This window comes from Equus caballus, chromosome 6, assembly GCF_041296265.1.
Source record: "Equus caballus isolate H_3958 breed thoroughbred chromosome 6, TB-T2T, whole genome shotgun sequence".
Classification (NCBI taxonomy): domain Eukaryota; kingdom Metazoa; phylum Chordata; class Mammalia; order Perissodactyla; family Equidae; genus Equus; species Equus caballus.
Genome location: NC_091689.1, coordinates 50,313,028 through 50,385,116, shown reverse-complemented (window position 1 = coordinate 50,385,116; position 72,089 = coordinate 50,313,028). Strand labels below are relative to the sequence as shown.

The window sequence follows — 72,089 nt, the reverse complement described above, 5'->3', positions numbered from 1 at the left end:
CTTGATGAGGAAAGCAGAAATGAGATTGTCTAATATAATATTGGAATGCATAATAGAATTAGCAGAAACTGTTGAGTTGAGGATTTTTTCATGCCATAAAAACAGTGAGATTACCATAATAATGAGTGAGACAGCCGTTTCTAAGGGATCACTGAAGAACTAACTTTAAGAAGAAGTAAATAGAAAGGGAAAACAGAGAAGGCATACCAAATATCCTTCAGAGTTATGTTCTTAAACAGTATGGAAGCGATGACTTGTTTGCTATTCACAGAAATGTTTCTATTGGTGGTGAAGAAGATATGCTTTCTTATCAAGCCAGAATATCATTGAAAATAAAATGTGAAATAGCTTGCACAAAAAGGGAAACAATAGACTACTTTCACCTATGAATTTTGATTAAATGTTAAAAAATAAATGATTATCGAAAGATCACTTTACAAACGTTAATTATAGGAAAGAAATGTGCTATAGATAATAATTAAAGGGGAAAGATTGTATGATTATATATATAATGTTGAAAAGGTTTTGGATAACAATCAATATGAATTCGTAATTAAAAACAATTTAATTTTTAAAACCTATAAAACATAAATATTGCCTTTAAGATATGTATATATATTCAAAAGCTATCATCATGTTTATAGGTAAATGCTAGTAGCATTTTCATTATAGTTAGAAAAAGGCAAGAATTTTTACTATTATTACTATAAGTAATATTGATTGTTCTGCTGGTGCTAACCAACAGGAATAATCAAGAAAAGGAAAAAAGTAAATGATATGAAATTAGGAAATCTGATATGTGGACTTGATTATAAATAAGATATAAAAATTAATTGTCTTACTAACTACAAAAGCAAGAAAAATGTGATGAAAAAATTCTCTAAGACCAAAAATCAGAAAAATACACATAAAATTTTAAAATAAAAGTCCTAGAAATAAATTTATTAATTTAAAGTTGTGCTGACAAACATAAAATAAGATAGGCATATCTTTTATTCAAAGATAAAAACAACATTTTAAAGATGTAAATTATCTTTATATGGTTATACATTTAATGGAATTCTATTGAAAGACCAATGTACTATATTTTAAAAGTGACTGGTTCTTGAAAAATAAAGTTAAAATTTTAAAAATAATATTGCATATCAGATTTATGCATTTAAAAATATGAATAATACTGCAGGGGAAGGTGTGCGCAAACAGGTGTTCAAATTAGATTTTGGTAGACAGTTTGGACTGATATTTTCAATCATTACAAAAATTATAAGTGCAAATGCCCTTTAACTCAGCAATTAGCCTTTCAGGAATATCTTCTAACAAGGTACTGAAAATATTATTCATATCAGTACATATAATAGCAAAAACTAAGACAAAATTTAAATACGCATGGAAAAAAATTAAAAGTCTGTCAATTATTAGATTTCTTTCACTTCCCAATGAAACACAATGCAAGTAGGTATTTATGCAAATTTGACAACAACTTTACAAGACATGATATGAAAGAATCACTAGGATATTTTCTTAAGTGAAAAAAATCACAGAATGTTTTCTATAGTTTCTTACATATGTGTTCATAAAAGAGGTTGAGGGAATTGTCCATGCTAATGTATCTGCATGGAAAATTTTACAAACTGATAACCATGATTTTTATGCAAGGCGAGAGACACGGGAACTTTTGGAAAGGAATAGGAGGGAATACTACATTTTTATACTATTATTTTTTAATCCTTTATAAAGTATTTGTGTTACCTATTCTGAGAAAAACAATTAAGGAAAAGGCACTGATATCACCCCCTACCATAAAGAAAACCTTTCACATTTATATTAAACATGAAGATGCCAGAACCCTTTACTCTTCTTTTCTCACCTTTCTCACTATTTTTTCTTTGACAGCATCTCCATTTTTCCTCGCCCGTTCCATTGCTGTAGCTATGGCGATCCGTTTCATTGTAATGGTAATGATATGCAGTGCCGTAATCATAAATTGTAAGTCATAACCGAGAAGTAGATAGCAGCATTGTTGGTCTAATGATTGTAATGCATTACTTTGATTAGTATTCAGAAGTACAGGAACATAAAATAGCAATATTGAATGTGTCCTTATATTTTTGCTATTAGTCTAGAAATTTGTCAACTACTTTTGTTTAGACTATAAGTTACTAACAACACAAACCCTTTTAATAATTATGATTACTTTAATAGCATTATTCAATCAAGAAGCTCCAATTTCTTTGAAAGGTAAGTGAAAATTTTCTAATTTTGAAGCACCAGTTGCATACACTTATATATGTTGGGTATAGGCGTGTATCCAATAGTGCTGACAAGACTATTTGAAAATGATTAATTCTTGTCCATACTTAACTATTTTTTATTATTTATTTTTTAACAGTAAGAGATTACTTGTATAAAGTAGAGGAACTTATTTTCGGCATCTCTTTCTCTCTATATGAATGTGTAGAGGCATGTCATTGGATATGACCATAATGGTTTAATTATCTGGAAGTTTAGAGTTAGAATAGAAAAAGTATTTAACCTGTCTAGAAAAAATCTGCTATTACGTTCAAACTCTGCAGAATCAACAAGATATTCTCCCTTTCTAGAAAGTTACTGTGGCCCATGTCCTAAAAACTGGATATGTTACAGAAATACCTGCTACCAATTTTCTAATGAGAGCAAAAGCTGGACCCAGAGTCAAGCTTCTTGTATGTCTCAAAATTCCAGTCTCCTGAAGATTTACAGCAGAGAGGACCAGGTTTAGTATCTGTTTTAATTTCTTTACCTATATTTAGTCTTGGCAACTCACTGACACATGAACTTGAAATATAAGAGAGGGACTAAGACTCAGAAAGACCAACCCCAAATCTTTCTGCATTAAAAATAAGAAAGCACAGAGACTGCAGGTATTATGTATGTGTTGTTTAAGTCAAAATTATGCTAGAGAACAGAATGCATTTTCTCCAAGTGTAGGAAAAAATGTTTAAATGATTATGACCTTGCATTTACTAAAATTCTTAACAGTGATTTTATGTGTGGTTTCAAACAGGATTTCTTTAGATTGCTGAAGTCATATCATTGGCTGGGACTAGTACAAAATCCAGCAAATGGATCTTGGCAGTGGGAAGACGGCTCCATTCTCTCACCCAACCAGTAAGTCTGTACCAATAGGTCTCTGTTTGTGAATTTGTCCCTAAGCTACACCTATGATCATCCAACTATCATATTTTTCTTCACACAACACCAAGGTGTTCTCGTAATCTAATAGATTCAGCAAAAAATTCTTAGGGCCTAAATTTAGGAGATCATGGAGCAGAGCACCTAATACCAATAATAATGAGTAACATTAGTTGTTTGCTATATGCTAAGTACTGTACAAGACAGGTCTAATACTATGCTCATTTTATAGATAAGGAGACCAAATCAGAGAAGTTAAGTATCACATATATTCTTTTTTGAAGTTACTACCAGATTTACTGAGATATAATTGATTCAATAAACTGCGCATATTTAAAGGATACAATCTGATAAATTTTGACAAATATAAACATCCACAAAACCATTAATAATACCTAGATAATTAGCATGTTTATCACCTGCAAAACTTTCCCTTCACATCTTTGTAATCCCTCCTTCATTCGCTTTCCTACCTACCTCTTTCTGTCTCCAGGCAACTAATCTGCTTTCTGTCACTAGAGATTAGTTTGCAATTTGTAGAATTTAATATAAATGAATTCCTACAGTGTGTAGTGTTTTTGTGTCTGGCTTTTTTACTCAGCATAATTATTTTGAAATTCAGCCGACTCATAGCATGTATCAAGAGTTAATTTCTTTTTGTTTTTGAGAGGCATTCCATTAATGGGTGTGCACAATCTGTTTATCCTTTCATCTTCATCTGTTAATGGATATTTGGATAATTCCAACTAGTTGACTATTACAAATAAAGATGCTTGCTGTGAACATTTGTGTACAAGTCTTTGTACGAACATGGGCTTTTTTTCCCTTCCTACATAAATACCTAGGAGTGGAATGGTTGGGTCATATGATAGATATATGTTTAACATTTTAAGAAACTGTCAAACTATTATTCAAAGTAGTTGTGCAATTTCACATTCCCACTAGCAGTGTGTGAGAGTTCTAGTTCTTCTACATTCTGGGCAACACTTGTTTTGGTCAGTCTCTTAAATGCTGGCCATTCTAACACGTGTGCAGCCAGTCCTGGTGATCTAGTGGTGAAGATTTAACACTCTCACCGCTGCAGCCTGGGTTCATTTGCTGGTAGAGAACAACATCACCCGTCTGTTGATTGTCATACTATGGTGGTTGCGTGTTGCTGTGGTGCTGAAAAGCTATGCTACTGGTATTTCAGATAGTATCAGGGTCACCTTTGGTAGACAGGTTTCAGCAGAGCTTCCAGACTAGACAGACTAGGAGGAAGGACCTGGCCACCCATTTCCAAAAATAATGGCCATGAAAACCCTATCAATGGTAGCGGGGCACTGGCTGATATAGTACTGGAAAATGAAAGGATGATGCCACAAAAAAGACTGGGCAGGGCTCTGCTCTGCTCTACACAAAGCACTCATAGAGCTAATGAATATAGCCTTAATCCTTTGGATGAATGCTAGGGTAGCTCTTGACAAATGTCATTTCTGTCACTTGGAAGATCTGGTCTATTACTACACTGGTTAGTAATTTCTCTGTTCTGGCACAAAGATCAGCAACAAAACTTAAGTGGTTTGTCTCTTTTCTTTCAGTCTCATGATATCACAGGTGAAGCAGAAGCTCATTTTTAATTCTTTATTTCAAAAATATTTTACTTATTTGAATCTCTGTCTTTAGTAAGTCATAAAAACAGCATCAATTTTTTTATTTTTTATTGCAATAACATTGGATTATAACATTATATAGTTTTCAGATGTACATCATAATATATTTTGAATTCTGTGTAGATTACATCATGCTCACCACCCAAAAACTAACTATAGTCCATCACCACATATGTGGGCCTAATCATCCCTTTTGCTTTCCCCTGTCCCAACATCAGCGTAAATGTTAGGTTAATTAAGGCTTCCTCTCTGTCAAACACAGTTTTAAGCACTTCATATGTATCTTCTCATTAAAAACTCTATTAATCCTACTCTTAAAAACCCTATTAACAAATATTACTTTTAGCCTAATTTTGCTGATAAGGAATAGAGTCTTAGAATGTATAATACTCTACTAAGCTATAAAATTAGCAATAATTGCAGCAGGATTCAACCATATGACTTTCTGACTCTCCAACCAGAATCATCATAATTATCATAATTACAGAATTAAATGACTAAAAACAAAACTCTCTTCATTGACTTTCAAATTTACTTTGCTATTTTAACGGTTAGTTAGCAGTGAGAAATGCACAATCTTTTACTGTCATATATTCCTTTCAAGTTTCTCCTTGTATTTGTTGCAACAGGGACTACATATCTTTCTACATAATTGTGTATTTGGAATTTGGAGGTCCCAGTACACCTTAGAATTGATGTGGAGTGGCTTCATTTCTGTATGGCTTGAGATTTTATTTTTGACAAAAAAGAGTTTATTCTCTAGGAATATTGGTAAAATTTTTATCACCTCATCTTAATATTTCTCATTCTACAAATACAAAAGTTCCTTTTGGAAGCAAAACTACTAACATACTAAATTTCTGTTTATCTACACATTTAATAAATATTTGTTGAGTGCTACTCAATTTCCAAGAAGTATGCAGAGTTAAGTATGGAGATGAACAGGACATTCAAGAGCTTCACACCTCACACCTCAGTCAGAGGTATAGTTATAAACAAATAAGTATAATCCAGTGTAATTAGTACTCTGGCAGAAATGTGATGAGAGTTGTGTGGGAAAACAGACATAAAAATTGAAAAGACACATTTGAAAAATGAGATTAGAAAGAATGAGGCTCTAAAGTGCATAGATTGAGACCAACTAAGAGTGACTCCTAAAAATCCCTTAATTTTTCTCCTCTAGTGGCTAGTTGTTTCTACAAGGACAGAGTTCATTCTCTTATCCTTTTTAATACATATACTTATCAGACTTTGGTCCATTTTTTGTTTATCAGTTTCACATTGATGTAGCCTCATCATTCTTTCCTCAGACTTCTATTTCCACCTGTTTCTAGCATGAAACAAATCTAAATTTATTATATTAATTACGTAACTACAAAATACTCAAGATCCCCGGGCAAAATAGATATACAGATATAACTATCTCACATGGAATGCCTAAGCATACACATACAAATATATACACACATGCTTAAGTATGTGTAAATACATTAGAGAATTGAACAATTTATTTTATTTCCTTACCAAGTAAAATTCCATAAATCTTAGGAAGATTGTTATTTTTGCACAAAACACATCTGTTGACTTCTAAATTGAATTCTGAATTCATTTCTAATCTAAATATTTGTTTTAAAAATCATTTTAAAGCTAAATTCATTTCACTTAGTTACTTATATCAAGAGATTCCAGATTTTCTAAGTTGACTAATTTACAATGTATAAAAAATAGTGGCACATAATTTATAATAGAATGTAATTTTTACTTTTATTATCTGAGTTGGCTATATTTTGCATATCAGTGAATAAGAAAGACCAGACATGGTCCTAAAATCTCCTGAAATGATATTATTTTAGTACCTATATCTAAAATATTATTTTATTTTTGTATTTCTGCATTAATGAGGTCATGAATGTAATTTGTCCTTCTTTCTAATCTAGACTAACAATGGTTGAAATGCAGAATGGAACCTGTGCAGTTTATGGCTCAAGTTTTAAAGGTTATACGGAAAACTGTTTAACTCCAAACACATACATCTGCATGCAGAGGATTTTATAAAATACAAAGGAGACAAAGACAAAAAGCCATTCTCTGAGTGTTCTCCATGAAGAAAACTTCCAGAAGAAAATTCCACCAATGTTTATTGAGTTATTTTTCCACCTATGACACACAACAGACAATAACCTTACAGGGACTGATGGCCAACAATTAAAGAATTTAGCTTCGATAACAATATTTTGTTTAATTTTTTAAATTTTTGAGTAATGGACAGATTCATTTTTAAATTTATTAAACTTGATATCTAGGTTCAAACTAAATTTTAAACTGTGATTTTACTAAATACGCACACATATTAAACAAATAAGGCTTTTAGAACTTTTTCAACTCAAAACATTTGAAAGTTAAACTTAAAGCTAAGTGAAGGGTATATGAGGGTTCATTAAATTGGCTGTATTTGAAATTTTTCAAAATAAAAGTTGAAAAATCAAGAAATACACCCTCAAAGTTTCAGAAGGTCATTACTAATTTAGTATAGCACATGATATATTTGGCAGAAATCAAATTACTTCTTGCAATAAGAATATGGCACTCACTGCTATGAAACACAGAGAAATGAGAATCAAGTTTGGGGAAGACTTACCAGGCTTCTGGGAAAAAAATAACAACTGAGTTGAAACCTGTGGAACGACTAGAAATTGTCTGGGCAAATTATTGGAGTAACAGAGTTCTCGGCAAATGAAATAACACTTGCAAATGTTCAAAAGTTGGAAGAGTCTGTGACTCTAAAGAAAGCCAGTTTGATGGGAGCAGAATGAGACAAGAGAGGAGCATAGTAAGTGGTAGAGAAACAAGCAGAGGTTAAATTATTCAGGGCTTTATATACTTTATTAATAATTTTGGATTTTATTCTAAGTGTAGTTGCCATTTGTGTGCTTTTTGAAGATGTGGGTTGAACAGCATTTTAGGGGGAAATTTGTATACAATGCCATGGAGAAAGTTATTTTCTACATAGTCAATCAAGGGTCAAGGAATGTGTTGATCCAATTAATTTTTAAATTATTGTGCAGAGTTGTAATATGCACCACTCAATTAACAAAATTTAACATTTAGTCACATTTGCTTTAAAATTTTATTACTGAATATTTAAGACATAGAAAACATTCCAAAAAAGCACATAGATTTGCTTTGAAAAAGTAAAGCAACATAAACGGGGCTATGCTTCTTTTTCTGGAAATGAGGAAGAGAAGATAGGCTGATATTAGGTCCCACTGAAAATAACCAAATAAGTTTCATAACATTATTGTACAATATATTATAGCTTGGGGAAACATTGCTGAACCAATAAGAAGGTAACAATTTTGCAGAATCTCAGAATTCAGTGAAAATTGGAATGCCAGGAGAAAAGCAATCACAGAAATTGGCTTTCATTCTGAGAGTTTATAGTAAACTTGGGAAAACTTACTTTCTGTTTTGATGGTTGTCACGGAGAACTGGGAACACAAGACAAAGCTGAGGGGCCACCTACCCTAAAGGGTTAAATTACAAGTGCTCTTCCTGAAACTGGGACCCTCAAAGGCTACAATCTCACATAAGAAATAACAAATAAAGCCTACAATTCAGGAAATAGTAATGGGGACCCAAGCAAATCTGTGTATGTCACCCTAAAATATGCCTCTTTGACATAATTATTTTGAGCTGAAGAAAAGAAGCAGCTTGAAATCACTGTCTCAAAGAGTTATCTGCACCCCGGTGTTCATTGCATTATTATTCACAAAGCTAAGACATGGAAACATGTGTCCACAGACAGATGAACAGATAAAGAAAATTTCATACATACAAATAATAGCCAAAAAAGGGAAGGGCATCCTGCCATTTGTGACAACATAGATGAACCTGGAGGATATCGTGATAAGTGAAATAAACCAGACACAGAAAGACAAATACCGTATAATCTCACTTATAAATGGAATGTAAAAAAGCCAAATTCACAGAAACAGAGAGAGAATAGTGGTTACCAGGGGCTGGGTGTTGGGAGAAACGGGGAGATGTTGGTCAAAGGGTACAAACACTCAATTATAAAATGAGCAAGTTCTAGAGATCTAATGTGCAGCATGGTGACGATGGTTAACAATACTGAACGGCAGTCTTGAAAGTTGCTAAGAGAGCACATCTGAAATGTTCTCACCACTATAACAAAAAAATGGTAATTATGTGAAGTGATAGATGTGTTAAACAATCTTATTGTGGTAATCATTTTGCAATATATACATTGTCCACCTTGAACTTGCACAATGTTATATGTCAATTATATCAATAAACCTGAGGGGGAAAAAGCCTATCAGTGGTTTCCTTTTATCACACACACACACACAAAAAGCAGTGAACACAGGAAATGGTCTCTCTACCTTTCTGTTTTTCTGCCTAAGGGCAAGATATAAATTCTCCTTTACTGCAGACAGACTCCTATCAGCCCAGGAATCTGCAAACAAACCTTACTCCATTACTTTCCTCCCACATATTTACCTTCCCACAATTTGCCACCTTTGGAAGCTTAAAATTGCTTGTCTTTGTCCTATCACTTCTCTACAGATTGTTCTTTGTCTTGTTCTTTGTTGAAGATACTATATGAGCTGCATCTCTAAGCCTCTCCTTTGAGTTACTCTTTGTTTTAGGTTTTTCCCAAGTGACATGGACTGCATGTGTTAATAAACTTTTTCTCTTGTTAATTGGTCTTTTTGCTAAGGAGACCCACCTGAAAGCCTAAGATGAGTAGAGGTAAAGTTTTGCCTTTCCTGCACTAGTCTTGACCTCTGAAAAGATGGAGGAGAAAATAAAACCCTCCTTTGAGCATTCATAACCACCAATGAGCCCTCATTTAAGCTTACAGCCTAAAGCCTGCCTAACAACAAAATCCAAAAGTGTTGCATTCAAAAATGTCGCATTCAAAAATGTATCTAAAGTAGTTCAACAGCAATAATGATCAGCCTACTAACAATACTAGTACTTTTTGAAGGAAAGCAACTTCAACTCACTTTTTAAAAAATTTTGACAAATAACTTTCCAAATTTCTTGGATACAAAGACAAATATCATGAGAGAGAGAGAGAGAATGAGAGAAACGGGAGAGAGAAAGAGAAAGGAAGAGCCAGGGGGGGAAGGATATAGCAAATATGATAGTTTAACTTAAGTAATCTAGGTAAAAGGTGTACAATAATCTTTTGTACTACTTTTTCAGGCTTTTTGTAAGTGTGAAATAAAAAGCCAAAATAAACAAACAAAAAGCCCCCTGAAGTCATCCTTGAAGCTTCTCTTTCTCTTATACTCTGCATCCAACACATCAGTAAATCTGATTAGTGTATATATAAATATACATATACATACACATACAAGTCTATATATGTACACATATGTATATGTATATATATTTATATACACATATATACATATATGTATATACACACACATACATATCATATACACACACACATACATACATCAGAGCTGTCACTTATCACCTCCATTACATCAGGTCTGCTGCTATTGATGAATTGCAGGTTTGATTTTTCTTAAGTATTTTTATTTTACCTTAATTTTTGAAAAATAGTCTTACTGAATGCAAAATATTATTTTGGCAGCTATTTTGGTTTGTCATTTTCAAAGTGAAATGCCATTAAATTCTTCCTTCCATTATTTCTATTAAGAGGTTCACTGCCTGGCTTATTGTTTTTGCTCTCTTTTTCTGGCTACTTATTAACATTTTCTCTTCATCTTTGTGTTCAGCATTTTGACTATGATATGCCTTGGTTTATGTTTATCCTGTCCTGAGTTTTCCAGGTTTTGTTTTGGTTTTTTGTCCCATTCATTCTCCACTCTCATTCCATGACTCCAGTTGCACATGCATTTGTCCTGTTGATTATGTAACACATTTTATTCATCCATTTATCTGCTTTTATTTTTCTACTTTGTTTTGTTTCTATACTTCAGTTCATGTTTTTTATACTGACCAGTCTTTGAGTTCATCAATACTACATTTTTTGTTTCAATCTGCTATTTAACCTAGCCACGGAATTCTTAATTTCAGGTATGACAGCTTTTCAGTTTTATAATATCCATTTGTTGGAGGTTTTTTTACATTCATTTTTTCTGGTGAAATTCTTAACTATAACATCTATTTTACCTATTTTTCTATAATTCTTGAATACATTTATCAGTTAATTTAAAGTTTTGGTCTGTTAATCCCATGTATGGATCATTTGTCTATCTGAATCTCTTGTGTGTGTGTTGTTCTTGATTATTGATAATATTTTCTTGCTTTTTTAAAAGTCGTGTAATTTTTGTCTGTTAGATGTCAGGTATTGTGTATAAAAGAACCACAGAGGTCTAGATGAAAGTTATCTCCCACCAGAAAGCCTTCTCTCTTTTAATTTTCTTTTAAGTGGATAGTGTGGGGATGAAATCGCTTTAATGAGGGAATTAGAGGGTAAATTAGTAGTTTTGGTAACACTGAGTTCCTCCAGCCCTGTAATCGATAAGAAATTCAGTTCTTCCCTTGAGTTATTTTCATTTTGATTATTTGACATCTTACCAGACACAGCATCAAAGTTTGGCAAATATCTTGAGGGTGATAACAGCCACGCATTTAAGATCCCACCATTCTCCAGTTTTGTCATTTTTTTCTGTTGTGAACAGTAAAATCACAACTAGTTTTTCTGTCCTGAGGTCATGGCCATCTGCCAAGGGACAAACTTGGTGTCTTAGCTGATGAGGATTATTTTAGGCTGAAGGGGGGATGACCTTATCTCTAGAAACTCTTAATGGGGACGGCAAGGATTTAAGTCTTGTTTATTGTGCTTGTCTGGTAACCTCACGAAGCTGACTCCCCCCACCACCAACATCCTCTGGGAAGCACAGGACATCCTGACTTAATCTGGTCCCATTCTTATCTAAAGTTATAGGACCACCCAATAACCAGACCCCACCTGCACTGATACCATTTTAATGACTTTTTTTACATATTCTTCCCTTTGTCTTGTAAAGAGATAACTCACATACCTATGCTTTAAATTTAGCCCTACCCTCAACCCATGTTTGCAGCAGCAGCAGCAGCAGCAGCAGCTCTGACTGCCCATGGGTCCTGTCCCCATGCCTGTAGCAGCAGCTCTTTACTGCCCGTAGGTCCTGTTCCCATGCTATTCCACACTATTCTCTAAATAAAAGAGCACTATGCCAGACCTTGAGAGTCCAAGAAATCTTTCTTTCTACTCTTCAGCTCACTGACCCCTCATCATTAGCTTTTATCTATTCTTAGAATCAGTCACTGTCACTGGGTGTGACTGCATTGTAGATCTCTACTATCAGTTCACCATTCCATCCTTGGCTTTCATATACTGTTATTTGTTTGTTCGTTCATTTAAGGCCCCTTCTTCTGGCTAGTCTGTTAAAGACTAAAAACCAGAAAACTTTGGGAGGTTTTTTTGTTTTTTTTTTTTCAGAATCTTTTCACTTTGTTTCACAGTCCTCTCTTTGTTTTGTCTCAGAATTTAGCAAGTGGCTTGTGGAAAAAGTGACGATTTGAGAACCTTCAAATCTCCAGTATTGTCACTCTAGTCCACGTCACTCCTAAAAGCTTTGTCAGTTTTTCTTTCCTCGGACATAGATTTTTCTGCCTTGGCCAAGCTCTGATCCACAAAAAACAGTAACAACAGTGACAAATTGCTAACTTGGGATCCCTACTCTGGAATTTAAGCTAATTTAGTAATCATTCCATAGGTCTTTGATTCCTTAAAAGATGCATTTTAAAAACTTTTAAAAAGATCCTTCTTTTCCTGTTTTGACTTTTCTTTGTCTACTATGTTTTATTTGGAAGTAGAAATGTTATTTATTGAGTCCCTGCTTTACATTACCAATATTTTCCTTTATCTCATTGAGGGATTTCTTGAAATGTCTATTTTAAATGTTTGTTAAATCTGTGCTGTTAATCTTATCATATGAAATAGAAATTTTATTGTGCTATATTTCTTTTAGAGGAGTTGTACACTTTAGGTATCTAAAAACTTTTGTCTGTGGCCCCATATGATCTGGTGGTTTCAGCAACCTTGTTTGTGACTGTGTATGGATTTGGATTCTCTGTTCTATTTTATGTCAGTTTGGGTGAGTTTAAGGATTGAGAATACCCTGAAGAAGTCAAAGTCTTTCTCATAGTTTTCAAAGCTCTGTGTTTCTGGTTTCTTTTTTTCTCCTCACAGATCATATCAGACCATTTTCCCCTTCCAACTCTAAAATCTAGCCACCTGATCTTCATTCCAACACAAGGCCTTTCCTTATATTGCTTGCGTGTTTTTCTCTCTAAAGTACTCTTACCTCTTGTATCCCTTCCTTCTTTTGTTAATAAAACTATTCGGATCTCTCTGTAAATATTGCTGTATCAGGAAGGTTTTCACTAACTTTTCAGTCCAGATCAGGTTCTTGGTTATAACCTGATAACTATCTTTTCTCCCTTCCTAAGGACTGATTTTATTTATTAGCGTATTTATTAATGTGATTACTTTATTAATGTCTATCCTCCCCTCTAGTTTGCGAGCTCCGTGCAAGCACACAGAGTTCTTGAATTTGTATGACCATGTATCTCCAGCGCTTACAGCTCAGTGCCTGACCAATGGCAGGAAAAAAATCCTTGTTTTTGAATGAAGTCAATTCTGTCCATTTATTCCACTCCAGTGGAGACTATCTATTTTCCCATTCTCTGTGCCTCATGTAGCTAACAAAGTTTTAATATCTCTCAGCTCTCTATAAACGTTTTTAAACCACATTTTCTATCTTGTCAAAAATGTAATTTTTCTTTAAGATTCATTTTATCAGGGAATTTTATCTTCTTTCTCTGATAATTCATTCCTCTCACAGATGACCATAATGAGACAAAAAAAGACTGATAATTTATATAAACCTAAGCATAAGTATGAAATTATGGTGGCAAAATTTATTTTGAAAGTACTGGAAGGGCCGGTCTGGTGGCACAGCGGTTAAGTGTACATCTTCCGCTTCTCGGCGGTCCAGGGTTCACTGGTTTGGATCCTGGGTGCAGACATGGCACTGCTTGGCACACCATGCTGTGGTAGACATCCCACATATAAAGTAGAGGAATATGGCATGGATGTTAGCTCAGGGCCAGACTTTCTCAGTGAAAAGAGGAGGAGTGGCAGCAGTTAGCTCAGGGCTAATCTTCCTCAAAAAAAAAAAAAAAAAAGAAAAGAAAGTACTGGAAGATTTGAACATCTTAAACTGAATTTATTTGATACCTCTGTCTTAGTAATGGAAGGGTTTATTTAATATTTCTGTGAGAATAATATTCCTTCATATTCCTTAATTTCGTTGTATTATCCACACTTCTAATATATGGTTTATTATATTTATCCTGTTATATATTATGAAGTAGAGTCAAAGAATAATATTTGGACTTCAATGTTTAATGGAATCTATTTTTAGCTAAATAAATTTTTCACATAGTTGAAGTCATCACACTGGGAAATCTCAAGTGATCATTTTTTTTCTTTCTGATGTATTTCATCTAATCTGAATATGTTGTCTTCTTACAGATACAATAGCCATAACTTTGGCAATCTTCAGCGTTCATCTGGCCATATTTTATATGTACACATTTATTATTAGCATTCACATGTCCTGGAATTTGAAGCCTAGAAGAGAAAATGCTTTCCATTAAATGCTGAATTTGCTTTATGTATCAATCGTATTTTTAAAATCCATAACATTTTAATATAGCTCTAAAGAAGCAGAAATGTCACTTTCCAAGTTCTCTAACAATACAAATAACAAACATATTGTGTCATTCAAAGTTTAATATCAAATCTGGAATTGAGATGGTAACAATGCCTTTAATTCTGGCTATCATCTCTGTGACCTCAGACAATTTCAGAGTACCTTCCATTTTCACTGGAGTTTACTATATTTCTTTTATACATTAGCATTTTGATAAACACATTCTACTGTAAATATATAGTACTGTAATTACAAAATTACTGTACAATAAAATTATTATTAATTATCAATAAGAGCATACTCTCTTCTGGAACAGTCTAGCTTGCTCCTTACAGAGTAGAGATAAGAATCCTCTATAGTAGTAAGTATAAGTAATCATTTCAAAAGATCAAATATTTGAATATAACAATGAGAATCAAAGCAATTCAGACAGATCTCACGAAATACGAGCTATAATTTCCTGAAGGAGGACATGCAATTACTATACTAGGTGCAGCAATTGGAAATGAATATGCAATCACTCAGAAATCTGGGCAAATCTGAAGTCTTAATTTGAACACAGGTTTTGCATTAGAAAATCACATCTGTTAAGTGTGTGCATATTGTGAAGAATCTTGCATATGTTATTCATATTATTTCAAAGTAGAAATCATATTTTTAAATTATATTCATATATTAAAAAATTTATTTGACATTAATTTACTCTTAAGACTTGGGGTAGGAAGGGGAAGCAGGGGAGGAAGGGGAGATAATACTTTTATTGAGTTCTTATGTGTCAGACACTTTCCACATGCTTAAATTTATCAGTTAATGTATTTTTCACCACCACACTAGGAAGTAGGTTCTATTATTCACCACATTTTATAGATGATGGAACAAAAACTAAAACACGAGACTAAGATAACCCAAGTATCAGAGCCAAGATGTAAACCTGGGCAGTTTAGCTTCAGAGCCTGCGCTATTAATTGCTTACTATATTAAACTGTGGAAGTGAAAACTGGAAAACCAGGGTGTTGGTATTTCTGCATTTCCCAGAGTCTTGCTAAACTGGCATTTTCACACATAGAGATATACCTGTTCACATTGAGAATCACATACGGAGTCGTATAGTGGTGTGTTAGTAAGAAATAAAATGAAAAATCAATAAGTAGGAATTTGGGCTAGAAAGAAAAATATCAATTTTAAAGCAAAAGACATGAAAAAGAAATGTGGAGATGAATGATAAATGGTCCATATAGTGAATTAGATACTTTGGAAATGATAGAATGGGAAATTTCATCAGTTTTATAGATTGACTGCTGCAAACATTTTTGTAGTATATTGGATGTGTATATAAGTATATATTGTATATACAGGTGTTTGAAATGGTGTTTAGATTAGAATGGTAGATTGGAAAGATATGATCTTGAAAAACATAACTCGTCAAAACAGCATATTAAAATTTCTAATTTTCATAATCAATTTGCTGCTGCACAAGTCTCACTAAATTTCATAAACATGTTCATATACAATAGAGTATAACATGGAGTGGCTATATGGGCACTTGATATGCAGATATTTGTTCTACAATAATTCAGAATTATTGCATTGTTTCAAATCTTCAACCACTACTGCATCCGTAATCTGATAAAAATGTGGTTAACTGCATATATAATTAATTGTCGACAATTGCTATCACTTTTCCAGGAGAGCTGTATAAGGATATTTGGTTTTTCCAAACTTATTAGTAAGAGAATTTTATTGCTAATATTTGAATCACCTATTTTGGCTAATTTTATCACTTGTAGTCAGAAGTCTTGTCTTTCCCTCAGTTCAATTTTTGATGATTTGATTTCACAGTGCAGGAGAAAGTCCTGAGAGGTTTCTATGCCATGGTCAAAATATTTGCAATATTAAGTTGAGGTATATTATTGTTGTGTAATGGATCTTAAACTAGCTGTATATTATAATATCATGGAATTCATTTTTAGAATGCAATTTTATACCTCTAACTTCCAGATAGCCTACCGAAATCATCTGAGTTGAGGCTTAGAAATCTTAAAGAAAGTATGTTGAATAGTGTCCCCCTAAAATTTATGTCCACTCAGAACCTCAGAATGTCACTTTATTTGGAAATTGGTTCTTTGTGGATATAATTAAGGTAAGGATCAGGATCAAATCATACAGGATTGGGCCCTAAATCCAGTGAGATTATCTTTGTAAGAGAGAAATGGGCACACAGAGATGCAGAGAAGAAAGCAATGCGAAACTGGATATATATATTTAAATGATGCCAAGAATTGCCAGCTATCCTCTCTGTGGCCTCAGACAATTTAAAAGTAGCTTCCATTTTCTCTGAGCTTTACCATATTTTCTTTATACATTAGTACGTTAATAAATAAATTCTGCAATATATATGGTATAACAAAAATGTTAATCATCAATAACAACTAACTTACTCCATGCAAAGTTTAACTAGCTCCTCCAAGAGAAAGCAGCTTTCAGAAGGAACTAACTCTACCAACACTTTTTTCAGACTTCTGTCCTCTGAACTGTGAAAAAAAAAATTCCTGTTGTGTTAACCCACCCAGTTTGTGGTAATTTGTTATGAGGTCCCCAGCAAACCACTTTGAAGTACAACGGCTGAGTCCTAGAAAGGTAGAGAGCAAACTTTTAGAAAATTCCATTATGTGCACATGTCTTGGAGTCTAAAAACCAGATTAAAATTAAAATGGCAAATCTGATATGTACTCACTTTGTAGTCTTGTGCAAGTTTATTTATTCAATTACCTTTTAATAAAATGCACAATGATAATACCTCAATCATAGAACAGATAAACAATCTAAATGAGTTATGAAAGTAAAATGTTTAGCTTAGTACAGTAACTATTTTACTCCCTTTCTCCATCTATCCTGTCTTTTCCTGGTTAATTTATTATGGATACAGCTGATATGAAATCTAACATCTGCCCGTATCCACACTAGATATTTAGATTTGGAAAAAAATAACATTATTCTGGACTGAAATTTTAAAACAGCAGGAGACTTACTTGTCCAGGGTAAGATCTGTGCCATCTAACCAAACCCATTTCAGTTGTTTGCTGTTGTAGTATAAACTGATCAGAAACTTTTCTTGACGCATATCACATTGCATTTTTGACAATTTTATGACAAAATCCTGCAAAGAGTGAAAGGAAAATAAATCAGAAAATGAAACTTCTCTAGAGAGAGGAATATAATGGTTTACATATGTATATTTCATTTATAAATTTCCCTTTGGAATCTCTGTTCTATTATATAGAAAGAATTTGAGGGATTAATCCTAGGTTCTTTATGCATAAGCTGGATATCAATAGCTAATGACATTTATTGACCAAGAAATTATTTTTTTAGCCTACATTTTATTCTAGGCATTTTCTTAGGTTATGGGTTGTAAAAGTAAGGAAACAGTCTTATAGCTGTAGTCACTTAGATTAGAAAAACATAGAAAAATAGAACAACATTAATTGAGCCTGTGTAATAAGTAGTGACACAAGCTACAAGAGTGGAAATACAGGATCAAAGCAGAAGAATGAGTAGGGAGTTTTAACAGGTCTTGGTGAACCAAGAATGTTTTTCAAGGGGATTAACTAATAAGCTAAAATCTTAGAAACAAGGATGCATTACCCAAGAGAAGACAGTTTTGCATGCAATGTGAAGGGCATAAAATTTGTCACATGCAGATGAAACAAGAACATGAAAGAGCCCAGGAGAACAAGGAGGAATTTAAAGAACTACAATACAGCTGGAGACCGTGACATGCTTCTCTTAGAATAGTGTTGTTGAGAGTCCTTAACAGCCGAGGAAGCCAGAGAAATAAGAAAGAATCAGATTACAAGTTAACCTTATAGGCATTTTATTTGTACTTTTCCCTAAATGCTGAGAAAAGCTACTCAAGTGTTATTAAAGGATGCATTCAAAATTACAGTCATATTTTAAAGATTTCTGTGACTGCAGTATAGAAAGTGTTTCAAAAGAATATAAAATTTGAGTGAGTGCTGTCATTCTTAAAATGTTTTAATACTGAAATTTATGAAAGAAATATTTTTACCATCTCTTCTTGAATATTCAATTTAAGGAATCTTGATGCTAAACCAGCACAATAACGTTGACATTCTTTCCAAGGAAACATGTTTCTTGAAAAATAGTAGCAGTTTTCTCCATGCTGATGCCAGTTGTTTGAACATGTAGGATATTTCCAAACTATTAAAAAAATTAGAATATAACTGAATGCCTTCCATCAGTGCAATTCACATCCAATAATTTCGCATAGCAAATCTACCATCTACAAACAAAAACATCATTTGACTTTTTCATTATAGGCAGTGTACACTTAAATTTAGCATTAGATTGATCTTAAATTAATAATTCACCTCATCAAAACATTTTAGTCTTCAAGATTCATAAGATGCATATTGGGAAAAAAATTTTTTTAAATCACAAAATTAGAAACATATCCAATATATTTAACTGTTAAAATTGTCATTATAATGTTCTTTGTTTTTCAAAATTAAAATGAAACGAGTGCATTTATTTAAAAAGCTATGTTTCAAAAATTATATAACAAGTACAGAAAAAAATTATAAATAGATATCTACCCAATAAAAACTGATGATGACGCCTTGTCAAAATATTTCATTCACCCTTAGGTGATCATTTGATAGCATCATCATTTGACTGTATAAATAATGTATATATGACTCCGTGAGAAATACTCTTTGATATACAAGTAGATTTGACTCATATCTGCTTACATGTATCATTATCAAGAAAATAGTTGATACATAGTTAATTCTCTTCTCTCTCCTGCAAACAAAATTATCACTCAGAGACACTTCCAAAACTACCTGTTTTATCTGCTTCCTTGCTGGAGGAAAGATTTCTCAGACATCTTTCTGCTTGAAATGACTTCTGATTCACTGAAAAGAATTCAGAAAGGACAGTTTCTTTTTAACTCAAAAAGAAAATAATTGGACATTCCTATGTGCAAGACACTGTACTGAATATGGAAATGCAAAAATTATTAATGAAACATCATTTGCTTCAAAGAACTCAAATGTAATAGAATCATAAACATAAAAATCAAATTACAGGGGTCAACCCAGTTGATGTTGTAGTTAAGTTTGCGTGCTCTGCTTCTGTGGCCCAGGGTTCACAAGTTCAGATCTCAGATGTGGACCTAGCACCACTCATCAAGTCGTGCTGTGGTGGCATCCCACATAAAATAGAGGAAGATCGGCACAAATGCTAGCTCAGTGACAGTCTTCCTCAAGCACAAAGAGGAAGATTGGCAACAGATGTTAGCTCAGGACCAATCTTCCTCACAAAGAAAAAAGCTAAGGATGACAATTTCCTATCGCAATTGATCACAGAAGAACGAAACTTTGTTCTGACAACAGTGTGAGTAAGTTTTTCATATGCAGAGAAAGACTTTTTAAAAAGGAATTTCTGATAAAGGAAACATGAGAACAAATAGTAAGGCTTTTAGTAAGGTTCACAATATGCTTAAAAATAAACAATAATTTGATATGTCTCCAAGGAATCATCTTCAGTTCTGGGTAGAGAATATTATATTTGGTCAAGGGGTTGAATTAATTAAAACAACGTATTATCTTTAACAGATTTCACTATGTGAGTACTGGAAAAGCAGATTTCTATTTTACTTAGTGACTTACACTTTATGGCTAAGATTCCGACAGACAAAAGAAGCATCAGGCAAATGAGGCACAGAATCACTGCAATCAATTTCCATGAAGAAGCTGGAGTAGGACAATCTACAGAAAGAGATAAATATAATTTGAGACATCAGCTTCTAAATGTTTATTCAGAGTTCTGCTTCCATTTTAGGTGTAGTAAACTACACAAAAACATAGTTTGCATACTAAAAATAGAGAAAAGGGAGATAATCTACAAAATCATAACATTTTAAGCAAATGAGACAATAGAATTCAAAAGGCAATCATGTGAACTAAATTCTAAACAGATGAGAAGCCCCATTTCTGTGGAAAGATGGGACACACACTCTACTTCACCTTTGGCAAAGCATAGGAAGAAACGTGGCAGCCATAAAAGCAGTGAAGAATTTTAACAAATATTCAAGGCTAAGAGTAGGTTGTCATGAGACTTTAGAATCACTTGTAGCCATAGACCAATGGGTGTTCACACACGATTGCCAATTATTCTCTGTTGGCTTCCACTGGGTGCTATGGAAAGATAAAGAAAGTTCAGAAGAACTGAGAGATCTCCTTTTTGTGGTGCAGGTCTCCAGGGTCTGCCAAAGCTGTGGATTTAGTGGGTAAATCTGGAGATGATCCCTGCTCTGAGCCCTGCCTAAGTAAAAAGTAGTAAATGGCTGCCCCTGAGGCACAAACATAAAACCCACCTTATGTCTTGGGGGTCCTGACTCTAGGACCTTGATAAAGGCAAGTGACCACTGGGGAATTAGTAATAAATGCTCCACCACCACCACCTGCCACCTCACCCATTCTAGGAAAAGTTCAGCTACTACTGAGGGAAAAAGTGGAAATCTAGTCTTCCCCATCCCCTGCACTGACGATAGGTAAAAGCCACCTGCTTCTAGAAAGAGGGCAGAAAACCAGCTTATGCCCAGGATCCTTAAATGATACAAAGCAAAGGACCTTAGCTGGGAGAGAGAGAGGAAACTTCCTCATATGTGGGATCCACCAATACAGGACAGATGTCACAGAGGAAGGGACAGAAAATCTGCCTGCCTCTGCAATATACTGTGCACTAAGTAGGACACATTTTTTAAAAGTGTACATTGAAAACCAGATCTGGAGATGGATCAGTTATTGTAATTTCTAGGCAGGAAATCTGAAATAACAATGATTGATAGGTTATAGCATCTAGTGAGAAAAATGGAAATCAGCATAAATATATGGGGCATTTCAGCAGAGATATGAAATTTCCCAGAAGCATAAAATGGAAATGCTATGAATAAAAACCATGGAATCAGAGATAAATAACTTGCTTTATGGACTTGTCAGTAGACTCAACAAAGCAGAAAAAAGACTATCATTTTCTTGAATTTACATTTTTCACTCTCCAATAAAATTATCTAAATCCACTTGTCAGAGTGGAATCAGTGAAAAACAGTGGACCTGTGGCCATCCTATGTTCATCTGACTGAGTTTCATGTCTTTCACTTCAAACATCAAATTTGTGCAAAATACTGATGTAATCATAGTAGAGAACATATTTATAAATATGTGACTATTCCCTCCTTCCCCAAGAGAATTTTGTCATTAACCACTCAGATTATTTTTATTTCTCTTTCCCAAGATGTAAAAAATATCTCTTTTTTCCCCAGTTTGATTTTCAGGTGTTCTGTCATTTTATTTCAAAAAATAGATGAATACTTTTAAAATGAAAATTAATCTACATAATAAAGAGCTCAGTTGGGTTACATGGGTAGAAGTAGAGATTTAAGAGCCTCAGGAATGTGCTATTACTCAAATTAGGAAGATATGCAGAGTTCTCAGAGAATATTTATCCTGTAAGAGATGTGGGCAAAAGACAAAAACATCAACTGTGACAAAGATCACTATGGTTTATAATAAAATTCCCTCTAAAGTATATATAAAATTGGAGTTCCTCTGCAAATTCCTATGTTTCTTTTGTTTTTCTATTTAAGATGTGTGTCTAAGCAAGACTGGACTCTGCCTATTTCAATCAGAAGGTGGACATAAGCAGAATTTATTGGTTATACTTAGAGTACCTTTCCATTCTCCACCTTCACCCTAGATTTAAATCATTACCTCAGGTCTGACCAGACATGCGATTTTACTAAGACTGCAGAACGCATGGACTATTGCTAGAAAAAAATGTTTAAGAAGGATGGATTAGGCTTAAGCCATTGGATATTTGTAACATGTCAATAACATCAAGCAAAAATTAGGAAATTAATCAAAAGAAGGAATTATAACTTTTCAGGGAAGTCTCAGTTCAGAGACAGATGTTTCAGGCGGAGAAACAGATCTTTGCGACATACAAGTTCACTAAATCATAGCAGACTTGAGATGTTACTCATGAAATGAATAACTATAATATCAAATTTATTTCAGTCTCCATAAGCACTCCTTTACTGAAGGAACAATAGTCATTTGGGGAATTGATCATTGTTCTGTCTTGAAACTCTGTTAAAAATCAGTAAAGAATTAAAATGTATAAACTGAAAAGACAGAATGAGAAGAAAGAAAATAGAGGAGTATAGATAAATATGGGTTTTGAAAGGCACAAAGAAGATGGAGGAGTGATCATAAATTAATCAGTCCAGCATAGCACTGAGGTTAAAAGTAAAGACACTGGACTCAAGGCCACTTACTAGCCATGTAACCTGGGCAACTTACTTAATTTCTCTTTGCCATAGTTTTCTCATCTGTAAAAAAGTGATAATAGGGCCTAACCCATAGGATTGTTGAGAGGGTTAAACACATTATAACATTTTAAATCCTTAGAAGAGCTCCTGGTTCATAGTAAGTGAAAAATAAGCATCCATTATTATTATTTAAAAAATGGGAAAACGTGAATCATAACTACCCAACAGAAGTCAGATATTTGATGGCCGTACAGAGAGTAGAATTCAGCTTTTTCTCTGGGTGAACCAGGAAGCTACTGGGGTCTTTTAAGCTAATGAATGACAATATAATTCATGTTTCAATTGGCTGAACCTGGTTGTTCTTTACTACAAATATGGGATGAGGAAGAGAATGTGAATGTGGAAAGGGGTTTGAGAACAGAATGAAGGAGATCAGGTAAGCATCTACTAGAATAAGACAAAAGAGAAAATGTCAGCTAGGAACAGAGTGTTGCCAGGATGGTAAATGTGGTAAATATTTTAAAGGAAAAGCTGACAGGATTGACTGATGCAGCTTGTGAGCAAATAAGATGAATCAAGGAGGAACTTCAAGTCTTTTGTTGTGAATAATTGAAACCATGCAGTTGTAACTAATATTAAGTGGAGAAAAGTATAAGAGAGCATTTAGGGGTGTAATATCAGGAATTCCATTTGGGATACATGTTTGAAATTTCTATTAACATCCAAGAGGTGATTTGGATTAGGATACTACATAGTCTGAAATTCAGGGGAGAAATCCAAGATGTATAAATTTAGAGTCATAAGCATGTAGATGATATTTAAAGCCAAAAGACTCAATGAATCCCTAGAGAGCAAATGTAAAAATGAAAGATAAGCAGGTAGGCTGAATCTAAAGACACTCCAATATTTAGGCACTAGAGAATGTAAGTATTCTATATCATATGAAAACAAGAGCTGCACAGTAAACCTGCATTTTATTAAAAGAACAACTAAGAGATGATGGAGCAGAACTTTTGGAAGATGGTGGCATGGGAGGATCCTGAGTTTGCTTCCTCCCACAAACACAACAAATCTAAGACTACATGTGGAATTATTTTCTCTGAGGGAGATCTTGAAACTGAATGAAAAGAACCTCCACAATAAGGGACAACATCAAGAGGGGTGGAAGAGGCAGAGATACAATCCTGCTGAGGAAAAAGACCACACTCTACCCACAGCACTTCATCGTTGGGAGTGATCTCAAATGTACAGAACTTTTCCTAGAGGAGCAAGGGATTCAAGCTCCACATCAGGCACACCAGCCCTTAGGTCCAGCATGGGAGAGATGAGACCCCAGAACACCTTGTTTTGAAAATCAGTGGGGAATATGCCCAGGAAAACTATAGAGCTACATGGAAAGGAAACCCCACTTTTAAGGGGCCCTTGCACAGATTCACTCAACCTGAAAAACAGCACAAAAACAAAGAGGAATAATAAAACTATCAAAAAAGAAATCATTGGGAAAGGAAAATAACAGTAAAGGTAGTGGATCAACCACATATAAAGGTAGTATTTAGCACAAAGACAAAGTACTAAAAATATCTCTTTCCAAGACAAGAAGTTAAAGGATATAAGAAAATAAAAGAGGTAAAATATGATATCAAAAACATAAAACGTTAGGGGAAAGTAAGAGTGTAGGACTTTTATAGTAAGAGGTCAAACTCAAGAGATCTTCAACTTAATATACACTTCTATATACATAGGTTGTTATATATGAACCTCATGGCAATCACAAACCAAAAGCCTATAATAAGTACACAAAAAGTAATTAGAAAAAGCTCAGACATAAAGCTAAGGAAAGCCATTAAATCATAAGGGAATAGAGAGAGAGAAGAAGAAAGGAACAGAGAAGAACTACAAAAACATTCAGAATACAAGTAACAAAATGGCAATAAGTACATACTAGTCAATAGTTACTTAAATGTAAATGGACTAAATGCTTCAATCAAAAGACGTAGGGTAGCTGAATGGATTTAAAAAAACCAAGACCTATCTATATGCTGCTTACAAAAGACACACTTCAGATCTAAAGACACTCACAGACTGAAAGTGAAGGGACAGGAAAAGATGCTCCATGCAAATGGCAATGAAAAGAAAGCTCTGTAGCAATGCTTACATCAGACAAAATAGAATTTAAAACAAAAACTGTTATAAGAGACAAAGAAAGGCACTACATAAAGATAAAGGGAACAATCCAACAGGAGGATACCATGTAAATATCTATGCATCCAACACAGGAGCACCTAAATACATAAAGCAATTACTAATAGACATAATAAGAGAAATTGACAATAACACAATAATAATGGGGAACTTTAACATGCTACTTAGATCAATGGATAGATCATCCAGATAGAAAATCAATAAGGAAAAATTGGCCTTAAATGACACATCTGACCTGATGAACTTAGTAAATATATGCAGAACATTCTATCCAAAACAGCAGCATACACATTCTATTCAAATGCACATGGAAAATTCTCCAGGATAGATTAAATTTTAGGCCACAAAACAGATCTCAATCAATTTAAAAAGATTGAAATCATATCAAGAATCTTTTCCAACCACAACACTATGAAACTGGAAATGAGCTACAAGAAGAAAACTGAAAGAATCACAAATACGTGAAGATTAAACAAAATGCTACTGAACAATGGGCCTCTTGGGTCAATGAAGAAGTCAAAGGAGAAATTTAAAAATACCTGAATACCAATGAAAATGAAAATAAAACATGCCAAAATTTATGGGATACAGCAAAAGCAATACTAAGAGGGAAGTTTATAGCAATAAAGGCCTACCCCAAGAAACAGGAAAAATCTCAAATAAACAATCTCCCATTATACCTAAAGAAAACTAGGGAAAGAAGAACAAATAAGGTCCAAAATCAGTAGAAGAAAGGAAAAAATAAAAATTAGAGCAGAAATAAATGAAACAGAAACTAAAAAGACAAGAGATCAATGAAACGAAGAGATGGTTCTTTGAAAAGATAAACAAAATTGACAAACCATTAGCTAGACTCACTAGGAAAAAAAAGAGAGAGAAGTCTCAGATAAATAAAATCAGAAATAAAAGAGGAGAAATTACAATGGCTACCACAGAAATACAAAGGATTATAAGAGAATACTATGGAAAGCTATATACCAAAAAATTGGATAACCTAGAAGAAATGACTCGTCACTAGTAGGGAGATTGAAACAGTAACCAAAACTTCCCCAAAACCAAAAGCCCAGAACCAGATGGCTTCCCTGGTGCATTCTACCAAACATTCAAAGAAAATTTAATGCCTATCCTTGTCAAACTCTTTCAAAAAATTGAAGAAGGAGGAATGTTTCCTAACTATTTTTACGAGGCCAACATTACTCTGATACCAAAACCAGACAAGGACAACACATAAAAAAGAAAATTACAAGCCCATATCACTGATGAACGTAGATGCAAAAATCCTCAACAAAATATTAGCAAATCAAATACAATACATTAAAAGGATTATACACCATGATCAAGTGTAATTTATTCCAGGGATGCAAGGATAGTTCAACATGTGCAAATCAATCAACATGATATACCACATTAACAAAATGAAGAATAAAAATCACATGGTCATATCAATATATTCGGAGAAAGTATTTGAGAAGATACAGCTTCCATTTATGATAAAAAAAATACTCTGAATGAAATGACTATAGAAAGACTGCACCTCAACAAAATAAAGTCCATATATGACAAACCCACAGCCAAAATAATACTCAATGGTGAAAAACTGAAAGCTAGCCATCTAAGAACAGAAAGAAGACAAGGGTGTCCACTCTTGCCACTCTTATTCACACAGTATTGAAAGTCCTGGCCAGAGTAGTTAGGGGAAAAAAAAAAGGATCCAAATGGGAGAGAAAGAAGTGAAACAGTCACTATTTGCAGATGACTTGATCTTATATGTAGAAAATCCTAAAACTATTAGAAATAATAAATATAGTAAATTTGCAGAGTACAAAATCAATATACAAAAATCAGTTGCATCTCTATACACTAACAATGAGCTAGCAGAAAGAGAAATTAAGAATACAATCCCGTTTACAATTACAAGAAAAAGAATAAATAGCTGGGAATAAATTTAACCAAAGAGATGAAAGACCTCTATACTGAAAAACTATAAGACATTGTTGAAAGAAATCAAAGACACAGAGAAGTGGAAAGACCTTCCATGTTTCTAAATTGGAAAAATTAACATAGTTAAAATGTCCATATTACCTAGAGCAATCTATTGATTCAATACAATCCCTATCAAAGTCTCAGTGACGTGACGCTACTCACAGTAATAGGACAACAAATCCTGAAATGTATATGGAACAACAAAAGACCCTGAATAGCCAAAGCAATCCCAAGAAAAAAGAACAGAGCTGGAGGCATCACATTTCCCGATTTCAGAGCATACTACAAAGCTGTAGTAATGAAAATAGCATAGTATTAGCGCAAAAACAGACACACAGATGAGTGGAATAGAATTGAGAGCCCTGAAACAAACCTACACAATTAAGACAGCTCACTTTTTACAAATGAGCCAAGAAAACACAATGGAGAAAGGACAGTCTCTTAAATAAATGGTGTTGGGAAAATGGGACAGCCACATACAAAAGAATGACAATAGACCATTATCCTATACCATGCACAAAATTAACTCAAAATGGATTAAAAATTTGAATGTAAGACCTGAAACCATAAAACTCTTAGAAGAAAACCTAGGAAGTATGCTTTTTGACATTGGTACATCAGTCTTAGGAATATTTTTTTGGAAATATCTCCTCAGGCAAGTAAAACAAAAGAAAAAATAAAGAAATGGGACTATATAAAGCTAAAAAGCTTCTGCACAGCAAAGGAAAACATTTAAAAAATAAAAAGACAATATACTGATTGGGAGAAGATATTTTCAAATCATATATCTGATAAGAGGTTAATATTCAGAATATACAAAGAACTCATACAACTCAACAACAAAACCCCAACCAATCCTATTAAAAAATAGTCAAGAGGATCTGAACAGACATTTTTCCAAAGAAGATATACAGATAGTCAACAGGCACAGGAGAAGACGTTCGACACCACAAATTATTAGGGAAATGCAAATCAAAACCACAGTGAGATTTCACCTCATGCCTGTCAGACAGGCTATTAAAAGGACAAGAAAATAACAAGTATTGGAGAGAATATAGAGAAAAAGCAACCCTTGTACACTGCTGGTGGGAATGTAAACTGGTGCAGCCTCTATAGAGATTCCTTGAAAAATTAAAAACAGAACTACAATATAATCCAGCTATTCTACTTCCAAGCATTTATCCAAAGAACATGAAAACAATTTTTCAAAAAGATATATGCACTCTATGTTCATTGCATTATTTACAATAGCCAAGACGTGGAAGTTACCTAAGCGCCCACTGATGGATGAATGGATAAAGAAGATGTGGTATTATATGTACGATGGATTTCTACTCAGCCACAAAGATGATGAAATCTTGCATTCTGTGACAACATGGATGGACTTTGAAGGTATTTTATGCTAAGCAAAATAAGTCAAATGGAGTAAGACAAATACCATACAATTTCACTCATAAATGGAAGATAAAAACAACAGGAAACAAACACATAGATACAGAGAACAAATTGGTGGTTACCCAGAGGGGCAGGGGTTAGGATGAGGGTGAAAGGGTAACATTTGTTCCTTGACAAATGGAAATATGGAAATTAGACTTTTGGGGTAAACACAATGTAGTCTATACAGAAGTCAAAATATAATGATGTACAGATGAAATTTATATAATGTTACAAACTAATGTCACCTCAATAAAAATATATATGTATAAAGAAAAGAAAAGAATGATGGAAAGTTTGAATTATGAAAGCAAGAGCAAATGCACAAAGATCAGGAACAACTGTTCAACATGCATTTTCAAGACAGAGCTTGTGGTCAAAGTCAATAATGAGCTAGAAGGAGACGTGAATGGGCACTGTGTATAGTACTGCTTTCCTCCACAGCTTACTCCATTCAACTGTATTAGTGGACTTAAGCTGTTTTTACTTGGTAGTCAAAACGCTAACATATTGGGGAAAACTGTATATAAACCAATTGATTTCCACACTGTAATAACATCCCTCTTTGCCAATTACATATTAACTAATTCATATTACAGAAACATACACTGTAGCAGAATAAAAAAAGGAAAAAGAAGAAAGTTTATTTAAATAATATATGGTATATTTTAATGTTTTTAATGTATGCATTCATATAATTATATATGTGTAAAAATGATTTAAAAGAAATATATTCAAATTTTATTTATACTAGTTTTCATGGTACAATTAGTGTCCCAAGTTATTTCCTTCTTCTCTCTTTTTGGTAAGTTGTAATTTTACAAAATAATTAATGTAGCACTTTCAGAATGATAATACCTTTAAAAACTTACTCTACTCTTCCATGATTTGTTTTGTTCTTCAGGATTGTAAACACATCACCACACATCTGGAATAAGTTTGACCTTTGACCTTTCCCTTCTAAACAGTGACACCTAAAGGCCAAAAGTTATCTTCAACTAACACTTCAAGAAACATCAATAGATTCTTATTTTCACAATATGAAGTGAAACATGTATCATCACGTATGTCAGTCCTTATTTGTAGGTGCCTGAGTGACATATATATGTATCAAAGATTGAATTTTAAGAAATTGAGTTAAAATTAGAAAAGGCAGAAAACCTAGAGCTCCTTATTAGAAAAGTTAGTTGAGAGTCATCTGGGTATTCTGAGAGGAGAAAAGGCTTTGGATTTTCTAGACATAGACTGAGTTCCAGCAATTATAGGCTTTTGTGTTTCAAAGATGCCACTTAACCATCACAGCTCTCTATGTTTGTATATTGGGTATAAAAATGAATTTACCTTGTGGAGTTTTTTTATATTGATTTACATATGTAAAAGCACTTTATAAACGTGAAAAACTAAAAAATATTGTTAGATAAAAATAAATTTAAAAGACTTAGGATAATGACTCCAAGTCATTCTGTTTTGACTATATGGAAAAATAATAATAATGGTGAAGTATGTTATTTTACACATACTTATGCACATACAGACAAATAATAATTTGATGAATAAAGTTTTCCCATACAAATCTAATGCTAACTATATACACTAGTAAAGTGAATTGTTTATCAGAAATGAAAAAAGAGAAAATTTCTGAATACCTTATAGGCAGAGAGTATGAGATGGAAAAGGTTTTTTTTTTTTTTTTTTAAACAATATATTAAGCAAAATTTGAAGATATTTCCTCATTAGTCACATGGTAAATGCCTATATCACAAATGACATTGTAATAATTAGTCTAAAAAACAGGAAAGTAATCAATTGAGGCCATAGTTAAAAATAATACATCTTAGCCAAAGTCATGAGGATCCATCTAACATAAGACAAAATAGAACTAGTAAATTAATATATAGTGCACTTCTAATCATTCCACATATCTATTCAGAACATTTGAGGAATGTAAATTAGCAGCAGTTAAAAAACAAAGCAAAGCAAATTTCAAATGATTGGAAGATAATCAAATTCCATGTAATCACATATATCAGTAAAATGATAGCATTGTAGTGTGTGTATCAAGATAGAAGCATGACACTTGAAAAAGATACACTTTGAACACACTATTCTGAGAAATATATAAATCAAAAAAACATGGAAAAAATAATCCCAAAATCACAGCAACTGTGTTGGAATAATGAAATTATCTGTACATTTTCTCAGTTCTCTATTTCCAAGATATTCTATTGCATAGTATTGATATTTTAAAATGACAGAAAATGGAAAATAACATAATTGGATCCCTGAATATTTCACGTATCCAAAAAACACTGATTTAAGGTTTACGATATAGTTAAAATTATTAAATCTCATAGGAAAAAAGTCATAATCTGTCCTCATAAGTGTTTATTTTCCTTTTCTAGTAGAAGATAAACATTTAAATTGTGTGTGTATATGTGCACATGTGTGCATATGAGCATGATAGTGCATTAATTCTTTATATTTTAAAATGCAATTTAAAATAAGAAAATGTAGAAAGCACACATACCTTGATGCCTAAAACACAATGAACCTTTTTTTTCAGATGTTTCAGGCCTTTGCCTTCTCTGTGGCTGAGATGAATGTTGAAGTCGCAAATCAGAATAGATTACTCTTACCTCATTCATTACTGAAGGATAGAGATAAGAAAAAAATGAACAGAAAATATATTTTCAATTAAAGTAAATTGTGAAATCAGTAAGTAAAATTGGTGTTGAATAGAATGGTGTTGGAATAAACTCAAATAACGCGTTAGAATATAATTACAAACGTGAAAAAATTTCAAGAATGGAAAAAGTATTATTTTTTAAAAGTTAATGAGTTGGTATGATACATCATTTTTAGTCACCTTAATGTTGTCTATTCACAATTACAAATCTATAAATATCATTCACTGATAAGTAAAAATGCAAAAGATGCTCTGACAGCTCTATTGAATTCTGTGGGATGGAATTTGACTTTACAGGCTGGCATTCAAGTTTCTTCACAACTTAACCTGCACCTGTCTTCCTTTCAGTCTTATCTTTCACTTCAACCTATTTTCATTTTTCCATAATTCTGTTGATATACTTATTCTTTTTCAAAATAACATAACATAAATGCTTCTCCAAACTGCATGTTTTCCTCAAATTCTTCTTTCCCTGGTATATTTTACTCCTATATTTGCTTATTATAATTTTAGTTTATTCAATCTGTAAATCAAATTGCACCACCTTTAATAAAACTCCCAGATCCTTCAATAGCAATTAATCTCTTTTTCCAATTTTTCTCATTCTTCTTTGTCACCATTCTAACAATTATCTCCTATCTTGTTTTCATTAACATCTCCCCACTGTATTATAAACTCCTTGATACATTTTACTAATCTTTATTACTGCCATGATTGTTTATTAGATTTCTTTACACAGTATACAAAACAGTTAAATTTATCTTCAAAACTAATGTTTTGTGTACTAAATAAATTCCAGGTTGGGAGGAATTTAGAAGAGATTTTTCCTGATTAAAACGTTTTAGAAAATTTGAGAGAAATCCATGTGAGGTATTTTTACTGTCTTTCTAGAAGATAATATACCCAAGTTCTTCATAATCAAAAAACACATTCTTTGGGAACGTTAATTATACTTTACCCCAATTGAAGTTTGTATTTCCCTGTTTCTTTTCTTTAAACTGCTATTTTATATCACAATAATTTCTAGGTGTCATAAAATGTCATATCAAATAATAACAGTAATAATAAAAAAATACTGAAAATAAATAACAATTAGAATAGCTTCTTTAAAACTACTCAAGTACACCTGATTTCCCTCCTAGCATCTCTATTTTTTCAATCTTTTCTCCTTTCCTTTCATACTGTCACCCATACATTTATTCCCTTTTCTTCCAAATGATACAAAAGGAGATATAGATATACATCACTTAAAAATCATATATATACATATATATATAATTTAGAAGAAAACATATATACCTTCATATTGATTTATCAATCTGTCTTTAAAGCTATAATTTTAGTTTCCTTCAATCTAATTTGCCTCAAAATTCTAAAAGACACATGTTGAGAAATAGAATGTATATCTTGGAAGTTACAAATACCTGACTTTTAGAAGTCTGAATGTCTGAACTTTTGCAGAGTGCAAATATATCCCGAGAAGAAGCAGATCTTAACTCTTATTACAGAAGTTCGAATTTAAAAATTTTGATGGTCCTTCATATGGATCACAAGCCTAGAAAAGAAGACAAGAAAAGAAATACACAGACTAATAATGTCTTTGTCTGTCCTTCAAGAGACTCTGATAGGTGAGCTCAGAATTCAAGCATAAGAGTGCTCTGGATGCAACCACACAGGAAACTCTTTTACTGCTGCTCAGTTTAGCTCTGTATTATTTCTAGATTGGGCCTTTCATCAGTCTTAGTTACACAAGATATCTAGTGTATTTGCACTAATGGCCAACCAGGTCCATTCAACGCTTGCATTGTCACAGATATAATTAAATACATCATTGAGTATTTACAAAGTAGTTTCAAATACCTTCAATAATTTTCGGTGTACCTTAAGTATTATATTCTACATTTGATTTATATTCTGGAAATATTCTTTAAAGGCACTTTTTGATGTCTCTTTTTGAACTTCTTCAGTTCTAGTGTGGGTACTATTTTTCATCACTAGGTGGTACATGCATGTACTGCTCAGTACACCTCAGCATTGATTGTTATTTGGCTGTCCATCAATTCTTCAAAACCATTCCTATCAGTCATAGTGACCAAAAAACAAAAACAAAATAACAAATGCTAATCAATGAATTATTTCCATTCATGTAAAATTGAATTTCTCAAAATAATTTCATCCTTTCTGTGATAGATATTTAAAACAAAAGACAACGCTGGCATTGTTTTAGCTTAGGTTAGTTTAAATTTTGTATTCTTACATATTTTCAATGCTCACACAAACATACATACGTTAGCGCTCCCACACATACGCACACACTCATTATTTATTATTTCTAGTCTAATTTCATTATGGTTGAAGAAAGACCTTGTGTGATATAAATTTTTAAAATATATAGAAATTTGTTTTACAGACCAGAATATGGTCTATCTCGGTGAAAGCTTGTGTACACTTGAAAATAATACACATTCTTTTGTTGTTGGGTGAAGTGTTTTATAAATGTCAATTACGGCAATTTGATTGATGGGGATCCACAAATTTTCAACATACTTGCTGATTTTTTTGCTGTTCATATTATCAATTACTACACGCAATGAGTTGACAGCGGTGACTCCATTTTGTACCGTGGACTCCATTTTATTAAAAATACGAAACTGTGCTGACTTTGTTTATTTGCCAAAAGGGAGTCGTTTGCGGAGAAATGACTTTCTGAAGGACTGTGCAAAAGGAAACTTTGTCTATAATAACAAGATGTCCTTGAGTAAACTAATGAACTGTAACATAAGTTTACCCTCCCTCACAAACGACTGAGATGATGGTTCTGGGCTCTCAGCTGCTAATAAGAACTCCTGACTTCTACTCCGGCTTCTGCCAGAAACTGTGTTCCCGGAATTGCAATTCTAAGACCCCAGATAAACACTTTCCTTTTGTTTTGCAGTTGCTTCTTTTTTCTAAGTTGACAGGTGAAAGAGGGGTTTTGAAGTCTCCAGCTATAATTGTACATATATCTTTTTCACTTTTGTCAAGTTTTTATTTCATGGATTTTGAAGTTCTGCTATTGCGATCATAACATTTGGGATTGTTATAGCTTCTTGATGAATTCTTTTTATTATGTAATGTCTTCTCTTTTGTGATTAGTGTTTGTGTGATATAACTTTGTTCATCCTCACTTTTACCTTATAAGTATTTATAGTATAAGTATCTAATTGGGTTATTGAAGATGGCATATAACTGTTTGTTGTCTTTTTATTAGCCTAAATATCACTGTCTTTTAATTGGAATGTTTAAACCATTGATATTTAATATAATTATTGTTATAGTTTGGTTTGTATCTCAAATTTCGCTGTTTGTCTCACCGTCCTTTGTTTTGATTTGACAAAAACTGTCTCCTTGATCAAATCTGAGTCAGCTTCCTCTCAATTTTCTTTTGGACTATGCTCACCTTTGGACTCAGTCCTTGTCTCACTTAGTCCAGTTTTAGCAACACTCCTACTGGATCACAGGGTCAGTTTAGAAAAAATCCCCCACCCCTGATATCTGATCAAATTCGTTTTTCCCCACCCTCCTGTCTTATCACTTTGGCCTGCCATCAACACTAATCCTGTCAAATGGGCTTAACAGAATCCTCCTTACCCTTGACATTTCCTCTTAGCAATTTTCCATCCACTGACTATGAATCTTAACTTGTCCTTGTTGTGGTAGATGTTGAGCCCAATGTCTCTTCCCTATTGCAAAACTCCATTACAGTAGCCCCTATACCTATCTCAATAGTCCTGGTAAAATCTACTTTACTATTTTAACAAATTTACTGCTTTTCCTTCCCTTCTTTTGGATCAATTGAGTACAAAAACATAGGAGTGCATTTATCTTTCCAATATCCTGTGTTCATTCCTTTGGTTACCCAGGAGTGGAATTGCTGGATCATATGGTACTTCTATTTTTAATTTTTTGAAGAAATTTCATACTGTTTTCCATAGTGGCTGAATTGATTTGCATTCCACTAACAGTATACAAGGGTTCCCATTTCTCTACATCCTCACCAGTACTTGTTATCTCTTATGATCTTAATGATAGCCATTCTAATAGATGTGAAGTGATATTTCGTTATGGTTTTGATTTGTATTTCCATGATGATTAGTGATGTTTGGTATCTTTTGGGGTATATGTTTGCCATTTGGAATGATGTCTGTTTAGTTCCTCTGCCAATTTTTTAATCAGATTTCCTTTTCGTTATTGAGTTGCATGAATTCTTTATATGTTTTGGATTTTAACCCATTATTTGATATACAGTTTGCAAATATTTTATCCCATTCTGTAGATTTCCTTTTTACTTTTTTGATTGTTTCTTTTGCTGTGCAGAAGCATTTTAATTTGATGTAGTCCTACTTGTTGATTTGTGCTTTTGTCGCTTGTGCTTTTGGTGTCATAGCTAAAAAATCATTGTCAAAATGAATGTCAGCAAGATTCTTAGGTTTACTTCTAGTTTTACAGTTTCAGGTCTTATGTGAAAGTCTTTGATCCATTTCAAGTTAATTTCTATGAGTTGTGTAAGGTTAGGGACCAAGTTCATTTTTCTTCATGTGGTTATCCAGTTTTCTCACTATCATTTGTTGAAGAGCCTATTCTTTCCCCATTGAATATTCTTGACTAAGTTTGGGGTCTTTGTTCTTCTTTATCTAGTTCCTTACATTGTAAAGTTAGATTGTTTGAGATCACATTTATCACTATGAACTTCTTGTTAAAACTGCTTTTGCTGCATTCCATAGGTTCGTTATGTTCTATTTCCATCTTTATTTGTCTGAGGATATCTTTTGATTTCTTCTTTGACCCATTGGTTGTTCAGTAGCTTGTTGTTTAATCTCCACATATTTGTGGAGATTAAATTTTCCAGTTTTCTTCTTGTAATTGATTTTTAGTTTCATATTACTGTGGTCAGAAAAGATGTTTGGTATTATTTCAATCTTCTTAAATTTATTAAGACTTGTTTTGCAGCCTGACATATGATCTATCCTGCAGAATTTTCCATGTATTCATGAGAAGAATGTGTATTCTGCTGCCTTTGAATGAAACATTCTGTAAATGTCTAAGTCTAGCTGGTTCTATTCTGTACTTTAAATACAATGTCTCCTTATTTATTTTCTGTCTGCATGATCTATCTATTGTTGAAAATGGGGTATTGAAATCCCTATTATTATTGTATTACTGTCTATTTCTCTCCTCAGGTCTGTTAATATTTGCTATATATTTAGGTGCTTCTATCTCGGGTGCATAACAATTTATTCATGTTCCATCCTCTTGTTAGGTTGACATTTTAATCATTATATAGTGACCTCTTTGTCTTTTATTATAGTCTTTGGCTTAAAGTCCATTTTTTTTCTGATTAAGAATAACCATTCCTTCTTTCTTTTGGTTTCCATTTATGTGGAATTTCTTTTTCCATCCATTCACTTTTGGTCTGTGTGTCCTTAAAGCTGAAGAGAGTCTCTTGTAGGCAGCATACTATTGGGTCTTGTTTCTTTAAATCCATTCAGTCATTTATGTTTATTGATTGGAGAATTCAGTCCATTTACATTTAAAGTAATTGTTGATAGGTATGTGCTTACTATTGCCATTTCGTTAATTGTTTTCTGACTGTTTTGTAACTGCTTCATTTCTTTCTTCTCTTGCTGTTTTCTTTTGGGATTTGATGATTTTCTATAGTGGTATGATTTGATTCCTTTCTCTTTATCTTTCGTGCATCTATTATAGGTTTTTGCTTTGTGGTTACGAGTCTTACTTAAACATCCTATAATTATAGTAGTCCATTTTAAGCTGATAACAAATTCACTTTGAATAAATGCTGAAGCTCTACATTTTTACTCTTTCCTTCCAACATTTTATGTTTTGCATGTCGTAGCTTAAATCGTTGTACATTGTGCATCTGTTAACAAATTTTTGTAGTCATAGTTATTTTTAATATTTTGTCTTATAACCTTTATACTAGATTTTAAGTGATTTATTCACCACCTTTTCAACTTTAGAGTATCCCAAATATAACTATATATTTACCTTTTCCAGTGAGATTTATGTTTTCGTATGTTTTCTTGTTACTAATTTGCATCCTTTTATTTCAGTTTGAAAAAGTCCCTGTAACATTTCTTGTAAGGCCAGTCTAGTTGTAATGAATTCATTCAGCTTTTGCTTGCCTGTAAAACTCTTTATCTCTCCTTTAATTCTGGAAGACAACTTTGGTGACCAGATCATTTTATTTCTTTTTGTTTTTTTTAAAGATTAGCACCTGAGCTAACATCTGTTGCCAATCTTCTCTATTTTTTCCTTCTTCTCCCCAAAGTCCCCAAGTACATAGTTGAATATTCTAATTGTAGGTCCTTCTGGTTGTGCTATGTGGGGCACTGCCTCTGCATGGCCTGATGAGCGGTGCAATGTCTGCGCCCAGAATCCAAACCAGTGAGCGAAACTCCACACCATGAAGAGGAGCATGTGAACTTAACCACTTGGCCACGGGGCTGGCCCCAGGCAGATCATTCTTGAATGACAGGTTGGGTTTTTTTCAACAATTTGAATGTATCGTACCACTCCTTTCTGGCCTGCAAAGTTTCCACTGAAAAATCTGCTGATTGCTTTATGGGACCTTCTTTGTACTTAAGGAGTTGTTTTTCTCTTGCTGCTTTTGAGATTTTTCTCTTTGTCTTTAACTTTTGACAATTTAATTTTGTGTTAATTAGTTTTTGTCTCTGACCTTCCTAGATCTGGATGCCTACTTCTTTTTCTTGTTCAAGCATTTCAGCCATTATATCTTTAAATAAGCTTCCTGCCCCTTTCTCTCTGTCTTCTCCTTCTGGGACCCCTATAATGCAAACATTGGCCCACTTGTTAGTGTCCTATAATTTCCTTAAGCTATCAGTATTGTTTTTCATTTCATTTTGTTTTGCTCTTCTCATTGAATGAGTTCCACTGCTTGTCCTAGAGTTTGCTGATATTTTCTTCTGCTTGATCTAGTCTGGAGTGGAACCCCTCCATTGACTTTTTTAGTTCAGTTATTGTAGTATTCAGATCTCTAATTTCTGTTTGGTGCTTTCTTATTTTTTTTTTATCTCTTGTTGAAATTCTCATTTTGTTCATGCATTATTCTCTTGATCTTGGTGGGCATCTTTATGACCATTATTTTGAACTCTTTATTGGGTAAATCACTTATCTCCATTTCATTAAGGTCTGTTTCTGGAGTTTTATCTTGCTTTTCTGTTTGGAATATATTGCTTTCTTCCCTCATTTTTCTTGACTCTCTGTGTTGGTTTTTGTGCATCATATTAAAAAAGTCTTTGTATTCAACCCAAGCAGGGCTCTAGAAACTAAGCACCCCAGAAATGCTTGAGATTGTGCAAATTTTATTCTGCTCTCCCACTCCTCTCTCATGCTATGTTCTAAGAAAAATGCCTTAGGTCAGAGGTGAGGAGAACTGTAAGGAGAAGTGGTTTATTTTTTGTACTTGGTGCTCTTAAGATTCCAAATTATACCACCAATACACATTGGTATGAAAATCTCTTGATTTTGGTAGATCTACTCCTTTGTCCACCATAACAAAACTAGCACTTCTCCCAGGTATCTAGGTTGCAGTGCTCCTCTCCTTATTAACAGGAGTTGGTCCTTTGATAAAATTCTGCTCTTAGAGGTTTCTTTGCATCCTATTCAACTTTTATAGATCTCTAGAAAATTATAGATCCATCAGAGTAAAGTTTGTCCATTTTTCCATGTGGTCACCATGGAAATATCTTTTTAGATTTTTCATACTTTATTTTTTCCAGGAAGATTAGCCCTGAGCTAACATCTCCTGCCAATCTTCCTCTTTTTGCTGAGGAAGACTGGCCCTGAGCTAACATCTGTGCCCATCTTCCTCTACGTTTTCTTTGTGGGATGCCTATCACAGCATGGCTTGACAAGCAGTGCCATGTCCACACTGGGGATCCAAACTGGTGAACCCTGGGCCACCAAAGCGGGATGTGCAAACTTAACTGCTGGGCCACTGGGCCAGCCCCTAGTTCTTTTATACTTTGATGAGACTTATTATTCTATATATTTTTAAATTTCTATTTAAATTTTCTATCTAATCAAGGGATTTTTAGAAGAATACTATAATTCTTTTTTCTTTTTTTTTAAAGATTGGCACCTGGGCTAACAACTGTTGCCAATCTTTCCTTTTTTTTTCGTGCTTTTATCTCCCCAAACCCCCCTGTACACAGTTGTATATCTTAGTTGCAAGTCCTTCTAGTTGTGGGATGTGGGACGCCACCTCAACGTGGCCTGACGAGCAGTGCCATGTCCATACCCAGGATCCGAACCCTGGGCTGCTGCAGCGGAGCGCGCGAACTTAACCACTCGGCCACAGAGCCAGCCCCAAATACTCTAATTCTTATTGAGATAATAATTATTTGAGAATTTTTAAGATCTTTTATGAATGGCAATTACAGTAATCAACTTTATAAATTGGACAAAGATATATAAAGTATATATGTTTCACATATAAAATAAAGCTTATTTGATATACTGTTTAACTATCTCTGCCTTTGATATCTATTTTATCTTGGGCAATATTACGCTAGTCTATGGAATGAGTTCAGAAGTGGTCTTTTTCTATTTTCCAGAATATTTTATTTAAAATTGTAAAATATAGTCCATAAAATTTTCAGAGAAATTTTTCGGAAGTACTCTGCTTTTGTTTATGGGATGAGTTTAATCAATAACTTAATATTTTTATAGTTTTAAAATTATTCAAGCTTTGGATAAACTCATTTGCCTAGACATTTCTCCATTTTGTTGACCTTTTAAATTTATTTGCACTAAAATTATCACAGTTTTCTTTTTAGCTTTCTAAACTGTTTTATCTCTGTAAGTGCCCCCTTTATAATGACTACAATTATTTATCTGTGCCTTCTGATATTTTCAATTTGTAAATTCTATCAACCATTTGTCTCTTTTGTTAGTCTTCCGAAAGAACTAACTGGTTGCTTTGTAGATTCTCTGTACCATCTCTTTGTTTACCGTAATTATCATCATCTGATTCATTCTTTTACTTATTACCTCCTTTCTTTTACTTTATTTGACATTGTTTTCTTAATTGGTTGCTATCTTTTTAAATTGGATTCTTGGTTCACTGCTTTCTAGATGTTCTGATGCATAATGATTCCATTATCATTCATTTCAAAGTATTTTAGATTTTTTGTTAAATTATTCTTCTAGTAATGAGTTATTTTATCATTTCATTTCAGTATATATGGATATTTAAAAATCTATGCATTTACATGAATTTCTGAATTAATTTCATAGTTATGTAAGTAGCTTGCAGATACTTAATCTTCCAAATTTGTCAAAATATGTTTTATGGTCATCTATTTGACTAAATGTAATATCTACATCTATATCTATACTTATGTTTTCTGTGTAGTATTCTCTACTTAGTATGAAATTCTATATATGTCAATAGATAAGATTGTTCATTTTCTCATCACATCTTCTTATTTGTTGAATTTTATCCTACATCTTAATAATTTAGAGAGACTTTAAAACATATTTTACTCTAAAGGTGGCTTCACTTTTTCCCACTTTTTCTAGTAGTTCTCTCAGCATTTTCTTTACGCATCTTGAAGCTGTCTTATTAAGATTATGCTTATTGAGAATGTTATATCTCCTTGGTGAGTTAAAATTTTTTGTCATGTTGCAGTTAATTCTACGTTTTGTAATACTGTTTTTTAATCTCACATCTTATTTTATATAATATCAGTAGAGATAAGAAAATTTTAGCTTGGTCAGCTTTTCCTCTACTTGTACTTTCAAACTTGGTATGTTCTCATGTTCTAGTTATATCTCTTATAAATTGCATATAAATGTCTAGCAGCATATAAATCAGGTAATTTTTCTTGTACAGAGACATAGAAATTATCAGTTGTTTTATCAATAAATATTTTAATAGGAAAAATCAGAGACTTTTATCATTTTAATTATTGATATATGTTTAGAATTTTTCTAGTCATATTTTTATTTTCTCATTCTTTCTATGCTTCTTTTTGTTCCTTCATGACCTGTTTTAAAGAAAAAAAGTGAGTTTTAAAAGTAATTTATTGAAGTGAAATTCACATATTACAAAATTAACAACTTTAAGTGAACAATTCAGTGGCTTTTCGTACATTCACAATGTTGTACAACCACCACCTCTATATAAGATAAATGGGTTTTGTAAAAATTTTTATTATTCTACTTTTTTTCTCTTGCACTTCACAATCTTCATCTATTTTACTTTCTTTTCTCAATGTATATCTTTTTGGATTCCTTTAATGGAGGGTATTTTGATAGGAAACTCAGTTTGTTTGTTTTTTAAATTTTTAATTTTTTTTCCTTTTTCTCCCCAAAGCCCCCCAGTACATAGTTGTATATTCTTCGTTGTGGGTCCTTCTAGTTGTGGCATGTGGGATGCTGCCTCAGCATGGTTTGATGAGCAGTGCCATGTCAGCGCCCAGGATTCGAACCAATGAAGCACTGGGCTGCCTGCAGCGGAGAGCGTGAACTTAACCGCTTGGCCACGGGGCCAGCCCCTGAAACTCAGTTTTTATTCATCTCTATATTCTATATTTCACCCTCATTCTTTGTTAATATTTTTTAATTTGCCATTTTATTTTTTAATATTATGGAAGTTTTGAACATACATAAAAGTAGAGAGAATGAGTATAATAAGTAATAAAAAAAAAACCCATGTATCATTCACTCAACTTCATCAACAGATTCTCATTCTGGCCTTATGTATACCTTCCAATTTTTATTTTTTCCCTGTGTCCAGATTTCAAAACAAATCTCATCTTGTCATCTTGCTCTTGAATATTCAGTGTGCATCTCTAACTGATAAGCCTTATTTAATTTTTTATGCCTTTATCACACTTCCGCTCTCTGTTTTATTTGTGCCATTGATCTGTCAGAGAAAACGACTATTTGTTTTTTGAATACCTGAAATTCTGTAATTGGTCTGATTACTTCCTTGGATTATTGTTTAAATTTTCCTCTACCCCCTAAATTTCTTGTTAACTGCTAGTTAAACACAAAGGATTGATTATAATAAGATTCCCTTTAATTTGTTTGTTTTTGGTCAAAGAACCTTCATAATGGGATTTTGTTATTACTATTTTATCTTATTATGTGGCAAATAATATCTAGTTGCCCCATGTGTTATATAAATAAGATTATTTTATGGATTCAGATAGTACCAGCCTTATGTCTCTAATATAAATTTCCTCATTAAAATTACACCTAATGATTTAAAATCAATTGATGATTCTTTCCCAGCTCCAATATTTTATTAAGATTTCCAAAATGGCAATTTTCTAATCCTATCGTTCTTTCTGCATTTAGTGACTGGGATTGTTCCCTAAAAACTTCCCTTCATGAACTCTTTGAATACTTTGAAATGGAATTCACAAAGAGAAGGCAGGTTAAATGTTAAATTTTTACTAAATTTTATGAATTTTCAGAGTAAACAATTCTTTCCCTGATAATCTTGATAACAGCTCAACACGAGGTTGGCATAAGGAAAGCCATATTGTAGAAAGGAAACCATATTGTGACTTTGAATGACCTCTGACTAACTAACCTGGCTGGACATGCACCCTCCAAGAGATCTAGCTGCTCTGTGGATTTTCTGACCCCTGCTTGGCATGTACCTCCCAGCTATAATAAAACAATAACTTTATTCTTTTGAGTTCCTTAGGAATGAGATGACACCTGAACAGAGAGTCTAAGCTGATAGCAATCATCAATGAAAACTGATAGATCTGATGTGATGACTCTCAGTCTGTAACATCAGAGGGTCAACATTCCTAACACCCTCCTCTGTTACCCCCTGGTTTATGTGATTGCTTCAAGATTCTGTGCCTAAGATGGTTCTTTGGACATTAATCAGCCATCTTCCTCTTTGCTAGCAAGCAGTAATAAAATGCCCTTTCTCTACCAGCATCTTGCCTCTTGATGACTGGCTTTTGTCTTATGGCAAGCAGATCATGCCCTTTGTGAGGTAACGATCTCACATACTGACAACTTTTTAAGTATAATTATAAGTTCATATAATTGTTTATATTTGATTTGTTTTAATTTATTGCAATTATCATACTTATATTTAAATTTGTCATTATTTTGATCATTTCAGAATTTAAAATTGCCAGTGGAAAGATCTTTGAGTTGTCTTCTAGTCCTTTATGCACTATTCCCATCTGAGTTTCATGTTTTATAGCTTTTTTTGTGCTCTGGCACAACAAATTTATCCTAGGGGAGTATGTGTGTATGTGTGTGTTTGATGTTTCCTAGCTTACCTAAAACTAATGATTTCTCTGAAGAATCTTGGTTGCCATTAGAGGTTGTTAATATTTGGACATGATAACCTAGGCACTTGAAGTATTTATGCTACTGGGTGCCATTGCTTCTATGACTTTCAGTGTACCAAGCTAGGAAATGCATATGACAGTTTAAAAGCTATACTTTTATACTTCAATTCAAATTAGGTTGATAGACTTTCTACTTAAATACTTTTATTTTTATAATTGGATCTTTTTCTTGCACTGAAATTCTTATTTTCTTGTGATGCTAACGTAACTGCATATTTACTTTTTTCTACATCACACATGTAATAACTTCAAAATAACATTATCAATATATAACTAAAAAGATTGCTGTGTACTGCTTGTAAGTGCTTTTGTTCATAGAGTACATTGGATTTACAGTAAAAACAACAAATCACTGTGTTTTAGTCACTTGAAGTAATTCATCTTTCTGTGCAGTAGTTACCAATTTAAGATAGAGTTAGCTTGCTTCAGTTTCTTTTAAAACTGTTGGTACTTTTTTTGTGGGTAGTTTTGTTACTGCACAAAGTGCATGATCTGCCCTTTGGACAGATGGATAGATATATCCCAAATAACAAAATTTCTTTGGGTTCCTCAACAATTTTTAAGAGTTGAAAGTTCTGCTGGCAAGAGGGAAGATGGATGACTAATATCCAAAGGAACCATCTTAAGAGGGGCACAGAATCTTGAAGCAGAATCTTGAAGGCCGGTGGGTTATAGAGGAGGAGGTTAGGAATGTTGACCCTCTGGTGTTACAGACCAGGAATTGCCACATCGGATCTTTCAGTTTTCATTGATGATGGCTATCAGCATAGACTCTCTGTTTGGGGGGGTCATCACATTGCTAAAGAACTCAAAAGAACAAAATTACCATCTTATCGCAGCTGGGAGGTATACGCACTAGCAGGAGTCATAAAATCTACAGAACACGTGGATCTCCTAGAGGGTGCAAACCCAGCTGGGTTAGTTAGTCAGAGGTCATTCAAAGTTACAACTTAGTCTCTTTTCTACAATATAGCTTCCCTTATGTCAACCTTGTCTTGAGCTGGTTTCAGTTTGTTGTTAGTTATTTAAATGTTTCCTTAAGAATGCAAAACACATGATTCCAAAAGTCAAAATCTTCTACAAGATGCTATCAAAAACTCTGTTCATTCTCATCTTCCATGACCACTTTAGAGCCAAGAAAAGTTTTTAAGTTCTCTTGATCTTTACAACCATTTCCAAACCATTGCTTCCTAAACTTGTGAAAAAGCTGGTTCTTTGAAGTCACATTCATTCTTTTCCCCCTATTGGTGATATCTCATTGTAATGAAGCAGAGAAAAGACTCCAGGAAAATACAAAGAACTTGTGTTCATTATGAAGATATACAGTCACTCAATTGTATTTGAAGTTTTCAAGAATTTGGAGTTTTGGAGTTTTGAAGTTTTGATGGATTTAAAACTTCGATCACTACAGATTTATCAAAGCTGTCACTATTATGTATTTTCTTAATATTTTCTTTCCATCTTTACCTATCTCCATTTCATGTCCATCACTACTACTAAGTCACATATTTAAGTCCTGCTTGTTTAATATGTTTAAATTTAATTGATGTTATATTTACTACAAAAAAATTTGCATGGGATTCGATATTTTTAGGTAAATAAATGTTTTTATTAAATGAAATGAAAAATCATCTTGGAAAAGTTTCAATATTTTCTGTTTTTTTCCTTATGATTTTTAAAAATTTAATCTTCATATGTTGTCTTCTTACATATACAATGGCCAGGTCCTTTGCAATCACCATCAAATAACTGACCATTTTGTTTATATTTGCAATGATTATAGTCAGTGTCAGATCTTTTTTAATCAAAGCCTAGAAGAGAAAAGAATGTCCATCTTAAGTGCAAATTTATTTCATATATCAATTCTATTAAAGGAAAGTTACAATGCATTTATCAAAAATGTAAAGAATCATATACTTCTTTAGCAAATTTATTAATATGCAAGTAATAAATAATGTTTGTTCCATTCAAATGTTAAGGGAAGAAAATGGCAGAGTAAGGAAATAGAAAGTTCTGTCGCTCCACCAGAGCAATCATAAAGCTGGCAGAAACTGCCTGACTCAACTTTCTCAGAACTCTGGAATCTAATAAAAAACGTGCAACACCAGGAGACTGTTTAATGAGGAAAAAAGCTGCTAAGTTTCGGTAAGAGAGCATTTGTTTCATTCAAAAATAATGGAAGTGGGATGCTGAAAATATTTTCAGTCTTGATTACTCTCTATGGGTGCTCAGGCAAAATGGGAACCTTTTAAATTTATTTTAATAATATACTAGGATGAAATGGGTGCCTTACATATGTTATCCTTTTGATAGGAAAATTGGTGCTATATTTATTACAAGAGCAGCTCTCAAAACTTTGGATCAGAACTTTCAACTAGTAAAAATTGTTGGGGAACCCAAAGAAATTTTGTTATTTGGGATATGTCTATCCATATTTGCCATGTTAAGAATTAAAACATATATTTAAAAAAATTCATTCATTTATATACAACAATAATAAATACATATACATTTTGTGTTAATATAAGAATAATTATATTTTCCAAAACCAATAAATAATGTCAATACTGCCATTGTTTTATATTTTTGCAAATCTTTAATTGTCTGGCATGATAGAAAACAACTGAATTCTTATCAATGAGGTTTAGGGCAGGTCCCCCCCGCAAGATGTGCCCCTCTGGTATGCGGATTATTTTGAGTTGAAGACAAAAAAGGCTCAGAAGACTCAGGAAGAACATTTGACCTTCCTCCAAACTGCCTAAAAGAATTTAACATAGAAGGCCTGTTCCAGGAATGAGCTAATGCCATAAGATAACCATAGTATAATGTAAAATAGGTGTGATAGAAACGCACCAACATGCCCACTTTTGGCCCTGCAAAAGTTGTTTAACAAAAATTTGCATTTCCATCTCCATGTAAATTCTCTTCCTTCCCTCTGAAATACCAAACCACTTCCCCCAATATCCTCCTTTGCCTTCAGCTGAACATAATATTTAAGGTGGCAGCTTTGGCCAGATGACTGAGTTACTCAGCTTTCCTGGGTTTCTCCCATGTATACATATTATAAAGCTTTGTTTGATTTTCTCCTATTATTCCGTCTCATGTGAATTTAATTTGTAGCCCAGAAGAAGGATCTAGAGGTAGAAGAATTATCTTCCTCCCCTACATTATCTCTGCTTCAGCGTTTAATCTTTTGTGGTATTATATGTTATGAAGCCTCAGGAAAACTTCACCATGTACTCATCAAAGAACGAGATTGAAAACAGTAAATAACATTTCAATATTATTATGAAAATAGTTTCCACAATCCTCCCAAAAGTGTTTTTGTGCATTATGTAGTAAATTATTATGGTGCAGAGCTACAAAAATTGTCTATACCTAGAAAATTAGGTTACACCCTAGTATAAACCAGTAGCCTCTACATTAAACATTACTACTATTCATTTCTAAGGGTCAAATATTCGAAGAGTTCTATCTAAGTTGGAGTAATCAGGATGAGGTTTCATAAAAGACAATATAATTACTTAAAGATGTCAAAACTTTAATTAAGTAGAAGTGTCCATAAGGAATATGGTTTTTATTAAGTATAGATAATTGACTGACTAAACGTGTTTCCCTCCTTTTCTCCATCAGTATTATTGATGCAGTTGATACTGGGAGAGAGGGGCTTTAGGAAACAAATATTGGAAACTGAATTATACGTTGCTCTATTCACCAATTGTAATTTGTAAACTGCTTCTGGTAAAAAAGAAAAGAAAAATGTTTTATCATTTAGCTAGAACAATAAGGTAGATGTTGGATAAAGACCCGAAAATGACCTCTTTTTGAGCTTTAGATTTCAGAGGTATAGTCTGCTTTTTCCCTCTTTCAAGGGTCTTGACTACTTTGTTGATCAGCTAAGCTATTGATAGTATATCTACTTCTATGCAGGTTATCTTTGGTAAGTTAAATAACCTAAGCTTTAGTTTACTAACATAAAAATTCTAATAACAACACAAAAATCTTGATTGATGTGAAAACTGACTGAATAAACTTCTTATCATGCTGCTAATATAATTTTATGTTCCACATTTTCCATTCCATTCTCCCTTCTGTTCTCCATAGTATGGAACCATCGGTCATGGAATTTAACATCTGATTATATACACACTAGATAGTTAATTAATATTGCTATTCTGGGACTGGTCTTTTAAAACAGCGGGATACTTACTTGTCCAAGGTAAAAGCTGAGCCAGCTAGCCAAGCCCATTTCAGATGGTTGGTGTTGTAATATAAACTGATCCAAAACTTCTCCTGATGCATAAAACATTGCATCGTTGACAGTTGTTTTTTACAAAATTCTTGATAGATTGACAATAAAAAAATTAAATCAATACTCATGGTTGATTGTCTATGTATATAGAGATTAAAACATTTTTTAACTTTATTAAACATTTTTATTTTGTCTGGAATTGTATCACTATAATAAAACATGGTCTTGGGGTTCTTCAGCCACTCACAAATAACCAATAATTTGTTTATTCATGAAACCACCATAATGGAGCCTTTATAATACTCTAGACAGTGTGCTAGATATTGAGTAGTGAAAGTCAGCAAGTGGACTTGTTACCTAAGAATCTAAGAAAGGGGCAAATCAATTAAGTAAGTCGTTGCTACGAAAAGGGAAGTACAAGAAGAAATGACAGTAGTTATCAGGGACTCTTATAGTACCACGTGATCAAAACAATGTTTTTTTTCAGAGTATAGTGATTCTATATAAACCAAGGAAATAAATAGGCATTTATTAGTATAAAGTTACACAGGGTTGGGAGGGGGAGAGTAAAATTGTGAGGAGAAAATTGAATTACACTTTAAGGAATACACAAAGGGAGCATGTTGAAAGAAATGGGTGAGGGAGTGGAAGTAATGGAAAGTTATTAGTAACTAAGGAAGCTGCAGAGATAGGCAAAAGTTCAGAAATGAATAAAACTTGCACAACTGTTATGGCTTAGGGGCTTTGAACTAGGCCCTGAGAAAGAGTTTGAAGAAAGGGAATGGCACGTTCTAATGTGTATCATATAAAGTTCCCTGTGTTGAAATAGTGACCTCAGAAGAGGGAAAGCCTCTAGAGTCCAAGAAGTATCTCCCAGAGAAACTCATTAAAATTTAAGAAACATATACTTGTTTTCCCATCTCTTTTTCAGCATTTAATTTAAGAAAACTTGAATGTGAAGTAGAACAGTGAAGTTTACAATCTGTCCAAGGAATCAAATTTCTAGAAAAAGAGTAGCAGTTTTGCCCATACTCGTGCCTGTTGTCTTCACAATGACGACATTTCCAAAGTAAAAGAAAAAATTAGAGTAAGTCTAGGTGTCTTTTAGCAGTACATTTATAAATGGAAAAACAGATGTTTAAATTGTGAAAACTAAGTGATAACTAAGTGATAACTAGTACATAAATTAAATGATAAAAATGTATTAACCCACTTTAAATTGCTGTGCTGTTAACTAATTTCAATAATGCTAAGACGTAACTTATGACACTGTAATTCTAATCAGACAACTGTTAATACGTCAGCATTATCAATAACTTCCAAATTTAAGTGGAATTTTAGTGAACATGTTTCTGAATATCTAACACTGCATTATATGTGTGTAACATATTTTATTTATTTATTCATTAATTATTTTATGTGCTTTCAAATAAACACACAGATATAGTTATTTTCTATCTCCTAGAAAACACGTGATCTTGTTCCTAAATTACCTTGAGCCTTTGTTGGCAGTGGTTGAATCCATGAATTTCCTGAAATCAATCCCTTCTCATCTATTTCCTGAGTGGAAGTGAGATTTCCTGAATATGTTCTGTTACTGAAGACCAGGTCACAAATATCCATTTGGTTTGTCATACTTAACCTGAGATAAATTTGCTATGGCACAAAACATGTTTTGTTGTGTGAACACTAATAGGAACAATACATTATCAATGACCTCCAAAAGGCACAGTATAATTGAAGAGGCATACACAAAGAAATCTAATAACAAAACAAATCTGACAGAAAAATGAACATAACACAGGGAAGAACACAGATTATAGAGCAATTGTTTCTGATCAGGAGAAACCTCAGGCAGATTTCTCAGAAGTAATCCTAATGCGAGTTTAAGTAAGACATAAATTTAACAGGCAGCAAAAGGAAGAAGAGCTCTTCCAGCTGGATGAGACCAGCAGCAAGAATGGGCCTAAGGATGAAGTCATAAAAGTTCAGGACAAAGGTGTGGTTAGCCATTTGACGTGACTCTTAAAATGACCTCTAGCACAGAGACAATGCCAAGAACATAACTAATTCGTGCTTAGGAAATTAAATTAAAAATAAAAAGAAATGATCTTAAAGAGATTCCTTCCTATGAACAGTGAACAAGCTGACTTGTTTTCCGTCAGAGAGACTTACACTCTGTGGCTAAGATTCCAACAGACACAAGGAGCGCCAAGCAGAGGATCCATGGAACCACTGCAGTTAATTTCCATGAAGACGATGGGGCAGAACAGCCTATTAGAAAAAGATTAGTAAATTTGTTCAGCATTAGCTTTTATATGTTTATTCACAGCTTTTGAGTGCTTATTAATTAAACTACAAAGAAATGTCTAGGCCTTACATGGCTATACGATTTTGCACATCTGCCAATTCACTAGGTAAAACTATTCTGGAGTTAATGGTCTTAATATTAGTTTAATAGTAAAGGCAAGAAAGAAATATTTATTCTTTTTCAAATAGAAAAGAATAAATAATTATAAGCAATAATTTTATAATGTTTGAAAATTTGAGAAAAGATAGAGATGATAATCCAATCACTAATCATTTCACTCAGAAGCCAGACTATCAACATTTTGCTTTCTTACTTTTAATATGTCTATTTTTCCTACTTAAAGCCATTTTTGTTTTTTGTGTGTGTGAGGAAGATTGTCGCTGAGCTAACATCAGTGTCAATCCTCCTCTATTTTTTGTATGTGGGATGCTGCCACAGCATGGCTTGATGAGCAGCATGTAGGTCTGCGCCTGGGATCCAAACCTGTGAACCCCCGGCTGAAGAAGTGGAGCACATGAACTTAACCACTATGCAACCCAGCTGGCCCCCTTAAAACTGCTTTTCCTCCTTTAATAGTTCATTATATTTTTTAAAAATGTGTGTAAATTGACTATATAATATTCACTGTCATGAATATATCATAATTTATTTGACTTCTCTTTTCAGCCACTGAGGTAATTTCCATTTTTTCACATGATAAAATATTGCATTATAGTTTGTCATCAAGTCTGTTACAATCAAGTTTGAAATTTTATAGGCAAACATTGTTGACACTATGGTTTTACTTTACATTTTCTTCAGTGCTTTTCTTTACTGAACATTTTAACTATTTTTATTTCTTCTATGACTAATCTGCTGATATATTTTTGCCTGTTGGGGGTTTTAGTGCTGTAAATATTTTATTTAATGAGCCTATCGTATATTTAATATATCAACTCCTTAGCTGACTGCTTGTATTTTTTCCATTTGCTTGTTTTTGTTCTTAAAATTTTACTAGGGAAATTTTAAGTATTTTTAGAACAGTAGTCTACCAGTATTTTCTATTTGATTGTGCTTACATTTACAAATTCCTTCCCCATTTCTCAGTACATTGCTTAGTCCTTTCACTTAACCTAACTTCTTCCACTTATTTTAGAAGGCATTTCACATCTCTCTGACTTAAAAATAATTCACAACAAGACAAGAAAATGAACAAGCAAACAGCCACCCTTTCTCCTTTTATTCTTCTCTAGCTATCAAACTCTCTCCCATACTTCTGTCTTGAAATTTTTGAAAGAACAGTTTCATTGACTCTGATCTTTACCTACCTTTGCTTCCTTCATCATCTCCATTTTGGACTCTGCTTCTGTCACTAGTTAAATTGCTCTCAAGAATGTCACTAATGATCTTGTTAGTGACACATCTATTATGATCTTGCTGGCTTATGGATACAATTTGACATTGTTGATCTTCCCCTACTTGAAATCTCTGCTTTTGTATTCTTATTCTTTTACTCTTCAGATTCTCAGATGAGAATCAATGGAAAACCATGGACAGGTGATGGGTCTTCATATTGTTTGTTTGTTTTGCTCTACTCATTCAGCCTACGCAAAGATTTAAGTAAATTTTTTGGAGACCCCATTTATTAATGTGTGAGTGTTCCCTTCTTCCCCATCCTAATCCAAACCATAGCATATTTTTTCCCCTTTTAAGGTGGCATTATTGTCCTATATTTTAAGAAAATGTATTTCTTTGTCAGTCTGATTTCCAGGTTCTCTGTGACATAGAATTAAAATAGGTGACATAGAAAAAATTTTGAGAAGAATGAAAAGTGTATACACACATATAAAATAAACTGTTAAAATGGGTGTGTGTGTGTGTGTGTGTGCATGGGAGAGTGTGATTGAGACATAAAAGTTATAGAATTTGGGTGTTAGTCATAATGCTTGGTTAGTGGGCTTTGGCATGTGAGAGGTTCAAGAGAATCCAGTTCTGTAAAAGAATTGAGTAAATGGAAGCAATAACTTTTGAGAAGGATTGATGTCACTTATGAGTAAAATTTTGGGGAAAGTTCTTGAAAAATGAAAAAATACATGTTCCTTCTATTTGTTTTTGTTTTCTCAGCTGTGTTCCTGGCATGTTTCGTAATGCAGAGACAAGAATGGCCAGGAAAAGCAGAGGATGTAGTGTGGGCAGGATTTATTTGGAATCTATTTCAGAGGGCCACATAGGCCTCCATTACTCATTAGATTAAAATAATCAGATATAATGATGGTTTCATGGTTTCACTGAGACTGCCTAAAACTTAGACATATGGTATAAAGTACAGAAGAGAGGGTTGCATGAGATACAAGCAACTATTTATATTGTTATATAACCACAAAGTCAAAAAATAACAAAGAAACCAAGTATAAGTAGGAATTGAAATTTAGGGAGAACTCATAATTCAAGTTGGAATGTTTTAGATGCAGTAACAGACGTTTTTGGCATTGTGTGAGTACCTAAAAAGAAAACTCTTAAAAATTTCCTGGGGTGGACTCCGTGGCATAGTGATTAAGTTCAGGGTACTCTGCTTCAGTGGCCCAGGTTCATGGGTTTGGATCCCACGTACAGACCTACGCCACTCATCAGCCATGCTGTGGTGATGACGCACGTATAAATTGGAGGAAGATTGGCAACAGATGTTAGCTCAGGGCTAATCTTCTTCAGCAAAAAATTTTCTCAGGAAATGGCTAGTTGTAACCCAATGATATTCTAACTCCACAGATTTTCTTTTTCTTAAGAAATTAGAATTTTGGGGGGTGGTGTCTCAGAGCAGTGCCTCATGTGTTCTGAATTTCTCAAGCTGCTTCCATGTTCCACTGGCAGAGAATGGATACATCAGGATAATTCTGCTATACTTGGATTTGCAATCAGAACCATATGTCAAGGTTATTACAACCAGACTATAGAAATTTGTAGGAAGCACTCTTCCATGAAGAAGATTGGAATATTTAGACATGTGATTTCCACTTGGAATCAAATATGTAAAGGAACTTCTGATTAAACATGGCATATTGAACATATGAGTTCATCCCTGATTCATCATGAAATCCTTTTAAAATAATAGAAATAAAATAAAATGGTATAAAGAAAAAAGATGAAAGAATGGGACAGGAGATAAGAACAGAATAGTTACAATAGACGTTTTGCTTAAACTTTAACGAATACCTAGTGAATATTAGTTATTATCATGGGCAGAATAAGAAAAATGAAACCCTGGTATCTAAAGATTAGAACCAAAGTCAAGCTGAGGTTTATTATACTGAGGAAGGGTACGGGTTAAGGTGTCTCTGCATTTTCCCATCCCTCCTCCAAGCCATAAAGAGATTATCATTCTTCTACCTCTCAGTAACTAGTAGTGGAGGAAAATAATTATTCTCTTGAAAAAAAAGTGAACAGACATTCAGGAGACACAGACACTCACACATAGGAAATTCTGGGTTTTTTTCTTTTATATTATCCTTTAACATGTTCTCATAATTTTCATAGTCATACTTACAATTTACTTATTCATTATGTTTTTGTTGCTTTCTTTCTCCTCCCTCTGGAAGAGTCTCTTCATGGGTTCAGAGATATAATTTTTCACTATTGGATCCGAAACAGGTAGGAGAATATGTAGCACAAAGTAAGCAGTCAATAAATATTTGTTGAGTGAATGCATAAATTGATGAATTTATGATAAAGCATGATATGGGGGAACATTTTTTGAGAAATTCAGCAGCATGAGAGAAAAAGACTAAAATTACTGAAACTTGGTGATTTACCCAGAAGCAATATTAATTCATATATATTTGAATCAATTTTTAAGGTCAATAGAGACACAAAGAATACCATGTATCCAGGTAGCTTCCAAAATGATAGATAATTAATAACTTAGAAAATAGAAGTCAGAGAAATAGATACTATGCAGGGAACAGGAAAGAAAATTGAAAACTATAATCAATATCATCAGAGAGAAACAGCCACACAAGCTGGAAGAATGTATTTTTGTAGAAGCCAAGTCAAGTGAGATAAAGTTTGAATATTGAGCACTGGAGATTTAGGAGTATGGGGATCATTGACAACTCTGCTGAAAATAATTTTGGTTAGAGTTCTTATATCTTCTCTAACCCTCACAATAATGCTTTTGAGTATTTATTATTACTATTTGCATAGTAAACAAAAGAAAAGAGAGACAAAATGAAAACATAGTAATCTGAAATTGAGAAAATTTCCTACAGCTAAATGGATAATGTGCTTGACTAGCTTATTCTGTAAAGAGGAAATTCAAATAGCTAAAAAGGAAAGGATTATTTTTCCTTTATATAGAAATGATAGAATTATACTTAAAGTATAAGTTTTCACCTACGAAAGATTAGAAATTTTCCTCCACTGTACCTTTGAAAGCGTAACAAATTATACACTCCCTGTGTGTTTATAAATTACTGCCAATGTTGGAAATGAAACTTAATATTTGTCAAGCCAATAAGCTATTTAAAATCGTTGAACTGGACCAGCCCGGTGGCGTAGTGGTTAAGTTCGTGCACTCTGCAGTGGCCTGGGGATTGAGGGTTCAGATCCTGGGCATAGACCTAAAAGCTGCTCATCAAGCCATGCTGTGGTGACATCCCACAGACAAAATAGAGGGGGATTGGCACAGATGTTAGTTCAGGACCAATCTTCCTCACCAAAAATAAATACATAAATAAATAAATAAATAACATCTTTGATGAGTAATTGCACTTCTAGAAGTCTAGATAGGAAAAAAACAGAAATAAGAACAAAGTATCAAGTTTGAAAATTTTGAAAATGATATGTTTATTCAAAATTCTCAAGGTTTAGAAATTAAAAGGACACGTATTCACTAGTTTAAAATATATGATAAGTTATAATAGATAAATTTTACAGATATTATGTATTAAAATTGTGATTGAAATAATGTATAAAACATGGGGAAAGCTCGTGATAAAAAAATCTTAACTTTTATGTCTTAATTATGTGCATACTTCTTGACCCCAAATTTTTGTACAAATTAATTCCAAAAAGATAATGATATAAGTGTTATAGTTACTTACAAGGATTTCTTAAATTATGATTTACAATAATAAAATTATAATAATCATAGTATTAAGGAGAAGGAAGACAAAAACTAAAACTCTACACATCAAAAAATGTTACGTAATTGAATGTAAGCACAATGTCTTCAGAAAATATTGATAATCATATTATGAAAAATACTTATTGTTTTGAAAAATAACCGCCATACAAATAAACTATGGATGCATATAATTCTGAATTTATATATATAATAGATAACATTCTAATTTCAAAAATGTTTTCATAAATATAAATCTATTTTTTATTAAATGTCCATAAAAAAGAGCTTTAGAAAAAATATGAAATACATTTATAGTAAGAAAAATTTTATTTTTGAAATGCATATGAAGGTCATATGTTTTACATATGTAACCTTATATCTGTATGAAAATGACTGAAAAAATGCATCCAAATATGAATAAATTTCACATTTATTTAGACTTATTGATTAATCTAATTTTTAACTTTACCTTTCCTAAGCTTTTCAACTTTTTAATATCAATCATGTTACTCTTTAAAAATCAAAGAAATATACCTTTAAAACTACATTTTCTTAAGATGCCATAGATGCAGGAAACCTCAACAAAAGACTAGCAAGCCAAATTCAACAACATAGTAAAAAGATCATACATGATGACCACGTGGGGTTTATTTTGTATACTCACTATATAAAGTGAGTATACAGGGAACATAATTCAATATAATAAAGGTCATATATGACAAGGCCATAGCTAACATCATACTCAACAGTGAAAAGCTGAAAGTTTTTCCTCTAAGATCAGGAACAAGACAAAGATACTCACTCTTGCAACTTTTATTCAAAATGCTGTTGGAAGTCCTAAACAGATCAATTAAGCAAGAAAAAGAAATAAAAGACATCCAAATTGGAAAGAAAGAAGTAAAACTGTCACTGTTTGCAGATGACATGATATTATAAGGTAGAAAATCCTAAAGACTCCACCAAAAAATTATTAGAATTAATCAATGAATTCAGTAGAGTTGTAGGATGCAAAATCAATATACAAAACTTGTTGCATTTCTATACACTAATAATGAATTATCAGAAAGAGAAATTAAGAAAAGAACTCCATTTATATCAAAAAGAATAAAATATCTGGAAATAAATTTAACCAGGGAGGTAAAAGAACTATTCACTGAAAACTATAAAACATTGGTGAAAGAAGTGAACAAGATACAAATAAAGAGAAAACTAATCTGTTCTCATGGATTGGAAGAATTAATATTGTTGAAATGTCCTTACTACCCAAAGCAATCTACAGATTCAATGCAATCCCAATCAAAATTCAAACCTCACTTTTCACAGAAATAGAACAAAAAAATTTAAAGTTTTATGGAACCCACAAAAGACCCCAAAGAACCAAAGCAATCTTGAGAGACAAAAACAAAGCTGGAGCATCACACTTCTTGATTTTAAACTATATTGCAAAGCTATAATAATCAAAACAGTGTGGTATTAGCATAAAAACAGACACATAGATCAATGGAATGGAATAGAGATATTCCATTACAATTTACTTGGAAATATTCTGAATAGAAATAAATCCACACACATATGGTCAATTAATTTAAGACTAGGCAAGAGGTCTGAACTGAAATAAACAAGGGAGATGGAAAGAAAGAAGAAATTATTTTTGTTGAAGAGGTTGGGAAATATTTATTTTCTTCAAACAAGATCATAGATAACAAAGAAACAAAGTAGGTCTCAGACTTTGGATTGTGAGATAAGACTGCGATAGCAACTTGTTGGGTGGATGGGTGGAGTAGGCTATGCATCACCTAAGACAGTCTCAGAAAAGATGGGCTGCAAGAGACTGCCCCACCCTGCCCTTGGGATGGTGTGCCTGGGCAGCAGGAGGGGGCTGCAGGACTGTCATGAGGCAGCTGGAAGAGGGCAAGGAATGAGGATGCTGGGCTGTACTGTTTCTATGAAGAGTGACATGGAAACCACAGATGGCCAAGAATATACAATGGGGAAAGGACTGTCTCTTCAAAAAATAGTGTTGGACAACTGGACAGCTGCATGCAAAAGAATGAAACTGGACCGCTATCTTAAACTGTACACAAAAATTGACTCAAAACAGATTAAAGACTTGAAGATAAGCCCTGAAACCATAAAATCCCCAGAAGAAAACACACGTAGTAAGCTCCTTGACATCAGTTTTGGTGATAATTCTTTGGGTATAACACTAAAAGCAAAGGCAACAAAAGCGAAAATAAGTGGGACTACATCAAACTAAAAAGCTTCCACACATCTTAGGAAACCATCAACAAAATAAAAATGCAAGTTACCGAAAGAGAGAAAATATTTGCAAACCAAATATCTGATAAGGAGTTAATATCCAGAAGATGTAAAAAACTCATACAATTTAATAGCAAAAAAACAAACAATCCTATTAAAAATGGGCAGAGGATGAATATATAGTGAAGTGAAGATATACAGATGGCCAACAGCTACATGAAAAGGTGCTCAACATCACTAGTCATCAGGAAAGTGTAAATCCAGACCACAATGAGATGTCACCTCGTACCAGTTAAAATGGCTATTATCAAAAAGACAAGAAATAATAAGTGTTGGTGAGGATGTGGAGAAAAGGAAACCCTTGTGCACTGCTGGTGGGAATGTAAGTTGGTGAAGCCACTAGGGAAAACAGTACGGAGATTTTTCAAGAAATTAAAAAAAGAACTACCACATTATCCAATAATTCCACTTCTGAGTATTTATCTGCAGAAAATGAAAACACTAGCTTGAAAAGATATATTCACCCCCATATTCATTGCAGCATTATTTGAAATAGCCAAGATATGGAAACAAACTAAATGTCCACTGATGGGTGAATGAACAAAGAAAATGTAGTGTGTGTATATATATATATATATATGGAATATTACTTATGAAGGAAATCTTGCCAATTGTGACAATATGGGTAGAACTTGAGGGCATTATGCTAAGTGAAATAAGTCGTCAGACAGAGAAAGACAAATACTGTATGATCTCACTTATATGTGGAATCTAAAAAAACCCGAAAAACAGAAAACAAGCTCATTGATACAGAGAACAGATTGGTGGTTGCCAGAGGCAGGGGTAGGGAGTGGGTGAAATGCATGCAGGGAGTCAAAAGTTACAAATTTCCAGTTGTAAAGTAAGTCAGAAGGAAAGGAAAAAGAGATTGGTGTATGGGAAGTTTAAACTTTGAGAGGTCTGTCTTCCTGCCCAGAAAACTATAGGAAGAAGGACTTCCGGAACTGGAGAGGATAGAGAAAATCTCAGAGAGGAGAAAGTTGGAGAATTAATTTTGTATATAAGCTGATACAAACTCAGGGTTCACCTACTAGCTGCACAAGTGTGGAACAAACTCATGACAGCATAGCAAAGGCTTTGAGAACTGAACGTGATCTCTACCACTGTCTAAAGTCTCACAATAACAACGAAGTGGTTATTGAGCAAGGCAGACTCCAAGCAACATAATGAAGGTTTTGAAACTGAACTGACATGGTAGCACCAACCAAGAAGACAAAGGGCACAAGGAAATTTGGGGGCATGAGGGATATGTGCATCATTTTAATGGTGATTTCATGGATACATACATACGTCAGAACACATCAAATTGTACCCTTTAAAGATGTTCTCTTCAGTATACATATCAATTATACATAAATAAAGCTGAAAAATTCAAATGTTTTTTAATTTGCTAGCAACAAAAATTTAGCAAATGAAAGTGGATAAAGAAGACCATTTTCTATAACATCAAAAACTATCAAATGCCTAAGAAAAAATTTAACAGAAAGTTTTGCAAGACATTTCTGCTGAAATTGACAAAGCTTTTCTATAAGAAAATACAGGCAATATAAATAAAAAGACAGATAATCCCTGTGCATGAATTGGAAGAATCAGCATTGTTAAGGTGTCAGTTCTCTTTTAATTGACAGATTCTATGCAATGTCAATCAAAACCTCATCCGTGTGTGTATGTGAAGTGATAAGATTATACAAACACATACACACACACACCCCACTTAGAATATCCAAGGCAACTAGGCAATTATTAAGGACAAGAATAAAGTCAGATATCAAGATTTAGTATAAAGCTACACTATTTAAGACAGAATAGTGTTGTGCAAAGATAGATCACTGAACCAGAACAGAAAGACCAGAATTAGACTGCCATATACATTGCCTGGTTTATGACAAAGGCATCATTGTAATTTAGTAGGCAAAATGACTTTTCAATAAATAGCTCTTGACAGAAATAAAGTAATTTTGATCTCTGCTGTAGATAAAACAAAATTAACTTGAAAATAATCTCTTCCAGAAGAAAAAATATAGTATCTTCCTGATCTTATAGACAGAAAAATATTTCTTAATCGAGACAAAAAAATGAGTAATACATAATGAAAAGATTAATTAATAAGAATTAATTAAAATTGTTTTCTACTTATAGAAAGGTTCCTTTCTGTTCATGACACATTAAAAATCAGTTATTGAATAAAAGAAGATATTTGCAATCTATATATTTAACAAACTGTATCCAGAATATATATATTTTAAAAAAAAATGAATAATGACCAAAAACTTAATAGACATTACATAGAAGAGGATATCCAAACAAACAAAAAGTTACCAGCACCATTAATCATAAGAGAAATGCAATTTATGCTACAATTGTGTATAAATACATAATACAGTCCAGCATATGTAAAATCAGAAAGATTGACAACATGAAGTGTTGGCAAGGATGTAAAGCAAAAGAAAGTTGCATAAAACTATTGATAAAATTATTGATTTTTCCTAGCACCTTGGAAAACTGTTTGGTATTGTCTAGTAGAACAAAATATATGCCCACAACATGACTTAGAAATTTAATTCCTGAATATATGCAAGGGAAATGAGAACACATGTTCACAAGAAGTGATGTACAAGAAATACAAAATTGTTTAGAGAAGTTTTATTCACAGCATTAAAAAAATAAGAAGTAACTAAAATGACCATTACTAGTAAAAGAATAGAATTGACAAGGAAATAGTTGTATAATCATGTAATGAGTTATACCTAGTAATAAGAAAAATCTCACGGACATGATGCTGAGTGGAAGAATCCAGACACAAAGAGTACGTACTCTATGATTCCATCTTTATGTCCAAGAACAGGCAAAAATATTTTACAGAGTTTGATATTAGAATAGTGATTATCTTAGGGGTGAAGAATAATTATTGAGAGCTAAGGGGCATGAAGAAGGCTTTGTTAGTGCTAGAAATGGTCTACGTCTCAAATCAGGGAGTAATTGCATGGCAATTTACACAGACAAAAATTTCAAGTGTGCACTTATGACTTGTGCATTTTAGATTTGTCATCTTTCATATTAAAAAAAGAGGAAAGCTGTAAGAGAAAAAGAGTTTCTAGTCTGGACGTACTTGAATTGACTTCTCAGCTATCATAATTAGAGTAAAAAACTGTTTCATAAATAAAAAAATAGCAAACATCATGTTATTTAGGACCATGCAGATGTTGCAAGATTATATGTTGGAAGTACAAACTTACTGTTTGTGTTGTATGTGTTTTCCACAGTACTTCCATACCCCTCTCTACCTCCAACATGCAGACATTGACTCAGCTGGATTCTTCAGTGTTAATTTTCTAATTTCATAGCAAAAAACAGAAAATGAGGAAAGAGGGAAATGATGGAAAGAGGGAATGAGGAATATAAGTCAGGTTGAGGAGTGGGAATATTAAGAAAAAGAAGTCAGAAAGGCCTCAGTTAAATATGACTAATGGGAAGGGAGAGGCCAAGCTGCGAGAAAACCTTTGCCTTGAGTCACCACTTTTCTGTGCTTAGCCGGTATCTGTTATCACAAATGCCTGGAAGTGATACAGTTGCTGAAGGAGCATCTGGAGCCTTTACAAGAGTACTACTCAGTCTGTAATTGGGTGAGCAAAAGGTTTTCCTTTCTTGGGGGCAGGGAGGCAGCTTCTGTTGGAGATTTCCTCCTGAGTGTAGACACTATCATCCTATTTTAAACTTTTTGGATCCCCATTCTCCTTGCAACTGTAATATATGCTCATAAGATCTAGAAAGGAATGGATCCCTGGACACCTGGTAGGGTAATGATGTTACATGAGTCTATCTATACTTTGGTGTGGCGAAATAAAAGAACTTCTCTGGTTCGATTACAGAAAAAATCTCTGTAGCAAAAGAAGTTGCCTCAAGAAAAGAGAGTGGGGAGATGGGAAAGGTTGGACAGAAAATTGGTGATTTTCATTATAAGTTCTTTGGTACCAAGAGGTTTATTTTACATTTAAGGTATATTACTTTGAAAATAAATAGAAAGTAGAGACAAAACTTTACATACATGTAGGAAGCATAAGGGACAAATTCTCTTAGAGTTCAAGCATTTTTAAGTATTATTTTCTAATCCGCGTCTTTCAACATATAGCTTAAGTGCATCTTTCCTAAATCGACCTTCATTTAGGAGTGAGAACTGTTCTGCCCTGCAGTCCTAGTGGACTTATATCTTGAAAAATAAATGAAAATAAGTTTACCCATCCTTGACTCTATGAATGCTGTAATCCAATTTTTATTCTCAGTTTTAATCGTTTTAGGTGAAATATAATACTAGAAATAAAATGGGGATGTCAATCCAAGTTTCTTAAGTTACATATGTAACAGTCAAAAGAGAATTACACAATAGTCAACTCATGACTTTTAGGAAATGGATTTTCAGGACTGACTAGAAAAAAAAGATCTTCAAATGCACAAGTAAATAACTCTTTTGCTGATGGATAAGATTAAGACAAGAAGCATCAGGGAAAAAAAGAAAAAATATATAAATTCATTAAATTTATGTGACTAGAGAATGGATTACATTCCCCTGAGAAAATTTAGAAGCAATTAGTGTGTGAATCACATATTTCCAAGTATTGGTCAAAGGTTTGCAACTGTTAGAATTTAGGACTACTGAGAGTGACCATCAAATTTGTTCTCCTCTGTGATTGGATAGTTAAACTGTCTTTCTCTGTTACTTCACTTCTGATGCCAAATTTTCCCACTCCAAAGAATTCTCCAGTTTTTGATGGACATTGATTGGATGTCCTATAATTTATTTCAGTTTTGACACTAACTGCCCAGAGTTAGCGTGGACCCCACAGGTTAAGGGCTTAGGACCACAAGACTGCTCCCCCCCACCTCAGATGCCAATTACAATCCTCAATTTACTTATAACTTCTGTTTGATTTGGCTACAGATTGCAGGTTCCACAACCTCCTTCTCAGGTTCAATAATTTGCTAGAATGGCTCACAGAACCCAGGGAAACAGGTTACTTATTATTACCAGTATATTATGAAGGATACATGTCAAGAAGAGCTGAAGGGAAGAGATACACAGGGCAAGGTATGTGGCAAGGGGCACATAGCTTCCACGCTCATTGTGGGTGTGTGCACCACCCTCTCAGCACATGGATATTGTGCACCAACCTGGGAGCTCTCTGAATCCCTTTGTTTAGGCTTTTTATGAAGCTTCCATTATGGTAGGCATGATTGATTAAATTGTTAGCCATTGGCAATTGAATTCAATCTCCAGCCCTTTTCCCCTCCCTATTGGTCTGGGGGTGGGGTTGAAAGTTCCAACCCTCTAATTACATGGTTGATTCCTCTGGCAATCAGCTCTTCTTCTCCAAAAGTCACCTAATTAGCATTAATTCAGATAAGGTTGAAAAGGGCTTATTATGAATAACAAAGATACTCTTTTCACTCCTATTTATGTAATTTCCTATCACTCAGAAAATTACACGGGTCTTAAGAACTCCATATCAAGAACTATGGAGGAAGACCAAATATATATTTCTTATTATGTCACAATATCACAGATAATACATATGAGCAAACTGTTGTATGCATTTTCAGAGCTAAATAGAATGTCCATATCTTCATTCAGAAAGAGCTAGACAAAAACCATTAACATTATTTTTCATTTCAGAAAAGTGAGGACGATACTTCTTAATTTAGTAGGTCATAGGAAGTACTGAAACAAAGTTGATGCATGTTATTTGTTGTCACTCTTTATTTTAATGTGTTGATGTAATTGGCAAGAAAAGAGGCATGGTGAAAAAATAAATGTTATGTACACTCTATCTGGCATCTTGATTTTTATCCCTATTATGTCAGTCTTTGAAGCATTGTATGCCACTTTTTAATGAGTATTTCAGGGTACAGGAAATTAATCTCTTCCTCAAACGTAATTAGCCATGTAATATCCGAATAAGGAATCAGATCAAAGTATTTGTTACATACTTAGTTTGTTTCCTACATCAAGCTGCCTGCCAAAGGAAAATGTGTAAAATCAGGATTAAGCACACACTAAATTGTCCTTGCTTTCCATCTGAAGCGTAATGGAATTCTAAGGAGCACAGAGAACCCAGCTCTCTTAAACTATTTTCATTGTTAGCAAAGAACTAACAGTTGCCTGTGTTCTCAATCCACTTTCTGTACAAACACAGCAGCTAGATCCTGAGTGAAATATAAACCATAATTAATAGTATTGGAATTTTCAAGATTTTTTGCTAATATTTACTCAGACAAAAACCACTTGCTATTTGTTCATTCTATCAATAAATATTAATTTAGAATCTACTACTCACACCACAGTATGATTGCTCAGGGGATATTACTGTGAACAAGTCAGACACAGTCCTTTACACCATGTTATAAAGGATAAGGTAAAGGGTAAGACAATAAAGTTACCAATAATTTATTAACTATAATAAGTTATTCCTGTGGAAAGCATTAAAAGAATTATAGTATGCTAAAAAGAACATGTCACAGACAATGGGATGGTAGTGCTTAGGAGAAAGTCTTTTTCTGAAGCGACCTATAAACTGAGCTTTTAGCAGCAAATAGGAGTTAACTAGAGGGGGAAGTAAATGGGAAAAGCTTAGTAGGCAAAGGAAATAGCATTTGCACATTTCCTGAGCCAGTAAAGATCCTTGTGCATTGGTAGAACTGGTTTTTGTGTGTGTGTGTGTGTGAGGAAGATTGTCCCTTAGCTAACATCCATGCCAATCTTCCTCTGTTTTGTATGTTGGACGCTGCCACAGTATGGCTTGATGAGCAGTGTGTAGGTCGGTGCCTGGGATACTAACCTACGAACCCCAGGCAAACAAAGTGGAGCACGGAAAGTTAATTACTACACCACTGGGTCAACCCCTGGAATTGTTTTTAAGTCTTAAATTAATTAAGAAAATAAATTTGTGCACCCATAATTAGGCAGGTCAGTGGTGGAATTCAGAGAGTGTTTTTATTTTCCCCCCAAAGGTTGATAGATTTTTAAAAAATAGCTTCAAGTCTGGTAATACACTATGATAGTGATGATATCTTATTCACTTTTGTCTCCTTAGTGCTCAAGAGTCATAGCATGTGATAAGGACTCAAGTTGTTTGACAAATGAATGGTGCTGAAATTGCTGAAGTGAGTTATGAAAGAAGTACTACATGATCATGAGAAGAGTGAGGGACAATTTCAAGAAAAATTCAGGAAAGAAAGGATTCATATAGTAATTGGATTTTGAGCTGGATCCCATAGAATATGAAAGACTTAAGTAGTTAACAGCAGGAGCAAAGGAAAACAATTAGGAAATCAAGGGCTGTGAGCAACTACAGGCAGATAATCAGAGTTCATCGTAATATTTGGGGTATATAAGCCTTTTACGCATTTACAATGGTCTCATTACAGTTTTCTATATTAGAGTTTTGTTTATCATAATTTAACCAAGTGAATTTGGTTTCTCACTTAGAATTCAGAAGTACCATAAATACCACTCACTCTTAAGCCCCTTGGAAAAGCTGCACAAAATGATTTATAAGTTACAGAATGAAGAATAGGAAATTAAAATGAATGTGAAAAGTGTTTATACATGTCAATCTGTTAATTATAATATTAATTGTGCTATCCGATACATAAGCATTACCCTTAAGTTATCCCGGACACATACTGATACCCAGGAGTTAGTTTATATTATTTTTCAGAATCCACCACATACCTGCCATGACAAATGATGTTCCAAGATGCATACAGGGTACAGTATGAGTGCATGAGAGAGAATAGTGGTGCTGGATCATGAATTTGAGCTGAAGTCAAGGAATTCAAAAGGTGTGGGTGGAAAAATTTAAGAAAAGATAAGAAAGAAAAACAAAATTTATAAATGATGTTTATTAAATATCTATTTGTGAGCCATGTATAATAGTATGTTCAAGAAGTAGAAAACATACCTGCTTCTAAAATGTTCAAGATCACACCATACAGGAATTTCCTTTTATTCTTAACAACTACAAAGATGAGAAAGAATTGTTTCAGTTTGCTATGTTTTTTTTTAATCCATGAAAACTAACGTCATCTTGGAAAACTACATTCAAATATTCGAACAAAAGATAGGCAAACAAAAATTAATTTCGTTCTAAAATTACATTTTCTTCTTTCGATAATAGTTAACATTATTGAGTATGCCAATACAATTATGTGCACTTTGCTTAAACTAATTCATTTATTCTTCAAACAATTCTATAAGGAAGATGCTATTAATGTCCTCATTTCTCTAATTGGGAAATTGAGATGAGAATCCAGAAAAGATAATTAACTTGTCCAGAGTTTACAGATTATAGATCCAAGATATCTTATTCCGGAGAATACCCTCTAAGTGACATATTATACTGTCTTTTATCTAGACTCCTTTCCCTGTGCACACACATCCTGTAGATTTATATTTCTTTCCACTGCACGTAGTAGCTGATGTCTTCATCTTCAAAGTAAATTTCTAGAGATGAGATTGCTGACTCAAGGAGTATATGCATATGTAGTTATGCGTGTGTTGGATGTCTGTGTTGATACCTATATCTACATCTATATCTATGCCTATACCTATACTTCTATCTCTACATCTATACTATACAGAGAGAGAGAGAGAGAGAAGAGAGGAAGAAAGGAAGCGAGAAAGAGAAATTCCCGAATTCCCTCCATGGGAATGTAGTGTTTAGCATTCTCACCAGCAATATAAGAAACTGTTTCTTTTCCCTCAGCTTCATCAAGCTTTTGAATTTTTGCCTATTTGATAGATGAGGAATGGAATCTCATTGTAAATTTAGTTTGCAGTTCTCTCATGATGATTGCAGTTGATTTTCTTGATTTAAGGGCCATTTTTAAGTCTATTTGTGTGAATTAACTGTTCACAGGTTTTTACTCATTTTTTTCTAGAGGACTTTAGTCTTTTTTTCTCAATTTTTAAACACTCTTTGTTTATCAAGGATTTTTGTCCTTTATCTGTAATTTATATTGTAAATATTTTTCCAAGTTTTTCATGTGTCTTTTGACTTTGCTTTTGGTGGGTTTTGCTATGCAAATTAAAATAAATTTAGATAGCCATATTTTCCAAGCTTTACATTTATTCCACATAAATTTTTAGGATAAAAAGAAAGCCTTTTGCCCAAATCATAGAGAAATACATCCAGTTTTCTTCTAGTATTTCTATAGATTCATTTTATATATTTAGATGATCTATGATCCCCCTTGAGATTTATTCCTATACATAGTTTGAGTTATATATTTAATTTTAACCTTTTACAAATGACTACCCGGTCAAAATAACAACATCTATTTAAAAGCCCATGATTTGAGAACACCACTTTTATCATAATCTTAATTTCTACATATAGTTGAGACAAATTTCTGGCCTTTTTCTTCCTTTCCTTTGGCCCATCAATTTGTGTGTCATTATGAACGGTACTGTTTTAACGGGAGGCATGTTTTATTAATTAGTAGGTCTAGTACTTCGTTGTAGGTCTACTTTTGCAGTCTACACATTCTATGTGTTTATTTTTCCATATGAACTTCAGTGTCAACTTGCCCAGATCCATCAGCCATTGGATTTTTATTGGGATCACTTTAAATTCATAAATTAATAAAAGGTCCTAACCAAATCTATTTTTTGTCTTTCAGGAAGGATTTACATTTCTTTCACATATATTTTGAATAGTCCTTGTTAAGTTTATTCCCAAACATTTCATCTTATTTTTTTATTGTTGTAAATAGGGTCATCCATTTTGTCTAACTGGTTTTATTTGTGTAAATAAATAGTATTTACTTTTGCATGTTAATTTTAAAAGCTGCTAAGTTACTGAATTTCTTATTATTAGTTAGGTTTTTCATGGATTCTCTCATATTATTTAGGTATATTATCATGCCATATGCAAATACAAAATTAGTATTTTTCCATTTTTTCTTACTATTCATGTTTTTTCTACTCAACTTACATTGGCTAACACCACCAAAACAATGTTAATAAGGACACCTATACCATTTTTCTGACACTAATGGAATATCTCAAGGATATTTCTGAAAAATAAAGTTCTGCCTTTAGAATACTCACACACACCCACATACATATACATATATACATGCACACACGTAAGTATATGTATGTACTTTATCCATTTAAGGAAGTATCCATGCATTTTTACATTTTTCAAGAGTTTTATATATTCAATTTTTGTGGATGTTTCAAGTGTATTTGAAAATGTTATATTTTCTATTATCAGTGTATAGTGGTCAACATATATCCAAAATATCTACCATACTGAGCATATTATTTATATCATTTATAACATAACTTATTTTTGTCCAAACTTTTCACCTTGTATTGAGAGTGGACTGTTAAAATCATCTTTTTTTAATGTGTTAGTATCTATTTCTTCTTGCATTTCCTGTAATTTTTTTTATTATACAAATAATCACTTACTTACTGGATAGATTCATAACTATTTAATCTTCATAGTGGCATGTTTAACATTATAAAGTGTCTTTCTTTGTCTTATTTAATTCTCTTTTGGTATACTTCCTCTTTGTCTAGTACTAAGGTTGCAATCTCTGCTTTCTTATTGTTTTCATTTGCCTTGTAAACCTTTGTTCATCACTTTGCTTTTAGTATTCTATTGCTTTCCTGAGTTTGATCAACTCCTGCTTAATTTCATCTTTTATTTTTTGCATTTCTATTCTTTTTATGACTGTGTGAGGATATCTAATTTAATTTGCAGTGCTATATTATAGCTTTCTTTAGCTTTTTGGTTGTTTTCTTTTTTAGGTGGATGACTTCTTGTATGTAGAAAATGTGTTATTCACCTCTTGAATTGTTATAGCAGTTTCATATAGATGTAGTCTTTCTTTTCTAATCCTGTTTATTTAATGGTCAACGTTTCTGGTTAGAGAGCTCCCTCTTCTGTCAGTTCTGTCTTATTTTGTGCAGTTTCCTGAATGGATGGTGTTGATATGAAGGTGAGGAGGACAAAGGCATGTCTTTTCCTCTTTCATTTTTTCAGGAGCCTTAAGTCTTCCAAATTATTTCTTTGCTTTCACACTTACATGTCTATAACGCATAACCTCTTCTTTATTATCTGCTTCTCCCACAGAAAAACTGCTTTTCCATATTTCCCACTTCTTGTCTTTGGGTTCAAACCATTTCCCAGTGTTATGAACTACCAAGTCCCAAAATATGTTAAGTATTTTGGTATTTTTTGTTTCAGTTTTATGTTCCTGGGTTGATTATGTCTGTGCTTCATCTGTGTTGTTTTTTTCTTCTCTTTTTCATAGAGTATTTCAAGGACTAAGCCCCCTATCCTGTTCTGTTAGAATTTATTATCTCTACTTACAGATAATTTGAAGGTTGTGATACTCTCTGTCTCTTGGAGATGCTGAAAGGGCATGGGTCTTATGTGGTTTATTTGCTTTCCTTACTGATTTTATGGATTTGGGGGACAGAAGAGGGATATTTGGAATCAGGTGACTATCTTTTCAATATAAAACTGAGAGTTTAGTTAGTATATTTTTTATTCTTTCTTCTAGATCCTTACTCTAAAATCTATTTTATACTCAACCAGTAAAAGCTTGTGGGGAAGACTCATAAGTTCTCAGTAAATATGCATTCTAAAATGTTAACCTGAGGTAGCCGTGTTCTCCATGTACACATTTGCTTTCTTCTATCCCCTCTGTGTTATTTATTTACTGTTTTCACAAACAACAGTAGCCCGGAATGGCTGAAAAAATGCAAGTCTAACAATTTTAATACTGGACTAAGTGAAAACATACAGAGGAAGAGTATCACATTGGATTTTACAATATAGGTTTTATAGTAGCTAGAAGCTTCTCAAGGAACATGGCCCAGAAAACCTCAGCAGCTAATTAGAAAATATTGGAAGTCCCAGTTAGTACTATATGGGGATTTTTTTTTTTGGTGCTGGGGGAGATGAGCCCTGAGCTAACTATTACCAGTCATTCTCTTTTTTTCTGAGGATGCCTGGCCCTGAGCTAACATCCGTGCCCATCTTCCTCTACTTTATATGTGAGATGCCTGCCACAGCATGGTGTGCCAAGCAGTGCCATGTCCACACCCGGGATCCGAACCAGCAAACCCCGGGCCACCAAGAAGTGGAATGTGTGAACTTAACCGCTGCACCACCAGGCCTGCCCCTATATGGGGATATTTTACGGCATTATTTACAATGGCAATTACTCTCTCAGTCATGAGATGAACTCAGCCACAATTTCTTCCACTTCCACTTGGTAATATATTAGTACATTTAAAGTCCAGTTAAATTGCATTTGATTGCGATCCAAATCTAATTTAGATATAAATTAGAAATAGAGGGAATAAATATCTCTATTTTATATCACTTAAAGGTGGAAACATGTATATATACACACATATAAATTATAAATATATATTATGCTTATTTATGTTTATATTTCTAAGAACAAAAATTAGCAGAGTGACATCAGCAAGATGGCAGGATAGGAAGCCTTTGACTCTACTTCTGACCACAAACACACAAATTCAACAATAATTCATGGACAAATTTCCTGTGTGAGAAATTCAGAAACTAGCTTAGAGGTTCCTGAAGCCTAGTTGAGTGCAAAACTATCCACTTTGAAGCCAGTAGGGAAATTTGAGACATCCTGTTGCCGTAATCTCTACCTCAAGAACAGTGACATACAATTGAAAGGAAACTCTAAGCTCCTAGCTTCTTTAGGAGGGAAGACATGGACTGAGTTTCCATTGCCCTAGATTTTTCAGGGACTTCCAAGAGGATTGGCTTCTGTCTAGGCTGTTTCAGAGCACTGATGATACCCTGTATAATCTAGCTGCATGGGACCAGTAAGAACAGAGACAGTGGTGTGGGCTGGCAGTCACCAGGCCCCATAGCCTTTCCCCTCAGATCAGCACAAAGCAAGACAACAAAAAAATCCAACTACCAGCTTCTCCCTGTGGGGGGAACAATGGTAAACTACATGTCCAATGCCCTAACTTTTCTGGGAGCTACTCTGAGGACAGACTTCTGTCTAGCCTGTCTTGGAGTGTTGATGGGATGCAGCAGAGTCTGATTACCTGGTACTGTTGAGAACAAAGATGGCAGTGAAGGATGGAAATTTTCATAGCTCCAGAGACCGTCCCACAGGCCCAATGCAAAGCGAGCAGACTTAAAAACCTCAAACACCCAGCTTCTCCCTGGGGAGGGAGAGAGTTGGAAAGAGCATCCAATGATACAACTTTTATGGGGACTTACTGAGGAGCTGACTTCAGTCTCCCTTGTCTCAGAGCACTCAAGACTTAGCATACTCTGGAAGACTTGGGGCCACTAAGAACAAAGAAAGTGGGTTGGACTAGCACAAAAGTTGGAGAAACTCCCAAAATCTCTGGCCAGGGCAATTAGTGAGGGTCTCCTCCTGTATGAGGCCAGTTCATGTAGACTTAGAGAGGTGGTTGTCTTGTCTAATGTGTGGACACAAACACAGAGAGTGAACAAAAATGAAGAAAAAAGGAAATATGTTCCAAACAAAGGTACAAGATAAATCACCAGAAACTGAAACTAATGAACAGAGTTCCATGGTTAACCTATCAGAGAATTCAAAATAAACATCACAAAGATACTCACCAAGGTCAGGAGAACAATGCATGCACAAAGTGAGAATATCAAAAGAGAGATAGAAAATCTAAAAAATACCAAACACATATCATGGAGTTGAAGAATACAGTAAATAAATTTCAAAATTCACAGAAGGGGTTCAATAACAGGCTAGATCAAACAAGAAAAAAAATTGTCAAACTTGAGTACAGGTCATGGGAAATTTTTCAGTGGAGCAAAAAAAAAAAAAAAAGGAAAAAGAGTAAAGAAAACTTAAGGAACTCATGGAATATGATTAAACTAACAATATACACATCTGGGGAATCCCAGAAGATGGGGAGAGAGAAAAAGGATCAGAAATCATATTCAAAGAAAGAATGTAAAAAGGGAATAGAAAGGAAATTATTCAACTTAATAAAGACTACAAAAAAACCTATAGCTAACATCAAACTTAATTGTGAGAAATTCAAAGTTTTCTAACTAAGATCATGTACCAGGCAAGAATGTTCCCTCTCATGACTCTTTTTTAACATTATACTGGAAGTCTTTGCTAATGCAATAGGCAAAAAAAGGAAATTAAAGGTATACAGATAGGGAAGGAAGACATAAAACTATCTTTATTTGCAAATGATCACCTATATAGAAAATTTGAAAGAACTGACAAAAAACCTTCTTGAAACTAATTAGCAATTATAACAAGGTTTCAGGTTACAAGATTGTTATACAAAAGTCAATTTCTTTCCTATATAACAGCAATGAACAAGTGGAAACAAATTAAAAACATAATACCATTTATGTTAGCACCCTCAAA

At 33.4% G+C, this 72,089-nt stretch overlaps 2 protein-coding genes and 1 long non-coding RNA gene across 5 annotated transcripts in view; 1 reads left to right on the top strand and 2 right to left on the bottom strand.

Moving 5' to 3' along the window:
- KLRK1 (killer cell lectin like receptor K1) overlaps nt 1-9,159 on the top strand; it is a 12,008-nt gene extending 2,849 nt beyond the window's left edge. For all 3 annotated transcript variants that reach the window (XM_005610937.4, XM_014740713.3, XM_070269873.1), the window contains 5 exons: nt 1,894-1,986; nt 2,203-2,238; nt 2,601-2,752; nt 3,044-3,147; nt 6,761-9,159. In XM_005610937.4, coding sequence (XP_005610994.2) covers nt 1,894-1,986; nt 2,203-2,238; nt 2,601-2,752; nt 3,044-3,147; nt 6,761-6,878 — 503 coding nt within the window. In that variant the 3' untranslated portion in view covers nt 6,879-9,159. The remainder of the gene's footprint in view (nt 1-1,893; nt 1,987-2,202; nt 2,239-2,600; nt 2,753-3,043; nt 3,148-6,760) is intronic.
- A 5,104-nt stretch (nt 9,160-14,263) lies between these two features.
- On the bottom strand, nt 14,264-32,913 carry LOC138924652 (natural killer cells antigen CD94-like). The gene is made up of 7 exons (XM_070269874.1): nt 32,679-32,913; nt 31,096-31,215; nt 20,287-20,385; nt 19,459-19,530; nt 18,663-18,814; nt 17,623-17,750; nt 14,264-14,511 (listed from the first exon to the last, which is right to left on the bottom strand). The coding sequence occupies exons 2-7, from the start codon at nt 31,211-31,213 to the stop codon at nt 14,385-14,387; spliced, it is 696 nt and encodes a 231-aa protein (XP_070125975.1). The 5' UTR covers nt 31,214-31,215; nt 32,679-32,913; the 3' UTR covers nt 14,264-14,384.
- Nucleotides 32,914-45,254: 12,341 nt separating this feature from the next.
- Nucleotides 45,255-65,662, bottom strand: LOC138924651 (uncharacterized). The gene is made up of 6 exons (XR_011439683.1): nt 65,603-65,662; nt 65,374-65,461; nt 53,751-53,836; nt 50,095-50,193; nt 47,878-48,007; nt 45,255-45,478 (listed from the first exon to the last, which is right to left on the bottom strand). It is a non-coding gene; the product is annotated as an uncharacterized lncRNA (long non-coding RNA).
- Nucleotides 65,663-72,089: the final 6,427 nt, after the last annotated feature.

Coding starts and splice junctions, on each gene's coding strand:
- LOC138924652 (XM_070269874.1), bottom strand. CDS start 31,213: ATGAATGAGGTAAGAGTAATCTATTCTGATTTGCGACTTCAACATTCA. Junction 18,815..19,458: donor CAAGGAAGCAGATAAAACAG/GTAGTTTTGGAA, acceptor TTTTTTTAATAG/TTTGGAAATATCCTACATGT. Junction 14,512..17,622: donor ACAGATCTTACCCTGGACAA/GTAAGTCTCCTG, acceptor TTTCTCTTCTAG/GCTTCAAATTCCAGGACATG.